The 61080-nt window shown below is 35.0% G+C and overlaps 1 protein-coding gene across 6 annotated transcripts; it reads right to left on the bottom strand.

Moving 5' to 3' along the window:
* Window positions 1-13902: 13902 nt before the first annotated feature.
* LOC149780705 (uncharacterized) lies at window positions 13903-60642 on the bottom strand. Of its 6 annotated transcripts, none has more exons than XM_089937747.1 (12): window positions 60491-60642; window positions 54233-56257; window positions 53369-53516; window positions 49762-49895; window positions 42519-42617; window positions 34379-34508; window positions 27568-27741; window positions 25087-25282; window positions 23060-23199; window positions 22412-22605; window positions 16983-17027; window positions 13903-16281 (listed from the first exon to the last, which is right to left on the bottom strand). In XM_089937747.1, exons 1-11 carry the CDS (start codon window positions 60546-60548, stop codon window positions 16996-16998), a joined length of 3330 nt encoding a protein of 1109 aa, XP_089793873.1. In that variant the 5' UTR covers window positions 60549-60642; the 3' UTR covers window positions 13903-16281; window positions 16983-16995. The 6 variants fall into 6 exon arrangements, with proteins under 6 accessions (XP_089793873.1, XP_089793871.1, XP_089793870.1 ...); XM_089937745.1 differs by having other exon boundaries at window positions 16987-17027; XM_089937744.1 differs by having other exon boundaries at window positions 13903-17027.
* Between the last annotated feature and the right edge of the window lie 438 nt (window positions 60643-61080).

Raw genomic sequence — 61080 nt, 5'->3', positions numbered from 1 at the left:
GTACACTAGATCTATGCTCTCACGACCCATTAACAGTACACTAGACCTATGCTCTCACGACCCATTAACAGTACACTAGACCTACGCTCACACGACCCATTAACAGTACACTAGGCCTATGCTCACACGACCCATTAACAGTATACAAGGACTATGCTCTCACGAACCATTAACAGTATACAAGGACTATGCTCTCACGACCCATTGACAGTACACTAGGCCCATGCTCTCACTACCCATTGACAGTAGTCTAGGCCTATGTTCTCATTACCCATTAACAGTACACTAGGCCTATGCTCTCACGACCCAATAACAGTACACTAGGCCTATTCTTTCACGACCCATTAACAGTACACTAGGCCTATGCTCACACGACCCATTAACAGTATACAAGGACTATGCTCTCACGACCCATTAACAGTATACAAGGACTATGCTCTCACGACCCATTGACAGTACACTAGGCCCATGCTCTCACTACCCATTGACAGTAGTCTAGGCCTATGTTCTCATTACCCATTAACAGTACACTAGGCCTATGCTCTCACGATCCAATAACAGTACACTAGGCCTATTCTTTCACGACCCATTAACAGTACACTAGGCCTATGCTCACACGACCCATTAACAGTACACAAAGCCTATGCTCTCACGACCCATTAACAGTACACTAGGCCTATGCTCACACGACCCATTAACAGTAGGCATATGTACACTAGGCATATGCTCTAACGACCCATTAACAGTACACTAGGCCTACGCTCACACGACCCATTAACAGTACACTAGACCCATGCCCTCACGACCCATTAACAGTACACAAAGCCTATACTCTCACGACTCATTAACAGTACACTAGGCCTATATGCTCTCACGACCCATTAACAGCACACTAGGCATATGCTCTCACGACCCATTAACAGTACACTAGGCCTATGTTCTCAAAACCTATTACAGTTACACCAGGCATATGCTCCCAAGACCGATTATTAGTATTCTAGGCCTATGCTCTCACGACCCAATAACAATACACGAGGCATATGTTCTTAAGACCCAATAACAATACACTAGGCATATGCTCTCAAGACCCAGTAACAGTAAACTAGGCATATGCTCTCAAGACCCAATAACAAGTACACTAGGCATACCCTCTCAAGTTGATGGGTATCTGATAAGAAGGTGGATCGTTTAATGGAATGAAAAGTGAGGGCGTTTAGGATCTGAATATCACGTTACGCTCAATCAGAAACGTGGAATCGATAACAGAACAGTACTGTTATTCTGAACACAAGCATTTAGTGCAGGGCTGACATATTAGCATAATTTTTTCTGAATGTAATCATTCGAAAAAAAAAAACACTGGGCAATTTAGATGATGTGTTAAATTTAATAAAACGAGGTTTTGTTTCCATTCACTAACCTTCAGTATTAACTTCGAGGATACATTATGATATATAACGTCTGTCTGTTTGTCTGTCCGTCTGGCTGGCTCTATTTGTGTCACCTTCAAAACATGTTTTTTTGTTTTGTTTTAAAATTCATCATGCGGTACTTAGAACATGAGTTGCCCATATGAGAACCATGTTCTAAAATGGTATAGGTTTCTCATGAGAGTCCCTGGAGTAGGTCATACGTCATACGGTAACATTTTAAATTATTTTTATCCTAATTTTATGAAAGAATTCATAGCAGGAAGAAATTTTATATATGCAACGTATATTTAGAATCTGAACACTGGGCTTCTGGTGTAGGCTAAGTCGAATTAGAAAGTAAACGTGATATTTGCAACTGCAAGTCATCGAAGGTTACTCTAATATATTTTGTTCATAGACCCGTTGTTTGATGAACATTTAAAGAAGGAAAAACTTAGCGGAACTGAATTTTTATGCATAATTTCACAACATTGTTTTCTTAAATTCAGAATGTTTTTATTTTAATGTTTTTTTTATTGTTTTTTTTTTTTTTTTTTTTTTACCTAACTCTAAAACCAAGATATGTTCATGTTGGTTAATACTTTGGGCCGTGGAAGAAGGAAATAGGAGCTTATCAAGCAGCGAAACAAGTGTCTCACAACGGCTGTAATGTACGAACTTCCCTTGCATACACTATGAATCATCTCTCCGCCAAGAAAAATGAGTGTCAACAGAAGTGTAAATTCAAACAGGCTGAATTCTCTCTCTCTCTCTCTCTCTCTCTCTCTCTCTCTCTCTCTCTCTCTCTCTCTCTCTCATTAGAAAGGTAATTACTTAGGTATTAGAATGCTAAAAATTAAGTATTTCATTTTTCAGTAGATTGTGTGTGAGAGAGGAGGGGGGGGGGGTCTCTACATGTGTGAACTTTTCACACTAGTGTATGAAATATATAACTGGTTTATAATTGCCCGGAGATACTTTTCTCAATTTTTCCCTATATGATACTAAAATTCCGTGTTAAACGTCCACAAACTGTAAATTTCCTTGTGACCCCATGTTCAAGGCGTTAGTTGCCTGCCTGTGACCTCAGCATGAACACACTTGAGGCAAAGGTGCCTTGTATATTATATAATTATACTAAGGTTAACGGTGAAGAAAGATTACGACGTTGGCGACCAATATTTTTACGCCTTGATATGTTATATTTCTGCTAATGGCAATAATAATAATAATAATCATCATCATCGTCGTCGTCGTTGTTGTCGACGTCGCACGATATATTTCGTATCGGATTAAACACTTGTATTTCATTATTATTTGCAGCTGTATCTCGGAGTATGTACATATTTGTGGTCAAAACTTTCATAGCATAAACGCCTTAAAACAAACTTTTTAAGATCACTAAACTAAGTTTTCTTATGTATTTCCTTTATTCCCCGACCCCCATTTTTGGTGAAATCCAGTACATGAATTGTAATTCAGATGTACCGGGACCATCTCACTCATGTTAGGCACCAACCAATACACAACAAACCAGTATGTTATGTTGCATTTTCTCGAAATAGTTGCATTGATGGACATGACTGAAATTTTCAGTGCAAGCGACAATTCACACCTGTTTGTTTTGAAAACTCAAAGGCTGAAATGTATAAACATGTTATTTTCTATTTAGGCATTCTGTTGACTGCAGAATAGCCTTCTTCCCTGGTTAGCAAATCTCCAGGAGAAAAATACAAGATTTCATTAGCCACATTCACACAAAAAATGAAGCTTCCTGCATTTATTTGAGTTGGATGGAATGCATTTCTGCAAAGGAATAACTTTTTTCCATTGTAAAGAACATTTTATATATTTTTCAGTATATATAAATTACAATACTTTTTTGCGGATTTTCTCTTCACTTAGACAATATAGCCACTATTGTGCTGAAGTGACGTACACACACACACACACACACACACATATACATACATACATACATACATACATACATACATACATACATACATACATAAACATTTTAAACAAGTGAAATATGTCACTATTTTGGACAAAATCTCCATCCAGATTGTTGCTTCTGAAGTGTGTATGGTGATGTTCAAGCACGTAATATCGACGCAGATTTGTATAATCCGGACACAACCGACGATTCTCAAAACTTCTCATATTTTACACAAGTAATAAGCTTTCTTCAGAAACATTCATTAAGAGAACAGAAGTACCAGTTTAAAATTTTGGGGCATCAAAGATCACCAATATTTCTGAAGCGCGTGCATGTGATAAGTTTCATACAACTATTTAAACATATTTAGTCAGCCAACTTCTTATGATAGGTTAAGCACAATAAAATATATGCTATTTAATGTATTGTCCTGGATGACACAAAGTAGTGCAAATCCGTCAATATTATTATTATTATTATTATTATTATTATTATCATTATTATTATTATTGAAACATATGAAGGTTTCGGAATTAAGGTAGCAAGGAAAGAAGAAAACTAAAAAAGATGGATAAGGTGTTATTTCAATTTAATTTGTATTGTTTGTTGTTTTTTTATTTATCATATGCCGTGGGTTATGTAAAATTGTATCTTTTAGCTGACCTTGTCCAAAATCAAGTTCATTGTGTACCTGATCGAAATCATTGATTTTTGGGGGATTCTATAAACAGCTAATACATTGCTAATATTTTCTCTATGAGCATGGGTTCAATATTAGGATAATTATCAATAGAAGTATAAACATATGTATCTTGGTCTGAGTCGAAGACATTGTTTACCACATTATATATTATAATTTTAGCAACAGATTTTATCTTGTAAACATTGGAATCTTCTAAAAAATAAATTTTCAATTAAGTAGAAAATGTTAATTGTGACATAGGTCTGTTAGAGGAATATAAAATCTTGTTTCCTTGAAAACTTATTTAATTCTGCGATAACACATGGGCAGTTATCATTTATCTTGTTGTATTCATATTTTGATTTGGGTAAAATTATTTATTATTCTCTGGAAATACAAAGATCTCTACATAATATTTCCAAGAAAGAAACATTAACTAGGAATTATAGTGAATTCAAACAATGAAAAATTGGACAATTGGTAACATCTCCACTTTACAGGTTATCAACACTTTCAGCGTTGGATTTATGTTGGGATACCACTGAAGTTTATTCAGACCTTTATTCGTTAGGGCTTGTGAATGAAATTCTAGGAATATTTGCGATTTAATTCGCAATAATGTCTGTTCTTTTACTTTTCACTTTGTAATCTAGAGAAATAAATTATTTGCTGAATTTTACAAAACGTTTGTTCTAAGCAACACACAAAAAGAATTGACTTTCATTTACCTTTATTATCTTGTTTCATTCCACGCATTATCTATAATAATACATTTTTGTATCTGTATATAATCTAACCTATGTTTCATCCTCTTTAAAGTTCGTGAAAAGTTTATAAACAGAAGAGCTCCCAGGTGCATTATAGATACGAAATAAACCTGGAGCTGCTTAAAGCGAATAGCACAGTATTTTACTGAACTCGTTTAATCAATATTAAATTAAACGCAAACTATTTTGAGGTTTACATTACTTATCTCCAAACTGCAAACACTTTACTTTTCCTTAAAATGTTGCTTTGTGTCGATGCAAGATAGCATGTGTCAGGCACGACGTTAAATGAAGCAGGAACGTTATGTGACAAAAAACATCGTGCAACTAAATGGACACTTCTGTAGATTCTACGCAACATAGCTTACTTAAAAATTTATTAAATATGGAAAAGGATAGTTTACTTGTATGATGGTCATGGCGATATTTTCTTACGATCTCCGTGGACAGAAAAGTTTATTATGCGGAAAAAATTACGTAACTGCCAATTTGTTGATAATTATAAGTTCTTTTTGAAACTTTTTAACGTCGCAGGAAAGAGCAGGCTTTACGCCTGGACTATCGCTGAATATTCGAGTGACTGACGTCAGAGTTTGTAAAGCATTGTTCTATATTACCGATAGATAAAGTGCCAGAGGTGGATCTAGGTCGGAGTATATTTACAGTGGTTTGATTTGGGGAAGTGGGTGGATAGTTTTGCTGAAAATGGTTATCCTTCTACTTTCTTTTTCAATAAAAAGTGTTGCATTTTGACTGGAAATTGAGTAGGTGAAGAGGGGATGAGCTCGGCTTAACTTACCTGTCATCTACCACAGCTGTACTATGGTATATTTATTGTATGTGTGTAGTGTATACAGAAATGGTTTGTATTTGCATTAGGCACAAAGGACCGCACCTTTATCCGCATGCATTATCACTATATGTTCCTATGATGGCAACCTCAACGACCAAGATAGCAGAAAAGACTTTGACAACAGACGATGAACACGAAAAGAACAACAATTATAATCAGGTAATATGCTTGAATGGTCGCACTTGTGCATTACAATATTTTGTACATACATTTTCGTCTTTTGTACTATATTAAATTTAATGGTAGAAAATGCAATCATAAATATTAAATAATCCGTACATTTATCGTTCCACCTGCCACGATATCGTTGTAGCTCAAGTAACGCGTGGTAAAACAGCTGATGGGATCTTGACTTTTGACCTTTTAGCCACTCCATTCCTCTGCTAATATGTGACAGAAGATGTGTTACCATCATAAGGCTTTAAACAATTTACCCCCCTCAAAAAAAAAAAAAAAAAAAAAAAAAAAAAACTACAACACAAACAACAATTCACCCTGTGACCCTGACCGTTGAGACCTTGATACTATACACACAAGAGTGTGCTATGTACACCGGAGAATCTCGTTAAAAGTCTAATGCTTATCCATTGACACATGATGTTTGTTTCCCTCAAATATATAAGGACAGGACACTACGACATTCAAATTTGACCACTAAACCAGGATGGCCATTTATATCCTGTGTAAACACCTTTACGTTGAATGTTAATTTATCCACGGCAATAGTACTGACAGATCCAAAACTAATGATCACCAATGACCACCCAACTCAAATTTAAACAATTCCTACGCATGACCTTGACCTTTGAGCTCCATATCCGTCAATCACTAGGACTATTCCTTCCTCGACGCCCTAATGCATGTGTGTGAAAAGTCGGGCAATAATCCCAAATGAAAGCATTCAATATTGACCTTTAATATAATAAAAAGATGTTGAGTCCAGAAGAATGGATATAGCGACCGCTATAGCTCGCCGTTTGCAACATTCGTCGTAAGCTAGACAAAGAGCGATCCTGTGTTCTTTCAGATCCAAAGGGATTGAAGTTACACGATTTTGTACTGCAATTCAAACACTTCTGTCATTGTTGTGTAAATGTGTGTTGTTTACTTAGCATGCGGAGTGGCGGTTTATTGCCATCTGTTACATAGGTCAATATCGAAGAGCAGGACAATGTTGGTTTGATTGGGGAAAGAGGAAGACCACCTACGGCCTGGTTCTCTAAACTATGTAATACACTTCGCTGAAGATTGCTTACTGTAATTTAACAATCAGCATCAATAATTGAGTGAAGAAGAAGAGGAAGAAGAAGAAGAAGAAAGAGGGATATTAAATAAATTGATAGAGCGGCTTATAATTGCCGTATGTATGTATGTATGTATGTACGTACGTATGTATGTATGTATGTACGTAAAAGTTGTACACTAGAAATAGTAAAGATAAGCAAAATAACTAAAATTTAAATGAGAGATAAAGACAAAAACGGGTGAAATCCGAAAAGACAAGGAGCAGTCTTTTCTATAAGAGCCGAATGCTTTTTAAAATACATAAAAACGTATAAGGTGTAGTTTCATCGTAAACACATCCCACAGCAAACAGGCTGCCTCTAGCAGTTGCCTCGAGGGCTCACTGAATCTTTTCTACATCCTTAAACCCGCTGGGGTATCTTTCATTTACATAATGAACATAAGATTTCAGCAACGTCTAGTGATGACACCTTGCAACGATTGATAAAAATCTCGTCACGGCCTTTACCTCGAATAACATAGATGTTATAAACATGCATCGTGTATGTGTTTGATTGGGATTTTTAACGTAGCTTTAACAATTTTTCTGACACATCGCTACGATGTTTGCAATGCGGCAGCTTATAGTGATGTTTAGCACTGATGCATCATGCCGCAGACATGTAGCATGATGTCCCACCCAGTCACATTATCCTGACACCGGGCCGACCAGTCCTAACACTAACCTCTTAATGCGAGCGAGAACCATTTTTAAAAAAATAAGTCTTTGATATGGCTCGGCCGGGGGTCGAACCCACGACCTCCTGCATCCTAGGCGGACGCTCTAACCACTTAGGCCACCGGAGCGGTCTCATGAAAGTGTAGTTGTTGTTGTGGGGTTAACGCCATATTTCAGCACACGATAGGCTATACATGGCGGCCAGTATTAATGGTGGAGGAAGAACCCGGAAAAAACCCGGAAAGAACCACCGACCCACGAGAAGCTCATGAAAGTATAACAACCAATAAACGTTTATTCTGATGAAATGTACTTCTTACTTTTCTCCAACTCTATAGAGAATAAGGTATTACTAAAATGTCGTGTGCAGACTGTATTTATCTCACATCAAGAAAACAAATTAAAGACCATATGGAAAGTCTGACCCAGCTGTTATACTATTATATTGTTATACTATTATATATTTCTTGTCAGCCATTGATTAGTTAGGATTTAGATCAAACTGAAACATTTCATAACAAATAAATCAATAAAACTTCTCTACCTGTACATTGATTTTTTGAGTGACAATTAAGTTTTTCTGCAACCAAACTATTTTGAATGCGTTGAACAGTATCAGGTGACCATAGCTATATACGGAGTAAACAATGATCTTTCTATATTCATTTATATAAGCTATTTATAACTTTGTTTAAAGAACAGTCAAAATTAAATAGTTCCGGCTTGGAACAGTTTTGACCATCGTGTTATAAATACAGGGTCATGTACTATCATGAACAAATTTTCATCTTTATAAAAATAATGTACATAAAGGAAATGCAAATAAACACGTATAACAATTATCAGATGTATTAGGTCGGGTATGTGTGGTGTATGTTGGGGATTTCATATTATTATCATGTATAGTTGCTAACTTAAAGTTATCATTACGCTGAGTTGTTGTTGTTTTGGGGTTTAGCGACATTTCTCGGCGCAATAAAGGCTACAGGTCCGGATCAGGTCAAGTGTTGGGTTGGGGGTGTTCCAAAATGTTCAAAAGGCCCCATTTTCCTCGAAAGGGCACCAAGCAAAATTCTGTGTCTATTTACTCAGTGTGCATAATACCCAATAAACATGCGCATGAATAAAACGATGGTCCAATTTCAAGTGATAAATGACTGTACGTTGTGTGCGTATTCACCTTTCTTGTGTGTGTGTGTGGGGGGGGGGGCGGAAACAACCCACCCCGTTATATATGGCGTCCAGCAGACCTTGTGGACGAAGAACCTGAGAGATCCCTGGTAAGAACCACCAAGCCACATGAAGATACTGGCAGTTTTCTCACATACCCACATTGTCCAAGCCCGAGACTCGATCACACGGACAGAGGTGAGACGACAGTGATCGGTAAAGGCGAGCGCTTCAGACAACTCGGCCACCCGAGGCCCTAACTTAGCTAATGAGCTGATATTGCACAAAATGCAAGTAACCAGTGCTGATTTATTCACATGCTGTATCAAGGTTTGTATCAAACATGTTAGATAGTCATGGTGCATCTGAACTTACACTTGAATTGAATTATATATATATATATATATATATATATATATATATATATATATATATATATATATATATATATATATATATATATATAAGTATATGGTGACTCTGTATAAAGCAGCTAAAGAAGTGCCAAAGTTTGACATCTGAAATTGTACAGTGAATGACACAGCTTGACATATATTTGAAACCGTACATTAAAGAAAAAAGTTTGACATAAATCTGAAATCGTACACTGAAAAGATTAAAAAATTGGAGATAAAAGTATTTTTTTTTTAGTTGTAATTTTAAACGGTGTCAGGTTAAAAATAGTTAAAAACGTCCAAAAGGCAATCAGTAAGACTCAACGTATTCTCTGGATGCCTTTATATGGTTTTAAATTACAAATTTGTTATACCATCTTAAATTACTGATCATTAACGCCACTCTGGGAATCTTTACTAAGATCCTGAAATCACTATGCTTTACACAAATATTAATTAATTGTGGCAATGAGAAACTAAACTCCCTACAACGACCATTGATCAACGTAACACATCTATGTCGTATACATGTCGGTTAGTAGTTTTAGTAGAAACTGCTCATGATGATAAATAAACTATAAATATCACGAATGGAAATTCCCGTGTTTATTAACGGAAAACAGTATGATACTGGAAATTTTGAATCTGATGCTTCGCTTGATTGGAAAAATTATTCTGCGCAGGAAATATAAAACTTCTTTATATTCAAAGACCAATTACGACAAACTATACCAACACCATTTCCAGCTGAATGTAGTTTAGATTTTAAAAGCTGGATGATCTCAAAGCCAGTCGACTATATTGTTGACCAGGGTCTTGCACAAATATTTTACCAAAAATATTTGCTATAATGAAACTAAATGTTTCTCGTATAAACCATTAAACTAGACATTAAAATTTGACAATGATATATCTAAGAAACCACTACCGGGCACATGACAATGATATATCGATGAACCACTACAGGGCACTTGAAAATGATTTATCGACGAACCACTACAGGGCACAGTGGCATGTATTTCTGACTGAATCAACTAAACTAGGCAGTGTATAGGGTAAATAAAACAAGGTCGTAGATGACGAAAAATGTTACTACCAAAATGGAGAACTAAAGGACTATAAATGAAATAATTTTATTTGTAAGCAAGACATTTATTGCAGTCTTTTCAGATTGAAATATAGAATTAATCCTCTGGAAGATAGTGAGGAGTCAACAAACTTTTTCTCTGTAAGATCACAATGTCGTAATAGCTTAAAGTATTTCATGTTTAAATTATTCTTTTTACCTTTCAAAACTTTCCAACCATTTTCGAAGCTTTATTCCCTTTCAGTGCCTTTCTTTACTGATGCCTTTTCTAACTCTTAAATCTTTCATTTTTCAACATACAATCTCTTCCTCTAATGGCTTTTTCTAATTCTTCGATCTGTTTTTCATGTTTCAACATCAGGTATCAAGGATTCTTTTCCAAATCAATGTCTACAGCATTTACAAAAAGTCTTCATCAGTCATCTTGTCAAGCAAATATCCTTTACAATGTAGGTGTAATTATTTCACCTTCAATTTTTCATGTTAATTATCTATCAAATTTGCCTTTTCTCTTACCTGTTGATCTAACGATTCATTGGCATTTATTGTGGGCATCATAATATCCCAAGGAACTTTCACTACATGTCTGATGGTAAATGCTGGTTCAAGGGGATATGTAGGTTGTGTTTCTGGTAATGTTTGAAACACATCTCATATACATGCAGGATTAACAAATACTTCTGAATCAAACATTTCGAATAAATGTCATTCTGTGGTTGTTTTTTTTTTATTTCTTTGGATTTTTATTTTTAAAAAAGCTTTCTCAAAAATCCATACCCTATGTCTGTTTATCTCTAGATTTACTGTATTTGTGATTTACAATAATTCTTGTTTTTGTGTCTGAGAAATTCAAACTTTTTCCACTAGTGTCATACATATATAATGAATTGTTTTAAATTTTAAAAGTATTTATCATGAATTTGTTGAGCTATTTTCAAACCATCTATACCAATACCATCTAGTTTTACCCATCATTTCTGCCAGAGGATTGGGTGCTGATACATATTCATATATTTAATGATTAAATCTACTGTCATATCTCAGATAATCTTCCTAAACACCCTCAGCCATTTTCTTTTCATTTTTTTAAAACAAAAATTGTCTTAATGATAAATGGCCAAAGTCCAACTGGGAAAAGAATTAGTATTTCTCTAAGACAAAAATAAAAATACCACCATTTCTCCCGAATTTGAAGAACACAAAAATGATATAGAAGGAGAACACACAATGGGTCAAACTTCACAGAAACTAGAGTAGAAAATGACAAGTGAAACAAATCAAAGTTAGACATGTGCATTATTCACTAATACCAGAGCTGCTAACATTTCGAAATCGTTTGTCAGTGTGTGTGTGTGTGTGACTTGGCTTTTTAACGTAGCTTTAAAATAATTTCAGTTATATTGCTACAATGTTTGCTGTGTAGCAGTTTATAGTGATGTCAAGCACTGGGTCATCATGCCACAGACACGTAGCATCATGTCCCAACCAGTCACATTATCCTGACACCAGGTTGACCAGTCCTAACACTAACCTCTTAATGCTGAATGCCAAGCAAGGCAGCTGCTAGTACCAGGTTTATAAGTCTTTGGTAGGACTCAACCAGGGTTTGAATCAGAAACTGAGATATCTTTAAAACATCCTGGAAACATAAGTTGAAAAACCACTGGAAAGACACTTGAAACTTTGAAAAGCAGACAGCCACAAAACATGTAACACTAGGTTAATAAATTAAATGCGACTTAGAACCTCAACAATATATCCAATTTTCCATTTGAGAAGGTGATTCCAAGGTTGCATTTTGTTGTATCTTTCATTAGTCATAATAACAATGTGACTAGATAAACAACAGTACAAATACTCGTCCCATATTTCTATAGATTTGGGATATTAATAAGTTATCAAATTTATCATTGTTGTTGTTGGAGGGGGAGGGTGAACAGGTTGTCAAATGTAATGGAATGGGGGGAAAAAAAAGCTAGGAGTACAAAGCCGTTACACTGTTTATTAATGCTGGCATCACTTATCTTCTTGCTGCAGTTAAAACATTGGACTCATGACCAGAATGTTTGCGGGATCAATTTAATTTCCACTATTTGATCATCAGTAATATGTATGGATGTCACTCATAATCAGTTTCAGCTGAGATCATTAATATGTATGGATCTTACTCATAAAATTAGCCAAGATCATTAATTTGCATGGATGCCACTCATAATCAAACTTGCTGTGATCATTAATATACACATAAATGTCACTCATAATCAAAACTCAGCTGAGATTATTAATATGTACGGATGTCACTCATAATCAAACTCAGCTGAGATCATTAACATGTATGGTTGTCACTAATAAGCAAACTCAGCTGAGACCATTAATATGTATGGATGTCACTCACAATCAAACTCATCTGAGATCATTAATATACATGGATGTCACTCATAATGAAACTCATCTGAGATCATTAATATGTATGGCTGTCACTTGTAATCAAACTCAGCTGAGACCATAAATATGTATGGATGTCACTCATAATCAAACTCAGCTGAGATCATTAATATGTATGGTTGTCACTCATAATCAAACTAGCTGAGATCATTAATATACACATTAATGTCACTCATAATCAAACTCAGTTGAGGTCATTAATATGCACTGATGTCACTCATAATCAGAACTCAGCTGAGATCATTAATATGCATGGAAGTCACTCATAATCAAACTCAGTTGAGATCATGAATATGCATGGATGTCACTCATAATCAAACTCATCTGAGATCATTTGTATGTATGGCTGTCACTTGTAATCAAACTCAGCTGAGACCATTAATATGTATGGATGTCACTCATAATCAAACTCAGCTGAGATCAATATGCATTAATGTCACTCATAATCAAACAGCTGAGATCATTAATTTGCATGGATGTCACTCAAAATCAAACTCATCAGAGATCATTAATATGTATGGATGTCACTCATAATCAAACTCAGCCGAGACCATTAATATGTATGGATGTCACTCATAATCGAACTCAGCCAACAATTTTAATATGTAAGGATAAATGAACTTATCCAAGATACTGATAGAAGCCAACATACCCAGTCTGATTAAAATATGACCATTAGAGTTTTCATAAGCTCAGCCAATCAGATGCAAGTCCACCTCATTAATATGAATGGGATTCGATTATAATCAAACTCACACAAGGTCTTGATGATATAAGCTTTTATACCAAATCTGATCAGAAATTAAGTCTTTAGGGTGTTCACAAACAAGTTCAGAAAGATGGGATGGACGCAGGGCCATACCATCATCTCATCCAGTTTTTGACCTGGTTAGCTAACAATTACACAAGCATGATATAGGTCACAGTGACCTGGTTTTGATGTGGCTGAACAAAACTTCCCACAATGTATAAACATACCAAATTTCATAAGTCTAGGTAAAATAGAGCTTGTAATATTAAGGGTGAAATGAACATTATTCATTAACAAATGAATAAACAAATAAACATGATGAAAGTAACATACATGAGCAGGCAAAATGCTCTATCTCCACTAAGCTTCAATAGTGTGTGTGTGGGGGGGATATTCAGTACACACACATCTGATTAATAACAAAATGGAGACAGCTTTTGAGAAGTTTTTTTCCTTTATTTTACCAAAAATATAAATAATATCACATAAAATATAAATCATACTCAACACAGAGAGGGAAATGATTATTTTCTTTTCCTGCAAAAATATCAGTTATATTAATTGTATGGTACCAAACATGATATTTTAATGACCGGTGAGGCTGAAATATATCCTGCATTAATGTAAGAAAAGAAAAATGTCTTTCTATTATATATCAATCTTCCTCCTAACTTGAAGCTTAGAAGATAAAATTTGCCCTTCCATCCCAAACACACCCACCCAACCAATTCAACCAGAAGTAAATAATATTCATAGGTTCATCATGAAAAAGGCAGCAATGTAAGAAAATGGTAATTTTGTTTGTGATGACCTGATCTGTTGCAATAAATTCAATTTTTGAAACTTTATAAAATGTTTTACTCTATCCAGCCACAAAATCCTGACCTACTCTGCAGACCACATCTAGCTTGAAATCGTTGAGATGAAGTACAGGGGAAGTAACTCAGCAGAGAAGGGAATGATTGCATTCCAATAATTTACAAAGTGTGCATGACATTTATAATGCAGCACATACATGTCAAACTACTTTTACTCATGTCCTTTTATTTTTGCAAAAGTTGCTAGATTAATCTATCGGCAAAATCAAACAAATGCAACTTAGTTATTTTCTGTAAAAATTAAAGATATGTGTGAGAGAAAAAAATAGTTGTAAATAGACTGACCCTGCGACATTGTGAAATTTTGCATCTGCTAATGAAACATTTGTTTTATTTAAGGTCTAATGCCATCTCACAGTTCAAGACAAGCTGCCATACATGGTGGCCAGTATAACAGGTGGAGGAAGAACCAGGGGAAACCCCAGTAAAATCAAGGCACAGGCAAGTTTTCTCATATATATTTGCTGAGCCCAAGACTCGAACTCACAAGGACTGAGATTAGTGTGTGTGTGATTTGGATTTTTAACGTAGCTTTAACAATGTTTCAGTCATATTGTTACGATGTCTGCAGTGTGATAGTTTATAGTGATGTCTAGCACTGGGGCATCATGCTGCAGACATGTAGCATGATGTCCCACCCAGTCACATTATCCTGACACTGGGCCAACATGTCCTAAGACTAACCTCTTAATGGTGAGCGCCAAGTGAAGCAGCTGTTAGTACCATTTTTGTAGGTCTTTGGTATAACTCGGCCAGGGATCGAACCTACAACCTACCACATCCAAGGCAGGCACTCTAACCACTAGACCACCAGAGCGGTCAGACTGAGATGAATTGAGGTCAGACGGAGATGAATTGGTACTGATCAGTAAAGGCAAAAACGTTAGACCACTCTGCCACCTGGGGCCTCTAATTATAAAGTAGGTTTACTGAATAGGTATAATTATATAAAGATGCATTTGTGAATTGTAACTTTTTCAAGCTCCAACTTTTTATAATAAACTGTAACATCATGAGGGTTAAATATTGAAATTAAGATTTATATTCCCATTTCAGTCATTACACCATGCAAATGGGTCATACAACTGCAAAACAAGGACAACAGAAACTATACATTGTAATTATTTCTTATAATACTTTCTTGTAAAAATATTAAATGAACTGCCACTAGATCAACCTATTTATGCTCGATTCTAAGACATCACTAACGAATGATAAAAGTCCGAAACATTTCAAAGCTATCTCGAATCAACCCTATAATGTAAAGTTGAGTAAATGCCCAGCTATCCTTAATCCATTGATTTTGTGTATATAAACAAAGGTGTTGAATAATCTCAACTACATCTTTACGAGGTCAATTAAGAAAGCAATGTGTTATGGGGCAGTTGATTAAATATTTTACCAGCGTAAATACAATCCCATAATCTTGGTACACCTATGAGTTAAAATTAATTACTTTTTATATAGTTTCTGTTATGCTCATTGAAAGACATATGGCCAAAATGCATTATATAATGACCAAGAAAGAAGGACACAAAGACTTTCATTAATAAATCAATATCAATTTAATACCCCAAATAAATAGCTAAACACTTCATATATACATATATTTACACATTCTGATCTGGCCTAAACAGATCAGCTTTATTTCAGTCAACTTTCAGTTACAAATGTCAGATTTGTTTTTGTGTCCCATTTAAAAACGAGATGTTTATATCATCACACCTGTACTCACAGCTTTGTCATCAACTTAATGACACATTAGAAGATTGAATACATTCATAAACAGGACAGATAAAATTAAACAGAAAAAAATCAATATACATCGATTCTTTCATTACTTACATTGAAGAGCCTATATTTAAATATCTAAGGTTAAAGTACATTACGGGAGGTACAGCTCCTCTAACATGAAGCCAAGGTAATCCGCATCCACCTGTTAAAGGAAGATAACACATCTTTATTTTAACTCACAAAGTTGCAAAGTTTAAAAGTTCTTTCGAAATGTCGATTCAGAAACATATTTTACACAAATGTATTAACATTATTGATGCCACAGCATACAAAACTTTTAATGTAACAAATGTTATAATATTCACAAAAGGTCCCATGAATCAGACAGGCACAGTAAGAATGTGACATAAATGGTTGCTTAATTTAAAATTTTCAAAACTGAATAAAAATCATTGTTAAAATTAGCAGAAAAAAATTATTTACCATCTGGTGAAATCAACCGATCGAGGATTTAGTCAATATTTCTAGTTACAAACTTGGATAAACTACAAGTTCTATAGTAAAAGGATAATTTTTACTTGCAACATCTCGACAGTATCAATAGTGTTTACAAATCAAAGAAAAAGATACATCAGTTACAGCACATATTTAAGGTTATAGATATGCTTGTTTTCACTTTTTTCTTCTAAAATTTTAGAAAATTCTTTCATAAGCATCTGCAGATTGGGTTCACTTCTATTAATTTATTTTAGCTTTGAACAAAATCTGCTTGGAACTGCCCTTGTGTTTTTCACTCGATGTTATAAAGAAAACATTATCACACTGCTTCACTAAGATGGCAGTGGAATTCCTTTGTGTCCATCTTGTTGGCATATGTTCATTATTGAAAACAATAGATATTACCTACTGAGGGTTTCTAAAACTGAGGTCGAATGCGAACTGAGGGGGCTGAAAAGAAAACAGATATTATTTTACTACATTCAAATAAACAGCAGTTGAAACTACTCTTAAATTCTATTACTCTTAAACAATTACCTGATATTCTCTTTTGCTAGCAACAACACATCTATCAATCAGAGCTAATGTGATATATTTAAAAAGTCTCACATTGAGAACCAATCATATGGAAATGATAAAATGTACCAATCCTCATTTTTATTCAAAACAATTGCTTTCATAAAGTCCCATCATGTACAGATTTGTCCCCAAAGAACAAGCAACACTAGCAACAATAGGGTTTGTGTGAGAAATTATCTTCCTAAGGTGTGATGCAGCTAATAAAAATCAAACCCTTTGGGACTCACTGCCATGAATCTTATCCCTCTCAGACTGGCTATCAAAACACTTAGTGACAATGAATGTATTCATCCATCCACTAAAAAGAACTCATCCACACATCAAAATCTCTACAAAATGCTGATGATAAATTCTGAAAATCAAACACTTGCAAGAGCGTGAAAATGTCAAGTTGCACATCACATAAAATCTGCTTGGAATCCTGATTAAAACAAGAGTCCCTGGAAGAGACCAATGCTCTCCTAGCCTAAAACAAAAATTCCAGGAATTAAGATAAAACCATTTCCCTCTTACAGACATGATTTTGGTCTTCCATAAAAAAAACCTGAAATTTTTTTAATAGGGGTTTGGGGGTCCTCCCCCAAACGGGGTCTTGAGGGGTAGTGCCCCCAATCCAGGGGTCCAGGGATTCAAACAACCCTGGCCAAAAACCATTTTACACTCATAAAAAACTGCTCCTTTTGCAACTTATGATCATAAAATAAACCAAAATAATCATTTGAAAAACTAATAAACTTGCCAAAAATGTTCAACTTGACTTCAATAATATCACAATATTTATTGTCACATAATTTTTTCTCCAATACCACTGATAATGAAGTTATTTCATGTGCATGTCAGTGTTCACATTGTAATTAGGTCACAATAATTTGTCAGTTTTTGCTGCAAATATATTATGCTTCTCTCTTTTCATAACAAATCTGTAAAATAAACACCCAAGTACATCAACTATATACAAATAATCCCATACATTCACTTGTCTTTTTCTCCAATGGACACAACTTGTTGATATGCCAGTCGAGCTCTTTTTGCGGCTTTGGCAAAGATTTCTTTAGCCTTCCTTTTTGTCATCACTGACTTTTTTTGCTCAATGTGCAATCATTTCTTTTCCTTCTCAGTGTGAGCCTTTTTCCTTTCAAGCTGGTGCTTGTATTGGTGACATGCAGTGCGCATATTCTGACAGAGGGCTACATCTGTTAACTCATCCAAGAAATCTTTCTTCTTACAGTAATTAACTGCACTTTTTCCAGATGCCTTCTGAGCTTCAATTTTTCCGTATGCAGCTTCTTTTGAAGGTACTGTTCCAAACTCTTCCACTGCAATTAACCTAATTCAAATCTTTCTTGCAGAGGTCACAAAATGCCAGTCCTCAGAAATCAGTTTTCTTATAAACTGATCAACTAATTTCCATCAACTTTTCACTCCAGCCATTCCCATTTCCATACATTTTTTAAACCTTTATCTAAACTTTTCATGTCATGGTCTCTCTCAACAACTCGGGATGCCATGCTTTGCAAGCATGCTTCTTCTTTCCATTGCCATCAGTTTCCATTGCACAATGATTCACTGGAGGAGTTTAAACCTTTGACCAATCAGAATACTCTTTATGAGAGTCATATGCTAACTAATATATGGAGCAAATAATTTACAAGGGTTGTTACAAAATGGGACTGAACAGACCATTTAAAAAAAACTGAATTGGAGATGATATAAAAAAATGGACTATATCAAGAAAAATCTGATTCAAGTCGGGAGAAAAGCGGAACTCCAATTTAGAATGTAGAAAAATCATGTCTGCTCCTTAACTGCTGAGTGTTTAAACCACATCTGATATTCTTCAGCTATAAGATTTTCAAATTTGCTGCTGTGGTGGACATACTGATGTCAGATTAGCACCATTTTCATTTGGATCAAGCAGACATCATTAGAAGCCTTTTGGTGAACACTCCATTTCAATATGACCATCCATTCAGAGGAAGTAGTGACAGCAAGATTTTCAAGACAGCCACCAAGGCATCCATATTGGATGTACAAATGTCACCATTTTCAACTGGGTATCATAAGAAGTCCAAAGGTGAAAACACCATGTCAATATTGCCATTGATTTGAGATGAGTAGAGAGATACCGATATTTTTAAGTATCAGTTTGCTTCATTTTTCATCAAAGACCATTTAAGAGCTGTAGCCATATCAAGATTTCCATCTTGGGCATCAGATGAGTACCATCTTAATTTAGGACCAACTAGACATCATAATTAGTCTTTTAGTGAAAACCACCTGTTGATATAGAAATCCGTTCATGAGAAGTAGTGATACTAACATTTGCAAGATGGCTGCTGTGGTGGCCATATTGGATGTCTAAGTGGCACCATTTTCATTTAGGACCAACTAGATATCATAAGAAGTCTTCTGGTGAAAACCCTATTTCATGATTTACTTAGTGTTCAGGTCAATATGACTCGGTGTTCAGGAGAAGTAGCAATAACAAGATTTTCACGATGTCTGCTATGGTAGCCATATTGGATATAAGATCAGCACCATTTTCATTAGGACCAACTAGACACCATATGAAGCTGTTCTGTGAAAACTCCATGCTGATATGACCATCCATTCATGAAGAGTTGTGATAAGATTTTGAAGATGGCAGCTGTCATGGTCATATTGGATGTCTAAGTGGCACCATTTTCATTCAGGACCAACCAGACATCATAAAAAGCCTTCTGGTGAAAATCTCATGCTAATATGACTTTAATTCATGAGATCAGAGATAAAATTTTCAAGATAGCTGCCATGGTGGACATATTGGACATCAGGTTGGTACTATTTTCATTTTAGACCAATAAGATAGCATAAGAAGTCTTTTAGTGAAAACCCAATGTACCATCTATTCTGAAGAAGCAGTGATAAGAAAGCCATGGAATAAATGTAGTTTCATTGCAACCTTCAGTCGAAAAACTACAGGCCATCTGTTAAACTTCTGTAGTCTATGACCAGTAGAGCTACAACAAATTTTTTTTTGTGGCAAGAAATCAATGACACTATCAACTATTTAATCTAATGGGAAGTAGAAGTCTGGAAAATGAAACTCATCTGAGATCTCACCAATGAACTTGCCAACCAAATCTGGCTGAATCGGAATAATCCACGGCAAATATATGATCTAGAAATTAAAAGTTGAATTAAATGAGCAATCAGAGGTCATAACTCCTATAAATGGGAATATGAAAATCCAACTCATTCAAGGAGTTATCAACATTAGCCTGCAAATTAAATTTAAATGACATCACACAACCCTTGGCAATGTTATTTTATGAAAAACATTGAGGAGGTGAGGTAACCATGGGTTATATCTGGTTGAAAGTCAAATTCATTCAAGGCATCATCACTATAAAGCTATTTAGAAAATACAGTTGGAATCAATTCAATCAATTTTTATAAAGGTTATATTGTGAAAACATGCAATCAGAATCCATAACTCATTTAAATTCTGTCACGGAACACTGAAAATAAATCCCATCCATCTCATCAGTATAAATCTGCTTGGTTGAAATCAAACTATTCTTAGTAAGGTGACTTTGCAGAAACAAGTGTACAATCTGAACAAAAACAAGGCCATAACTTCTGTAAATACTAAACAAATATTGTATGCCAAATCTGGTTAAAAACCAACATTCCTGGGTGAAATTATTTCCAGGAACCAAAGTTAGAGGGCAGTACAATATATATATTTATTATATGCTCATGTTTTTTTCTCCATTAACTTTGCATTGTAAGAATCGTGCAGTGTTTTACGATACTGAACTTGTGCTCACGATTCATATTGTACTCATAAAAGAACTAATTTCTATTGTAATCAAACAATGGATACAGACGCCAGCACTTTTGACTTGTAAACAAATCATGTAGACTCACATAGTAGGTCCTTTACATTTTGATGATTAAGTTTGTTTCTGAATGAACTAAAGCAGATGTTTCATGGACTGCCATATACCAGCTGCTTTGCTACATTCCATGTTATCTTTTTTGATATAATGTTTCCGATTTAGTTAGGCGACAGAGACCAGATTTCATAAAATTGCTGGGTACCTACAAATGACATGCAAGTGACAAGGCATAAACTGGCTCCTTTAGCCTGGTAATAAAAATGGCAAAAAATCTACTTAGTTTTACATCCTGAATTTCCTCAAAATCTACTTTCTTAGTTCTGCAAATCTGAATTACATGAGCCATGTCATGGGTTCTCAAGCTTGATTACACATTTAGAAATTGTACTGTAATTTTGACTATATTCCAAGTGCAATTACATCCTCTTTACTGCACTCAAAATGAAATAAACAATAAATTCCATAGCATCTTTTTGATAACTGCAATTGAAAGACTTCATATTTTCCCCAATTATGTTTTCAAATATTCAATGACAGAACAGAAACACACTTGCAGATGCTTCTCCCTTGCTGCTTCAATCAGATGAATCCAGTCCATAATCATGACACTTTGTAGAATGGACAAAAATACCACAATCTATTCATTCCAAATCAAATGGAAAAGTTTTTGCAATGCCCATTTATTCACAATACGACTCCAAATTTCAATTTTTAGTAGACCAAAATGCCATTTTCTTTAGAAAGTTATGTCTAGTGTGCGACTAGGTTCAAATTTATCTGGGCAGAGTTATGTGCGCAGTAATGATGAATCTGCACTTGTGTACTTAGTTTGGAATACTGCATACATTCAGTTACTTTGTTTCTTGTAGTGTATTTTGTTCATATAATTAAGCCTTAGGTAGAATAAGAAAAATGAGCATATAATAAAAAGGTTGCTGCATTTGTATGGGAAAATACGAACTCGTTTTGTCGGATGCATGTACTGCACACCCAAAGTCATGCAGTATTCCATCCAAAAAACTCGTTCGTATTTTCCCATACGAATGCAGTAACCTATAAATATAATGACTAAGATGGCTGAAAATTAGACTAATTCAAAGCCTCATCCACAGAAGCTGGAAACAAAATCTGGTTGGAACCCAAATATTGCCAGTCAAGCTACCCTGCAAAAATAACATTTTATTGACATAAATACATACAGCTGGACAGAAAAATAGATGGATGGATTAAGAGAATGACAGAAAAAAAGATCGGTAGACTGAGAGATGGTCAACATGATTATTGTAGGGCTCTGTGCTGATTTTGTCAGCAAAAAAAAATCTACCACAAAATTATTATCCTACTTGAAACAATACTTGTTAACAAACATACCTGGTTTATCTTCCTTTTTAGGTGTGGTTGCAAATGACATTTCTTCTATGCTAATGTTCCCCAGCGAGATGAAGGATGGTAATTGTCTTTCACGGAATGGGAGATCAACGTCATCACCATCTGTTTCTGATGTCCCCTCTATCACCTTGGAAATATTCTCAGAGGATTCTTCTTGAGACAGGTGGGGTTTCTTACTGCACAAGTACCATTAATTATAAGCTAGATCATGAAAATACTGTATAAAAGACAATTATAAGCATACTTGCATAAATTATTTTTTGGGTGTATGCTGGTCACTAAAGCAAGAATATGTCTCTGTCACATACTTTTGATTAATGGGAACTGAATGCAATTATAAGGTTTGATGACCATTTGAATCAATGTTAGTAAATTGGAGCTTCATGCAAAAACTCGACAATATCAGGATACTGTGGCTTTCGTTTGCTTTTTGCTATGTAGATTCTTAAATAATTCCATCAAGTTTCCTGACTAAATGAGACAGTATCAAACTTTAGGTGTTGAAGTGTACAGAAACAATGCTGTCAGAAAAGTGATATCCATGTCCCACGTTGCATTATGGCAAAAAAATGTAACACAACCTGAGGGCATCTGTGCATCTGAAATTCTGATTGAAAAGAGAAAACTAACCGAGCTGTGGGCTCTTTTCCTGATATAGAGCTGTTGGTCCTTTTCCTGGGTCTCCTGTGAACCAGTTTACATTGCTTCCCATCAGGACAGCTGCCAGTCCGTGAAAAATGGGGGCAGACCAAGATGTGTCTTTTCTTACACTGAAAATAGAGATGTACTGAACACCTGGCTGTAAAAATCACTTCTTCTGCAGCAAAGACATCAAGACATGTCAAGGGGGGGGAGGGGTAAAATATGTAACTTAACGCTCCAAATTTTGGATATCATGACACCCAGGGTTTCTATAATCTATATTGGCCCCTCCTGTTAAACTTGAGTGATATGTAGCATGTGTAACTTTTGATAACAATGAGTGATATGTGGCATGTGTAACTTCTGATAACTGTGAGTGATAATATGTGACATGTGTAACTTCTGATAACCATGAGTGATGATATGTGGCATGTGTAACTTCTGACAACCGTGAGTGATGATATGTGGCATGTGAAACTTCTGATAACCATGAGTGATAATATGTGACATGTTTAACTTTTGATAACCGTGAGAGATATGTGGCATGTGTAACTTCTGACAACCGTGAGTGATGATATGTGGCATGTGTAACTTTTGATAACCGTGAGTGATAATATGTGACATGTGTAACTTCTGATAACTGTGAGTGATATGCGGCATGTTTAACTTCTGATAACAGTGAGTGATGATAACGTGGCATGTGTAACTTCTGATAACCGTGAATGATAATATCTGACATGTAACTTCTGAAAACCTTGCATGATAACCTGGTGGCATGTGTATCTTGAACTTAGACACAGGCAAATGAGAAATATTCTGCCCAATACTGTATCTGTATGTTCCACTCCATTCTTGATTATAAAGCTCTTAACTCTGTGTACAAAGAGAAGCTTATGATCCAAGAATAGGGAAAAACATTATTTTTCTTCTGTGTATATTAATGATTGCCTATATTTGGCATTCACTTGTCCTTTGTGAATAATAATGAACTGCCTGTGTTTCATGTACCTTGCTCATGCTTACAGTATAATGCATCACGTTCATTGGTCAAGTTCTTCAGGTTTTCTGTCAAATTTGGACCAATTTTATGCTGTGGTTTTTGAGAAAAAAGACAGTTCAAAATTAAACTTGTCTACCTTTTTGTAATAGCAGACATATTTAACTGCAAATTGGCACCATTTGTATAAAACTGAAAGTTCCATATACCAGGATGCTATCTGTCAAATTTAGTCAAATTGTGTTGAGAAATTTTGAAGAAATTGTTTAATGGTTTTTGCATTTTTAGCAATGGCAGCCATACTTGATGACATTGTATAAGCAAATTTGAAGAACGTCATGCCATGATGTTTTCTTTAAATTATGAAGAGAAGATTTTGCAAAAATTTGGTTTAAAGGATTTTTATATTTTAGTAAAGCAGAGTATTGGTAGACAGGATCTGCAATATACAATGATGATTAAAGCTGAAAGCTACTGATGCATGTTTACCTGCAAATTAGTGTGTGTGCATGTGTGTGTGTGATTTGGAATTTTAAATAACTTTAACGATTTTTCAGTCATACTGCTGTGATGTCTGCAGTGTGACAGCTTATGATGAAGTCTAGCACTGGGGCACAATACCAGAGATGTGTAACACCATGTCCCACCCAGTCACATTATCTTGACACCAGAGTGACCAGTCCTAACACTAACCTCCTAATGCTGAGAACCTAGAAAAGCAGCTGTCAGTCCATCCATTCATCAATCCATACATTGGGATATGGTTATATGTTTCCACAGGATCTTTGTTACTTGAATTATGATATCTGTGCCTTGTAACAACTATAAAATCCATGAAATACCATTATTATTATTGCTACTACTACTACTACTGCAGTGAATTTACTGTATGTGACAAATTTCTTTACAAAGGGTACTTTATAACAAGGGTACTTTATACAAAGGGTAGTTTATTGCAAACTTCATCATTAATGTAACCTTTTCTTGTACCAAAAAAAACAGTTGTCCAAAGACTTACCTTTTCTCCAAGGGGGCAGTAACCATTGACAAAATCCTGACATAACTTGGCATCCTTGCCAACATTTACATGCTGGTATGGACAGTCATCACGGTTACAAATACCTCGCAGAAAAAAGGAGCAAACTGGCATTTTCTCTTTCGAAATTTTGTGTGAAAAAGGACAGTCTGTTACCTTGCAAGTCCCTCGAAGAAACCTATAAGATTGCATTGTGAAAGCGTGTGAATATTTCCATGACTATCTCATGCCATGATTCAATAACTGCTTAAATATAATGAGGAGTAATTGATGAAATATTTCACTTTATATTCCTAGGACCACAAACATCACTCCCTGAAGAACTCATGCCCGGATTACTCACAAACTTGATTTATAGTATGGGGTCAGAAGTGGAACCCATTTTTAAACTGAAAAAAAACAAAACAACCCAAATAGAGCCCGTATTTCTTGAATGTGAAAAAAATTGTGAAAAAAATTGGTAGATGAAACCTTGATAGATCATTCATTTTATTTTCAAAAACGGTTATTAGTACCTGGAGATTTGAATCAACATAATGAAATTCACAATTTATATTTTTAAAAAAATCATATATTTTGTTAAATTTTCTTTCCAAGCAACATTCTCAGTACATTGTAAATAACAATATTTGATGAAATTTTAGTCAATAAAAATTTCACTAATGTTTACTGGTGGGAACAAATACATAAATACCAATTAAATAAATGTTGTCATCTGAAATTCACAGTTATGTAAGTTCTATCTTTTAATTCAGTTTTAGTGTAAACATCATAAATGCAATATACCCTCTTGTATTCAAACATGAAAAAGGTTAATCAACCACCATAACCCTGTCCATAAACATTTCAGTGAAGACCTAATTAAGTGCCAACCAGGTTTTGATCTCTAACTTATGTAAATATTTGTTGTGCCGTTACACTCATTTAAAAGAAGACCTGCTTTGTATTATCGTGTTAATTATGTAGTTTGTATTAAACTGAGAAAAAAAAGGTGGAAGAAAAGAAAAATCAAAAGGCATGCAAATCCTACCTGTGTAAGAGCAATCGGTCATCGTCATGTGTTAGGTCAACTGATTTCAATTGATCAATCAATAACCACTATATTATTATTTTGTAAGTAATATAATTAAACTACATTAAATTAATCTACTGACAGATGTGATCCAGGTTAACAAATCAACCGGAGTTAAATGAGTACTTGGTGAATAAAAGCTTTGTTTCACAGATATGATTCATTACGAAGAAGCATGTTCCCAAAATAAAAGCAAACTTGTATTTCCTGAATTGGCACTCAGAGATTTCTTCAAGAATGAGAATTTTCAGTAATACTTACAATGAAATATTGGCATCAATATTTTAGTAACTGAACATCCATCAAAAAATGGAGTTTTGACATTGACAGTTATTTCACAAAATAAATATTCCTATTTGATTTTACCAAAAAAATTAATCTTGTTTTGCAAAAAAAATCAACAAAAGCAAAACGCAGTGACATAATATGCAATATTTTTGCATACATACGATGGTTACTGAAACAGCTTGGTGTAATGTTGGCATCCACTTTTAATTTTTATTTTAGGTTCCTAGGCAACAGAGGACAAAAATACATGTTACAGTGACATCTCATAAAAGATGGTTATATTATGCTGAAGACTGCCAGTGTTTCAATGTCAAATCATACTTTATGTCATTTTTGTACTGCTATGAATTGTGTTGGGAAACCTAAAGATACCTAGTTAATGTTGATAGTACTAATAAAATGTACATGTATTTCCTGAGTAAATGAGGGAGGAGACAAAAAGACAAAAAAACCCAGCTGAGATGCCAAGACATACTGATAGAGACTACAAAGGAACCTGACAAAGAGCTTGGAACAGAAAAAAACAATCATGTAAGGAGATATGACTTCATCAGTATCCACACAAATGTGTATCTCAAGACATTCTACATAGCATATGATTCACAGAACGCAAGTCAAAACCTTGAGAATGTATAAAAACTTATCCCTGTGCTCCCTTGTGTGGGTAAGGGCAGTCCTATAGGGCCACTGTATGTTGCATATGTTTATCTTTTTTTATAGGGTGTCAATTTCAACAGTTTTGGAGTTATGACCAATGGTCTAAATCTGCACCCTATGAAGGTGGATAAAAACTTCTACAGACCATCCCAAATCATGTCAGAGTTATCCCAAATCATGTCAGAGTTAATGTATGACATTATGCATGTACGGAGATTCCTTTTCTTTGAACAGTCCAGTGGTTACAATTTGACACAAATATTAATTACAATGAGAAATATGATGAATCAACACTTCTGCAATGATCAGTAAGAGGTGAAAGATTTTATACCATTATGTACTTAATTTCTTATTTTAAATTATTTTTTTTAATACTAATGCTAATGTTAATTTTGAGTATTCTGGAATTGTCAGAGATGAGTAGAGATGAGATTTCCTTGATGTACCTTGTGCAGACAACAATTTTATCAGGGTCATGGATGTATGGACATTTATCCCCACGATTGCACTTCCCAAATCGGTTGTAGAATTTGCAGTATCGTTTTGCCGTGAGCTTAAAGGCGCTGTTTTTCTTGTAGTTGGCAGCCATGGCAGTCACAAGACTTTTATGTACAACTTGACTGAAACAAAATCAATATATGATAGGTAACGATTAGCATACTCTACATAACTTAAAAAAGAAATACACTCTATTACAGTCTTATAAACTAAAATTAGCTGTCAAAGTATGTACTTCAACAAAAGCTCTTTGAAATATGGTCACAACAGAAACATTATAAATAACTCAAGTCCCTTGATGGGATTTATGTTCTACTGACTGAAAAGAATTCCAGAAATTCAAGATAAGACCATTTCTTCTTTTTAACTTGTGTGTGTTGATGCAATCTCTGATAATTTTTAATAAGATTTTCAAACTAGCTGCTGTGGTGGCCATTTTGGATGTAAAATCAGCACCGTTTTCATTTTGGACCAACTAAATATTACTAAAAGTCTCTTGGTGAAAACTGAATATGACTATCCATTCAGGTGTGAAAACAAGATGTTTAAATAGCCATAGTGGCAGCCATACTGGATGTCTGATTGGCATCATTTTCATTTTGACCCAACTAGACACCAAAAGAAATCTTCAAGTAAAACATCTCATGTCAATAAGACTTTCCATGAGGATGAGTGGCGATAACAAGATTCTCAAGCTGGCTGCTATGGTGGCCATGCTGAATATCAAAGCAGTACCATTTTCCTATCGGACCAAGCAGACATTATCATAAGTCTTCTTATGAAAACCTTATTTCATGAATGACCACCCATTTACCAGGCATAGAAACAGATTTTTATGACAGAAACCACGGTGGCCATACTGGATTTTATATTTACAACATTTTCATGAAGGATCAGCAAGTCATCACAATAAATAAGTGTTTGGTGAAAACCCAATGTCAATATAACAATCCATCTTGGAAGTAAACTGTGGAAGCCATACTGAAGGTCATACTGGCATACATTTTACTACACATAATGAGATCATTTTCAACAAAAACCTCATGATGATATGACTAGCCATTCAAGACCAAGAAGTCATATGTGTTTCACTGCCTTTAAAAACAAGACATTTCATTGACTCTGCAAAAGTTTCCTCTGCATAATTAAATTGCAAATTGTAAATTAGCAGCAAAGGAATAAATCACAAACCTGTAGCATGTCAACACACTTTTACAGGAAACTTATTCAACTCAACAACAATGGGAAGATTTCACGAGTTCTTGCCAAAATATTTGATGCTGGAAAGACTAAAAAAAACCAACATTGCAACAGATAAGAATATTCAGTAGCAGTGGGAAAATGGAAAGATAATGATTTTAAATGCCAAGCAATGTTTGTACGGAGATTTAAACGTCATTGTGGAATGGTTTTGAAATGTATGTGCCAACAATTCCCCACCTGCATTTCAAGCTTAATATATGTTCACCTGAAATAACTCTATTCTTAAGACAAGAAGAACCTATTACTAATTCATTTTACTTTTAAATAAAGATATTAAATGCTTTGAAGTTACAAGTGGCTTTCTTACTACACACACAAATATACTTCTCACAAATAAAGTCTCCCTCTGAAAGACCACCCATTCTTATATGCAGATGGGGTTGACCCTGTATTAGAGTTGTTTAACATTCAGCAGTTAAAAAGAAGAAATGGTCTTATCATGTACTCTTGGAGATTATTTTCAGACAGTAGAGCAGCAGTCACTTGGAAGAGACTCTTATTATTAACTGATTGTGATACCTCTACTTTCATACTATATAAAGAACATTCTTTTTTATTGTTTTATATCTCTCATGCTGTGTTTACAGTATGCATGCATAGCCCTCCCTCATTATAAAGCAGTAGTCAGTGTCCATAACTGCTATGTAATGTACTGAACAGTGTTATAGCGAAAATTATCAAAAACTGTAGGGGATATTTCCAGATTGCTGACAATAATAGCTCCTTCCTGCTGATCAGGACCATAGTTTTCTCTGTAGCACTTCAGAAAAAAAAATCAATGATATCAGGAACGGGGCTTACATTCACCAGTGGGGCAATCCTCATCAATTTTAATCCAGTACTGAACATCATCAAATGACTTAAACTGTGACTGTAAAAACATGTTCTGGTAATGTGTAAATCAAGTCCAGTAGTTTGGATGTAAAAAATTTCTATCAGATGTTGAAAATTAACCTTCTTATTTATTTTTAAATTAAATATTTTAAATTCTGATAATGGGGTCCATAGCAATACCACGTTATATCCAGAATCTCATTATAGTGAAGCATGTTATAATGGAGGAGAGCTGTATCTGATTTGAAGGCATATTGGCATAATACTGGCAATACCATACCAATTAAGAGTTCAGTTTTAAAACATGTAATGAAACAAAAATGCAAAAAACCTCATTATCATATAGTAGTCTTCTGGTGAAAACCTACTGATCATGTGACTATAAATCTAGGAGGAGTAGCAATAATGTTTTCAAGATGGCATCTGTGGTGGCCATATTGGACATCAGACTGACACAAAATTCATTTAGGACAAACAGGACATTGTAAGAAATCTTCCAGTGAAAAAAAAAGGTTATTTGCACGTCAACTAAGTACCTTGACTTGAAACAGTCAAGATGCCAATGATGTACATATAATTTACACACAACTATTTGTATGGCTGCAGCATACCTCATCTGTGAAATATAATCTTTTTTGGAACTGATTACCATTAATTTTATATTTGCAAGTCATTGTTGTTAAATTATGTGCAATGTAATACTCCTTTAACTCTGGCAGAATACAAATTTTTAAATAAATATTGAGTGAATCTTGTGGTTGAAAAACTCCAGTAATCATTATTCACTCTGAAACAAATTTTATATTTAATCTGATTCCCAAATGAGTTGGCTTGCCAAGGTGCACTCACAGTTTGAAAGTAACCAATTTTTTAGGTAGCATCAGCTGTTCAAATTAATGTTCTACAGTGTATTGTGTACATTTGAACAGTAAATCAGACTAACAATTCTTTCCTAATTCAAGATAACAAATTGTGCACTTAAAACGTTCATTCACACAGTAAATGTGAGTAACATAATTCTTTCTTAATTATAGATAACAAAGCATACACTAAAAATAAAATTTATAAAAAAGCATAGTGTGAGACTCAATCCTGCATTTTTCCCATAACAGGTAAATGTAATTCCAATCAACAACAGTGTAATATGTTGGACTAATTTATTTCTGTGCTTATGTTAAGACTGTCTATTGAAAATAAAATTCTGGAGACAGACAATGGAGTGGTCGCAGTAAGAATATTATTAGTGAACAGCAACCTTGGAATAGTCTTTATAAAATTTAGTAAATGGCTGCCATATAAAATAGACATCATTCTGTAGTCTGATAAATTGGCCACCAAACATCTAATGGTATTGATGGATATGTGTTATGTTAGCTAAGTTTACATCATTTGGAATATTTTGGACTCGTTCCTGATGTACTGACCAGTTACAGTGCAGGTAGTCTTTTCCAATGGGGGTGCATGGCGGAAATGAAAACAGTCTAAACATTGGTACATGGTGGCTGTGGGAATAGAGACTTCCTTGCATGAACATGTCACATAAACTGCACCCACATTGTCAGTTACTGAATTTCTAAAACCTGCTGACAAGGTTGAAAATCAATTTATGACTGTGCTGACCCTCTGTATGCTGACATCAAAACAGTACACTTGTGTTTTCATTAGTTCCAACTTTGGGCAGCAACGCCAAATCCTGCAATATCGATGTTTATCCTGAACACTATTCAAAGCACTATGTATTTCAAAGTTGCATTTTTTTCTCAGCCACTTAATGAAGTTATTGTCCTCCAACCAATTATTGCACTTTTTAGGTACTGTGCAATGATTGCTCATTACAATAAATCTGTTCCCACCTCGCTTAGTGGAACCACAAGGTGACATGAGTGCTAATGCATTAATTACATCATACAAATGGGATACTATCCACCATGTCTGATTACTTCCCTTGGATTCTGATAATGGCAGAAAGGCTAGCAGATGATAGAAATATCAAACAGTACTTGCATTGACTGCGCAACAGTAAATGATTTAAACACAAAATGTTTCCTTCACAGTCTATTGCTAAGTAAAATCTCTCAAATTCAGGAACTTTTTATGACATAGGTGAAGAATCAATGACTTTCAATGACCTTTACTGTCTGTGCAAACCCTGAATGTGTCAAATGGTCAGGAGGTTTTTGTTTCTCACTGACTTTCAATGACCTTTACCATCTGTGCAAACCCTGAATGTGTGTTAAATGGTCAGGAGATGGCAATATCATTCCTGACTTCAAGACAAATTTTCATCTCTTTCCATCTTTTGTTCCCATGTATAATTTGGATACATTAAGGGACTGGTCCCCCATTTATAGGCAGCCAAAAGGGTATAAGTCCCCCTGTAAATCTAAGTTTGGCCTTTAGGCCTGTAAAATCAGGTGCATGGGGCATTTTGCAATCCTGCTTGTAGTACTGCATTGCCATTTGGAGTTTTGAAGTTTAGTGAAAGATCAGCCAAGCTGATGGTTAAACATGCAGATTGGGAGAGGGGCAGCAGCTAAGAATTCCATCCATCCAGATACACTTCTTTCACAAATGGTATCAAAGCTAACCAGACCAGCTTCCATACATCTTACAACTGGGCAGACCATTCTCCATGCTAACCAGACGAGCTTTCATACATATTACAACCAGGCAGATCATTCTCACGGCTAACCAGCCATCTTTCCAGGTGCATCAAAATCCCCAGGCAGAGCCAGCCAGCCAGCTAATACCCACAAGGTATTAGCAGTGGGTTCTTTAAAGACAATGACATTGTTTCATTATTATTCCAGGGCATGGTTTATTCTAAAATGAAAGCCCACTAGAACCAAAGAATATTCACAATTGATAAAAGTACTTCTGAGTAACAGCCCTACTTTGCTCCAATCATAAAAAGGACAGAGTTAGGTTTGTAGGCTGCCAGTGAGTATACTTTGGAATACCTTCCATCCCCAAGAATCTCTTTCTGGCTGCATCCCCCAACACAAAAACTCAAGAAGCTGAACAGTTAATGATGAACGATCAGCTGTCGGATATAATCTGTGACATGGGGAATGCTCAACTTTTCTTTTCTAAAGACAGGTACCAGCCATTTATTCTCCCGCTGGTCCAGGACAAATTACATCACCTACCATACTAAACTTCTAGTAACGGATACAAATATAATGGCACTCCACGTGTTTGCTCCATCATTTGATAAGGTGGATAATAATGGTTTCCCACTGCACTGAAGCTGGTTTGAAACAGTGAAACATCTTCAATATGGCCTAATTTGCAATTTTCCATCTGGTGAAATAATCAGCCAACCGAAATAGTTTGGAGTCAACAATAAGAATTGCTTGGGTCATTAACAAAGCAGCTCCACATACAATGGCTAATGCATTGACTGTGTCTACCAAACTTGATTTGATCTGTTAGGATGTGTGTTTATATGCCACATTATTACAACTGCATCATACCCTGGATTTAAGGATGACTCCATTTGGCTCACCATTGCAATTTAGTACCAAACTGAATAAATTTGGGGGCAGATAACTCAGGAACTATTCTTGTAATTGGCTGCTCCACCTGTATCCTAGTTTAAAAACCAATAATCTCTGCCCCAAAAGGGGTATGACAGGCAAGGGCATTTTATGCCACAAGGATCATTCAAATATTAACGTTAGGCCAGAAGATAATAGCCAAACCAGTCTTGTAGGCAATCTTACAGGGGAGTTAAGAAACAAAATTGTATCTACACCCACAGCCTCCTGCTTTCCAATGCTGGCTTAACACACCCACTGTCCATAGACATTCTTACAGTGGGCACCTAGAGTTCCAATCATGTTGGATCAACATATGTCTGCAAAATGGATAGATGAGCCAAGTCATTCTATAAAGGCTTTAGATTTTATTTATCCAATACCCTCACCCCCCCATTCTTCCACTCTCATTCTAATGGATGTGTCATCAGCTCAGGAGAAAGACCACATCCTTCAGCAGGAGATACAGTCGCTCATCGACAAACTGATGGTGAAGACATATGAAAACAATCATCTCAGGGATGCTAACCACAGATGTTCCTTATCGAAAAGGTCAATGGCAAGTCGAGGCAGATCATAGACCTAAGTCGCCTTAACGAGGTACTCCTTTTTCAGTCCAATTGACCAGAATGTCAATATCATGACTGAGGTACAATCATTCCCGTCAGTGGTGCAATCATGCAGTGGCAGCCATATTAGACACTAGATTGGCACCATTTTCACTTAAGACCAAGTAGATATCATTAGAAGTATGTCAGTGAAAACCAAATGTTGATATGACCATCTCTTCATCAGAAGTTTCTGTGCTGGCCATACTGGATATTTGTGCAGCACCATTTTCAATTCAAACCCAACAATACCTTGGTATGAATGTGTGCATAAAGTTTCATGGCAATCCTAAAAGTAATTTAGGAAAAGCATTAACAGCAATTTTTGTGGTAATGGATGGATGGACATCGGACGACAGACAATGGACAACATCCCATCACATCACTTCTGGTCTTTGCCAAACAGAGCTAATAACCAGAGATAATTTCTGATATTTTTTTTGTATTTCTTTTAAATTTATCTTTTTGTTTGTATTTTTAAAAAAATGTGTCTTGAATACATAAATCTTCCTTACCTTGCCAATGCCCTAGTTTTGAATGAGCTGTCAATTTCCAGCGTCCCAGGTTTTGTCTGTATGTAGGTTACCCCTCCAATATCTACACGTGAAACAGGTGATCTCTGAGGTCTCACACTGGAAGATTTGGCTGCATCCATAATAATGACATAAAAAAGAGTTAACTGCATGCAATATCAAAAGACAAGAGCAATAAAACTTTATCAGACAGTTTTACTTTTTTACGGAAAATAATATCATGCTTATATATAGTTTCTTTTAAACTGAGATTCAAATTACTGTTGACAAATAAATTTTCATACTGATATATTTAAAACAAAAATCTGAATCCAGAACATTTTTGTGGCTAATCAGTCTAGCAGACTCAAATAACTTCCAAGTGATCTATCTTTTACAGCCTGACTGCACTATGTAAAGATGAACAGATAAGATGGCAAAAACACACATACCAACAGTATGGTTGCCATGGTAAGTTTTATTAGACATGGTACCATGTGTACTGAGGATCTAGAAAGAAATAAGTAGCCCAAATGAAAGATTTTCATTTTCAAACTTGTGACCAGTGTCTAACAAGGAAAGAATTAAGATGGATAATAAACGATGGTGCCAACTTGGTGTCTGAATTAACAATAATTTCCAAGGACAGGATTAATTCCCACTACAGTGCCCATAAAAAAGTTTCAACTGGTTATTTGTCTTGCAGAGCCAGTGATTTGGAACTTAAACTTTAGCTGGACAGGAATAACTCCCACTACAGTGCCCATCAAAAATTTTCAACTGGCTATTTATCCTGCATAGCCAGTGATTTGGAACTTTAACTTTTCCCATATCAGTTTTACTTATTCTACGTTGTTTGCAACGTTTAACCTGCTTAAAATGCCACTTATCAAACTAGATGAGCATCTTAAAAAATGCGATCTGCCCTTTGTCAGCCACCACTCATAAATATATGCAGACAAGTAGAGCTTTTATTTTAGTTCTCCATGCTGTTTGAACAATACCACTTTAATTAGCAAATTCTTTTGTATGAAATAGAAAATGGTGTAGTAACAATTTTATTGGTTCCATTGATTGATATGACTGATGGTGTGAAATATTACCCAACAACACTGCCATATTATATATCACAGCATTTTAAATATTGCTGATATAAGATTTCGCTTCCTTTTTAAATAAAGCATACTATTTTTGGAGAATCATGTATACAACTTCTCTATGAGAGGGTAGGAGAAAGACAGAATGCAGACTTATATGTAAATTTTGTTTCCATGAGAATACTTATCCAATCACATTAACATTAGGGATATAAGCCTGCTAACTCGAGAATCCAGCCCTATTAAAAGATGAAAATCATCTTTCCTGTCTCTTATATAGAAAAAGGGCAACAGATCTTGCTCATTACCTCCCCTTGCTACCGCCAGGTGTCACTATTATTTAAGCTGAGCAACATACTAATGAGGATGCTTGTATGGCGGGGTGGTTGGAAGGGTTTTTAAGTAACATGATTGGGTAAGTATTCTCAGAGAAACACAATTTACTTAAAAATTTACTTTCTCCTTTATATAAGTTCCCTAATCACATTGATGTTAGAAAAATAGGTACAAATCTTTCTAGGAATGCTGAGCATCATACTTCTACCTTGGGTATCTTTCTAGGGAATGCTGAGCATCCTACTTCTACCATGGGTATCTTTCTAGGGAATGCTGAGCATCCTACTTTTACTGTGGATATCTTTCTAGAGAATGCTGAGCATCTTAACTCTACCTTGGGTATCTTTCTGGGGAATGCTGAGCATCCTACTTCTTTCTAGGGAATGCTGAGCATCCTACTTCTACCTTGGGTATCTTTCTAGGGAATGCTGAGCATCCTACTTCTACCGTGGGTATCTTTCTAGGGAATGCTGAGCATCCTACTTCTTTATAGGGAATGATGAGCATCCTACTTCTACCTCGTGTTTCTTTCTAGGGAATGATGAGCAACCTACTTCTACCTTGGGTATCTTTCTAGGGAATGATGAGCATCCTACTTCCACGGTGGGCATCTTTCAAGGGAAAGCTGAGCATCCTACTTCTACCTTGGGTATCTTTCTAGGAAATGCTGAGCATCCTACTTCTTTCTATGAAATGCTGAACATATTACACCACTCCCTCAATAACTCACGCACATCGGGGTCCAGAAACATCTACCACACTATAAGTGAGGCGCGAGTTATCAAGGGACCTATAAAAAAAGCCCAAAACCAATAAAGTGATTGACGACATAACGGAGAAATAAGGGGGGGGGGTAAGGCAGATTATACTGTTGAATACTCACTTTATAATCATTCTGAGATTAACTGTTAATAAATATCTCTTCATAACGGTGTACTTTATTATTTCCTCATAGGACAACATTAATTTCAGGATAAATTACAGTATACTGAGGCATCATCGAAAACATTATTCCACGTGGTTTCCATTCGCTTAACATGTGTACCACTTCACACATTGTGTACTACGTCACTAATTTTTATGTTGAATTGGATACATTCTAGTTTTATTGTTTGATCCAAATTAGACGTTTTTTTATATACAAAAGATCGACTCTTTTCGAGAAACAGTGTCGATCGAACGATAGATAGATAGATTTGAATGCAATAGAAGTAAATCGGAAAACAAAAAAAACCAAGGATTAATCAGTACTAACACATTTAATTGGTCTACAAATTTAAAACAACGTAAATTAGAACAAGTTAATACTTGCCGTTTGTGCCATGCTTGACAAATATCAATTCACTTTTTGAAAAAATCAGTTATTTTTTTTTGTGTGTGTTACTCCTTGGTTTCTCTGCCGCTGAGCAAAATCCCTCAGATTTCTCAACTGCATGAGCTTTACGTAGTCAACATTTTGGGTCTCCAGCCACCTTATGGCAATATCAAAATATTTGATTGCTTCCTGTGCAGAGGGGTGGGGGGGGGTGCAACATCTGCATCTGCATCACTTTCAACACTTGTGTTACTCCAGTTAGAATCGTCTTCTGCTGCAAATTTGTTCGCTATAGAAATAATTATAGTTTCATCTGACGTATTCGGCTGTGGGGCAATCACTGTCAGCACAAATCCACTCCTCCATATCATCAAGAGAAACGCCCATCTCAGGACCATGAGTCTGTACGAATTTCTCCCAAACAGCCTCGGCATTAATGACATCAGTTTCATTGAAACATTCGAAGTCACTATCATCGTTGTTGTCTATGTTACTGTTTTGCTTTACGTCAAAGGCAGCTCCAAGACCCTTAATCCAGCACCCGAGGTCTCTTGTAATCGATTTTTTTTTATGCAACAAACACTTCCCCGAGTTGTTGATCAAAACAAAGCCGGCATGTACATGTAATTAGGTTCTCACAGAAGTACTCACGGGTTTCGATGTGATGGTCGATTGACTCTTTTCATGTTTTCAATGAACAGAATATGTTGTGATTATAATATTTACACTGAAACGGAATTAAAGGATTAGAACGTGACTTTCACACAGGAAGATGTTTAATTGGTGTTTATTTCATTCTCTGTTGCCACCTGTTAGCATTTACCAGACGTTTTCATTGATCGCTATTTCACCAGACTGTTTATTTACAGTATACTGACAACTATTTATCATAAAAACTTACATAATATATGATATCTTTAAACCGAGGTCTCGCTAGGATTTTAAAACTGGGTCTTTCTGCCTCTGAATTCAGTCACTAAATATCAGTACATTTTCTCACTCGGCCGTCAGTCAAAGCCTCTGAACTAGCCGCCTAGCTGTTGCATCATGTTCTTTTTTTTTTTAATGTACTCTTATAAAATGGCAGCAGTACATCAAAGAGTCTTTCAGTCACTGAATTCTGTCATTGTAAATATCAGCACAGTTAACTGATCAACACATTTTCCCACAAACCAGGTGGCTGAAACAGGACTGGCAAATCTTTGAATTTTCCCGCGTCCAAATACGCGTAATTAAGTGTTTTCGAGATCTCTGAAATTAATTCTTCTTTAGAACTTGCAAATTTCAAAATATGGATTATATTTTTACGGGCATTAATCACCATTTTCGATGATAAAATGAGCAATGCATCAAGGTTTAATTTATCAATTCTTATCGTAATTTTTTCATGTTCAGCATATTTTAAAGATATTTTAAATACATTTTCTCTGAAAAAAATTGGGAGCCAAGACGGACACTGCGTTATAAGCGGGATCGCGAGTTACCCGGGCGCAAGTTATCGAGGGAGCGGTGTACTTCTACCTTAGGTATCTTTCTAGGGAATACTGAGCATCCTACTTCTACCTTGGGTATCTTTCTAGGGAAAGCTGAGCATCCTACTTCTTTCTAGGGAATGATGGTTGGATTCCACATGCTAATGGTAACCTGTTCTCCTAATTACATAAGAAAAACAGCCTAAGGACACTTGATCTGTGACTCCTACAGCTTCAACTATATCTCAGGCCAAAACAGTACGTTCAATCGCAAGGCTAGCATAGATCACTCTAATCTCATGAGTGGTAATCTTCATGAGGCAACTCTGACCTTGTGAGGCTTCCAAGTGCACTGAGTGCAAAAACCATTTCAGCCACAAAGCAAGGACTTACGGTGTGATATCCTGTTTCCCGTTTTCAAAGTAAGAAAGAGGCACATGCACTTGCCACAACTTGTCTCTGTGTGTTTCAAGTAGTGCTTGAGTGTACAAACAGTATCCTGCATGGTTGCTGTCCTTGACCTTTCTATGGAAAGTGAGCACATGAATGACGTCTCTTTGATTGCCAACAGATGGTAACCTATTTTTGGCTAAAAAGCCTGGTTGTGTCAAGAGGAACACTGGAACATCTGATATGAACTAAAGACAGTTTGTTCAATGAAGAGAGCATTTAACTCTCTCACCCTGCATGCTGAAGCTCAAGATATCAGGAAACATGTTTTTTATGACAGTAGCTTTAGTGAAGTGTAGGCTAAATGCTTGAATTAAGACATGTTAAAACCCATGACAGATTCCAATTTGGAAATATGATTGAAGGATTTTGGTCAACTGAGATCAAAATTGGCTTAAAGATCCGATAGATCTTGCCTGATATCATCTACCAGCATCAGCTGGATTGTGTCTGATATCATGGAGTGGCCACTCCACTGGATCCCACGTTCTGCTGACAATAGTTAAGTCTGGCAACAGGTGGGCACCTAACTTTATGCATTGGTGTACATAAATAATGTCATTTCCACAGCAGGATTCCCATGGTCATACAACCTGGTCTGCATAACTGACACAGGAATAATCATAACTTGGGCATGACTATGACTGTTTGATCAAGGTTACTTGAAAGGGGGCACCATTGTGTTAGCAATGTCATCTGTAATGAGCGCATAAAAATCTGGCTCAGTGGGACCAAATCCACTGCTACACAGAATAATCTCTATGTGTGTGTGATTTGGATTTTTAATGTAGCTTTAACAATTTTTCAGTCATATAGCTAAATGTCTGCAGTGTGACAGTTTATAGTGATGTCTAGCACTGGGGCATCATGCTACAGACATATAGCATGATGTCCCACCCAGTCACATTATCCTGACACCAGGCCGACCAGTCCTAACATTAACCTCTTAATGCTGAACGCCAAATGAGGCAGCTGTTAGTACCATTTTTGTAAGTCTTTGGTACGACTCGGCCGGGGATCAAACCCACAACATTCTGCTTCCGAGGCGGACGCTCGAACCACTAGGCCACCAGAGCGGTCTGAATAATCTGAGTTATAAGAACTCCTGTTTGAAACAGATTCAATAAATTCGACAATCCTGAAGAAGCAAACATGAGGAAGCCATACCAGATTAAGGTTGGTGATAAACTCCATACCCTGATCAACAAAAATCTGAGATGGGCAGAGGTCCGATTTTCCCCAGTTCACTAGAAAGCCTAGATGATCTAAAAGTGAGAGAAGATCGTTTCTACCTTGGAGTAGAATACAACTTACCATGTTGCTGGAGGATGTCGTTCAGGTACACCACATCATTGTAGATTAAGTTGATGGGAACATGGTGAAAATGCAACCCATAACTTTGGTAAAAACCCAAGAGCTGATGGTGAGGCCAAAGGGTAGAAATTTTAACCAATAAACCATGTCACAATAAGCAAAATCAGATACATTTCCACGACACGAGGTGAATAAGGACGTGAATATATGCTTTAGTCAGATGAAGACTGATGACACACTTGTCGAATTGGAAGGAGACACAGATTGATCATGCCGTTTCCATCTTGAATTAAAATCACAGGCCTTAGAGACAGACAGACAGAATTAGAGGACAACAAGGATACTGTCAAATTTGTTCGCACCAAAATTTTGCTATGCTCATTGATAATGTATTGTACACAATTTAAAATTTGTAATTTCAAATTAAGATAAATATATTTGAACCTCTGTAATCCAATTATCTGAATAAGATATCCTATTTACAGAAAAGCATTAAATATTTTTTCATAAAGAAAAGAAAATCAATCCATATTTTGGAACATGAATGAGATTTTTAATCGTATAAAGATTATCTTTCCACTGCAAACAAATTACATATGGAGAGGAAAAGAGGGTGAAGTATATACATGTTAGATTTGGATTCAAGATATATTCATTCAATAACTATGCTACATAATTAAATAATTTGATTCTCAAAGCTGGGGTTAAAAAAAGTATACATGAATATATATCAAGACTATTCCATACATTGTGCCTCAAATGGTTTAACAATTTTCCCAAACAACTATGCAGTACAACTAAACACACTAATTTTCATTATTCTTTCAACAAATAATATGTAAAAGATCAGAAAGAATGAGAGATGCTTGTAATTATGTTTTAAGTGGATAGCTACAGCAAAATATGTCAGCATTAACCTTGTCATCAACACCATGAATATGCTCATTAAAAATGGAAACAGTTTCAAAACAAAACCTTTCATTTTAAAGAAAATGCCATACTAACACGTGTGTTCATTTTAATAAATGGTCAATTTTATGCAAACATATTTTGCTTTTAGTACCTGCCTTTAACATTTAAGTCTGTAAATTATGATGTAAATTATATTAATGTAAATTATGATGTAAATTAAATTAATATAAATTATGATGTAAATTATATTAATGTAAATTATGATGTAAATTATATTAATGTAAATTATGATATAAATTATATTAATGTAAATTATGATGTAAATTATATTAATATAAATTATGATGTAAATTATATTAATGTAAATTATGATATAAATTATATTAACGAATCAGATACCCGATGTACCATTGCATCAAAATATGGAACGAATCTCTTCTTATCTGTTAAATGAAGTGTAAATTTAAAAAAGTATACCATAAGCGGAACATTATATCCTGGCATTGTGCCAAATAGTTCTCTATGTAGATAACTGAAATCTGTTTGCAGAAGCCACTTTGTTCTTCCAGTCACAGCGAAACTGACATTTTGACCATTGGACCATTAAAGCAATAGTCTTCTTCCTTCTTCTTTACAACAAGTACAAATAATCTAAAGAGCTTGGTCTAGGTCTGTGTTGAACAACTAATGTTATTGTGCAGCAATCATATTTCTTCCAAAAGTCATAGTGACCTTGAACACTGACTATCTGACACTGAAATCAATAGGATTCTTACTGGCCTGAAGTGCAAGACCCTCACTATATTTTATAATTGTATGTGATGGAAAACTATAGTTTTGGAGTGGAACCAATTTTCTTCTTTGAATCAGTGACCATGACCTTTGAGTTTTTGACCCCAAAAATCAACAGGGTCCACACTTGTCTCAAAAGGAAGCCACAAAGCTTGCTAACTGTAGATGATGAAGAACTCAAGTTTTTGTGCAGAAATGAGTTGCTTCTTTTAATCAGTGACCTTGACATTTACCTTTCTAACCCCAAAATTGATGGGGTTCTTGATTACCCAAAGTGCCAGCCATATGCACAAAGACTGATATCTGAAAAAAGTAGACAACTTGAGTTACTGTGTAGAAATGAAATTAGCAACATACAGATGGATGGGCAAAATCATAACATTATATACTCAGCTTTATAGCAGGCAGCTGTTTGAAAATCTTTATTGCTCCTAAACTGCTTCTTGAATACAAACCTTTCACTGGAGAAATTCTTTGCAAACTTTTGCCACTTGTATCCATCTTGAATTTGACCCCATTTATAGTGAAGATTTTTGTACATGTCGACTTTACATCTGTAAAAAGATAACATGAAATGTACCATGGAATGCATCTGCTTGATTTAAAAAAAATTAAAACAAATTTTATCATATTCTTTGTATAAGTGTTTATATAACTTCATTTTGTTCAAGATATTTACCATTCTTGTAAGCAATTTCAGCAATCACGGCTTCCATCACATTGATAAATTTTGATCAAACATGCCAAAAGCAAATGGTTATTGTAGCTATTCTTGGTCTCCATAAAGAACTGCAAAAAATAATATAGCTATGTTCAGAAGATAAAACTAAGAACCAAACTGATCACATATGTATCAACACAAAGGTTAGATCATTGATGCAAGATGCATGTTCCAAATGAAAGCAATCAACATCTTTCATATTGCCTAGATGAAACCAAAACACCAAAGAGAATCAACTCTTAAAGAGTGAAAGATAAGGAAATATAAGTGAAATTTGTCATCAAACCAAGAAATTGATTGGGAGTTCTATGTACCAAAGATGTGTAAGATATAGGAAATGGAGAGAATTAGTCCACTGAATCAATAAAAAGGAAGTAAAAGATAGGTGAAGAAACGTAATTTTCAAAAGTCAGTATCATGAATTACTTCCATCGATTTCCTTCAGGGAGAAGAAAGGTATTTTAATGGGGATAAAAATAGTTACCTGACCATATTGCATACAATTTTAGAACCATTTCCAAATGCATTCACAGAGATCTGGCTCATCATACAACTCATGGGACATATCAAAGATTTCAGACTATTTACCAAGTTTACACAAAATGGAATCAAAACAATTGCAAGATCACTTCATTAATATGCACTGATTAATCTGCATCCCAGCATGCAAAAAAAAATGACAGGGACTCATTAGCTGTTCATATGTGTGATCCTTTGGATGCAAGAAATTTTCAAAGAACAACATGCTAACCATCAATTTTGTTTACCTTTGCATCAATCATGTCATACTTCTCACACAGATGCAAAGTGTCAAATTTCTCCCATATCCGACCTGTATTTTGGACCTGAGTACAGGTGTAAGTTGTGTTAAAATTCAGGGGATGTTTTGTTGAAAATTACATGAAAAATGTCCTCCTTGCAATTTTCTGATTAGAATGGGCACCTGTTTCCATTATTAGAGTAAATGTATTGTATGTATATAGAAATAGAGTTTTAAAATATCGGTTCATTTGAAATCAAAGCTACCATAATAGTCCTTAGCCACCAAATTGGATTGTGCAAAGCTTCTGTCACTATCACTGTATCTCATTTTTATAATATTATAATATTCAAATTCTAGTCATTTGCAAAGGAAAGCAAAAGATTCTAAATTTTCTCCAGCAAAGAAAACAAACTGGAAGGACAATTATGCCATCATGTTTAGATTTGTGAAACCATCTAGTAAAGGGGAAAACTTTGCATTTCGCAAATTATGTAATTTAGATTTTGCTATTGGCCACAGAGGTTCCCATGACATAAAAACAGCATGAAAAAGCTAATAAACATCAGCTTGCTGCTTCATCATCAACAATGCAACCTGAACTTAAATTTATAAATACCAGAGGGAACCTTGATGCAATCTGATCGAAAGTTTCTTTCAATAAACTTCTTTTAAAAAGGAATCTTCCTCTTTCAGTTCTCAGTGCTGCTGGTGATTTATTTTGCACACTTTTTCAGAGGAATCATAAAAGGATTACTCATGTGCTATAATGAAAACAGTTCAGTAAAATAAACTCACACAGAATTCAGATCACAAATGAAAGATGGTACATTGGAATTGATAATGACTGAAAAAATTGTTGTAACAATTCTGTATTATAAATAAAGAAAATGAATGTATATCAGTGTGTACATGTAGGTCCATCAAATTATACCATGTAAAGCAGTGTCATTTACTGTTGAAGCTGCATGGGAACCAGTCTCTATTTTTCTGGTGCTCATTTGAAAAAATGCTAGTCATGGGACTCTTTGGTGTGAAATTGTAGTTTAATCAATGAATATACATAGATCTCGCTCATGTGAAATTTGGATCATATAAGACAATATATAAAGTGTGATCGAAATATCTTATCAAAAATATGGTTTCCCACAGTGGTAAAAAACTCATTCATACCTTGCTCATTATCACATTTGTCTAAGACCTTGATGATATGAACATAAATTCAATGTTTGATCAAAACCAGCTGAAAAATATGGCATCAATTGTGGTACAGTAACAAGCAGCTGTCAATGGATGGATGGATGATAGAAACAGTACTATACCATAACTGACTTGACCATATGGCTAGGTGAGCAAAACATGACATTATTGTTGGTTCTGAAATTCATAGAATGTAGAAAGGGTCTTGCTGTGTCCACAGAAGGGTCGTTGTTCATTGGGTAGCAACCACAAAATCCACAAATATTGGTATTCCATGAAAAACCATTTTGTCATGGTAAACATATTTCTTCAATAATACTTACCAGATCATAATACCTAACTACTATCTCAGAAAATCCAGCCTTCCAAGACGTAAACAAATTAGCTAAAAAACAAAGTTATCTGCCAACCTAGGTGGTAGTTAGAGTGATCTCCCCTAGACACAGGAACTGATGCCAACTTTAATAAATACTTCAGTTACTACTAGAGTGGAAGGCATACTCTCTATATGGATGTAAATGGGGATGCTGTGGGAGGGTGGATTATGATCAGGTAAGTAGTATTTAAGAAACAAAAATTACTTGAAAAATTGGGTTTCTTTTTCAAATAGGCATAGGTCAGAGGTGGAAGATAAACCCCTTACCCAAGAGAGACTATCTCTAGTTCCCTAAGGTATGAAAGACAGTTTCTAGACAACCAAACTGTAGAATAATAGTCTACATATGTCTGGGAGTAGTTTTCAAAGGGAAATGTTCACTCCTACAAATCCAGCAAAGCTGTCAAACAAACCTGGAAGGTAAATTATTGACCTCGCGTATGGGAGCTTCTTAAGATGCAAAATAAACGCTGGAGAAGTGATCTTGGATCTCCATCCCAAAGCATGGATAATGTCAGAGAACAGTTTCAATCAAATGAAATGTTTGGTGACCCTAATTTCGTAAGCCCAGGAGTGAAGAAAATTAATTTGGTCTGGGGTTATTTTCTAATATGTGGAATGAATAAACCACTTTATCTAGTATAAAGTGTCTGTGCTGATATGATGTCCTTTCCCTCAGCAAGGGGTAAGAAGAGGTGTGATCCTCCTTGATGCAACAGCTCAGTCCTTCAGAAGTACCATTTCAGAGCTCACACTGGTTCCTGCAGATGACGTTGAGATGAGGTGTCCAGAGTAGACAGGAATCTCATTGCAAAGGTCTTATTCCCCATGAATGGAAGCATGTTCTTGGCAATGAAAACTGGGGCTGTCATGAGTAATACTGACCCATTTTGTTGAAACTGCATGTTGTTTGGGTAAGCTGACAAAGAATACATGCCTTTCACTAATACAGTGAGGAAGCAGTTCTTACCTGAGAGGTGAACCAACGAGGATCTTGAAATCGATTCAAATTGTGTCTTGTTCAGTCAGGTTAGTACTCCTCATAGATTATCCATTTGCTGTCCCTTAACTGACCATAAAACTTAATTTTCTCCATATTTGTTAAATCATTACAATAATGAGCTGACTTGACTTTGAAGTTATTTTTAGAGAAGCTACTAAAAATCTTTTTCAGAATTTCATAAGGTGCTATTATAATTTTGGTCTTTACTTCAGCAGCTCTGAAACAAGAAGTTTCAACCACTGCTCTCAACAAAAATTCATAGCGGGGAGTTAAGGCCATCCAGGTCTAATTTTGGCAACTCAAACCCAGGGATTGCAAGGTCTAAATTTGCAAGTCAAACTCAGAACATCCAGGTCTAAATTCAGCAAGTCAAACCTGGGACATCCTGGTCTAAATCTGGAAGTCAAACTCAAGATATCCAGGTCTAAATATGACAAGCCAAACCCAGATACATCATCGTCTAACTTTGTCAAATCAAACTCAGGGACATCCAGGTCTAAAGCTGTTGAGTCAAACTCAGGGACATCCAGGTCTAAGTATGAGAAGTCAAACCCAGGGACATCCTGGTCTAAATCTGGCAAGTCAAATCCAGGAACATCCAGGTCTACATCTGGCAAGTTAAACCCAGGGACATCTAGTTCTAAGTATGACAAGTCAAACCCAGGAACATCCAGGTCTAAATCTGGCAAGTTAAACCCAGGGACATCTAGTTCTAAGTATGACAAGTCAAACCCAGGAACATCCAGGTCTAAATCTGGCAAGTTAAACCCACAGGCATCTATTTCTAAGTATGAAAAGTCAAACCCAGGACATCCATGTCTAAATTTAAGTTAAACCCAGGGACATCAAGGTTTAAATTTTATGAGTCAAACCCTAAATATGAACTGTGAGACTGAAGAATTTATCAATGTAATTTGTTCACTTCCTTTTCATCAGTCAATTCTCTGTAAATTATCTGAGATAATGTGTATGTAATTGTTTATGTGCCTTATCTGCTTACCAAAAAGGCAATGTAATGAGATAATGTGGAGAGAAATTCAGTCATACAAGTAAAAAGAGAAATTCAGTCATACAAGTAAAAAGAGAAATTCAGTCATACAAGTAAAAAGAAAGAAAGCAGAATTCAAAAATAGGTTACTAATACTCATAGCGTAAGTCATATCTTCCCCTATAACTACGACAAAATATTGGATATATTTATCTGTGTCTTCTAATAATAAGTCCCAAAATTCTCTATGGAGATAATTATACCATATATACTTGCTTATAAGTTGAGTAAAACGGCAAACAACAAAGATCTTGATCGGCCATCACATAATGAACTTGCAGATTAGGGTCTATGTTGTTTGCTCTACTGGCTACTCCTAAAAAACTGCACAAACCCAGATCTGCCAGCGCATTATGTGATGGCAGATCTGGATCTGTGCAGTTTGTAACTGGACTCATCTTATAAGTGAGCTAAATGGTACTTGCATTCAAGAAAAAAAAGTTGAATTTCTCTCGTTTTTGGAAGTTTATGTGAATGTTCTGATGGATTCTGTATATGTGCTGATACAACCTGCCATAAACTCAGCACACAAATAAAATCAGCACAGAAGTTTATTATAATGTATATGACTACTGAATGACATCTTTCTAGATGCTCTTTTAACTGACAAGTGACATAAAAAAATTGACCTTATATGCTGACTGCTTTAGCATTTAATGAGCTGGTGTCTGCTGACTTGAGGCATGACAATTTAGGATATTGTCAGAAATGAAATAAAAACAAGAATTCATATTTCAATCTGAATCCCTCCCTGGCATGGATTCTAAATTTAGCAAATTAGAGTTGCATCCCTCCTTGGTCTGGACGCTAAATTTGGCCGAGTGGGGTTGCAGATTTGAACATTTTAACGGTTACGACTTTACTGTCACAATAATGGTCACAAACTTAAGTGACAGAAATGAAAAAAAAAACTAATAAGTTTTGTAAAACTTAAACAATTTAATTATTAAAGTGATAAATGTAAAAATGTGAGAGGAACTTATAGTATAATGAAGTGAATCCAAATTAGTCCTAAACAAGGTCTATGAAAGTCCTAAATTAATGAAAAGTCCCTTATAATTTTCAATACCTGAAATATATTGGTTCTCTAAGAACAGTGACAATGTCAAGATGGCATTGTCCAGAATTCTTTTGAATAATTTATAACAGTTCCAGAATATTATTATAGCACAAATAATGAGCAGTCTGTTTTCACTGAAATGTCCAAGCAAATGTTTTTCCTCTCAAAAAATATCTAAGTACAACATAAAATATGTTTGAGTGACTTACAACAGGAGCACAATAAGTGTGAATGACTAAAATAATCTGAATGAAACTGATTGCTTGATTTTCTCCTTATATATATATATATATATATATATATATATATATATATATATATATATATATATATATATATATACCGTATATTGCAAATGTACTTAGCAATAGACCCCATGTGACAGCATACAATATTGATTTTGATGAACAAAGCATATTCATGTGACCTCGCATAACCAATGGAAAACCACAGAATTATTCTCTAAATTACTACATCCCATCACTCACTAAGAAACTAGTCCATATGTGCCATTTTAAGTCTTATTACTACGATTATTATTACTAATTTGCCAACACGTACATAAACATCTAATTACAGATGATACACAATCTGCATTCTTAAAACAGCGCCAGGTCACGTACACAATTTATAACAAAAGATACTTTTATACACATTACAGCCATGAATAATTAATTTTTTTTAGATAAAATCATGTACCAGGAGTTACAGAAAATACGTAACATAACGGTGGATACTCCAATTTTTTTTGTTTGCCCACTGTGACAGATGGTGAGCAGCAACTCGCAAGTCAATACACATAACAGATCACAAGCTGACCAACTGTCACTCTTGTGACTAAATGTAAATATATTAATGGTTACGGGTCACAGCTTACCATATGATTAGTACTAACTTCACAGACTGTCTTGTATTAAAGCATCTACCTGTTGAGAATATGGGGTCAAATTTGAGGCATGTCATGGGAAACCCACATTGAAAATAAGTATTTCAACAGGAATCCCTAAAGGAAAAATCATGCTTCAAACTAAAACTTTTTGCATATATGACCTGAGCTCCAGCTTTATTAAGAGCAGTAAGTTCACAGGAATCATCAAACAGGTGTTACTCTGTAGATTTACCATCACAAGGACAAAATGTGATTAATTGCCAGACAACATCAAACATTTCATGACACGCATTGGACTGTAATGCTGCCTTTAGTCATTGCACCAATTCACCCAGAGAAAAGCACACCATTACTTTTATTTGGGTACTCCTTCATGTAGGCTGCTCTTTCCCTATGGACTACCAATTGTGTTAGCTGCGTATAAAAATGATGACAAAAAACCAAAGTTTCCAACATGAAATTTAAAAAATACATGATGCCCAAATTCATACTTATATTAAAGTAAAATAATCTTTAAATTTTTTAAATCTGTACATTAAATCTGTATTATTTTTCAAGAGTTCAATTGTATGTGCAGTCAAGGTGGAGCAAAGAGATTGTAACATTTACATTTTGAAAAAATATCACCTATTTATACTTACTTTTGGCTATAATTTGGTTTCTGAGTCTCATCTTCTTGGAACTTGATCTGTTAATCATTCTATTTGTTGATATGGACAATACACCAGTCTGGGGTATCTCTTTTCTTTCCTGTTTTCTTCTATCAATTCTGAGCCTTATGAAAAGAGAATGAACACATTATGATCTTGTAATCTGCACTTCATTTGATACAATGTGAAAGCATGTCACACCAAAAAATCACTATATTATTTTGCCACTCTACCCACCAATGTCAGCTGTACCACCTCTACTGATTTTTACAGGATATTCATAAAATTTAGTAAATTAATGAATCAATTAATAATTATTAACCCAATTGTCAAAGGTTGCTTCTAACAGTGTCATCTTGTTCATGCTTCAATCCAAGTTATTTTTTTTCTCACTAACACAATGGCAATAATAACAGGACAAGGATATGTTTTCAGACAACAGGAATGATGCAGTTCAATGTATTCATTTAAGATCCAAATGATTTTGTACATTATGTGACTTTGGGAATTATATCCTTTGAACCGAATGACAAAAGCAGTCAAACTGCTTCACCTTTTAATTTTGCTCATTTTATTAGAGAAATACGAAAACTAGACAGTCTGAAAATACTGCATGCAGACAATAGTTTTTATCATCTATGTATATACAGTCTAAGGAACTTAACCCCTTCAGCGAAAATGGACTTTTTCAGGAACCAGAAAAGGACATTGAGCAGACTGGTTGTTTACATTAAAAACTCATGTTTAGTTTCAAACACAAACAAGATGACACTTTTAGGGACCCCTTGGCAACAATCATGTTTTAAATTATAAAGGAATAAGTAGGTGAATATTAAAAATACTTACAGATACATCTGTTCCCCTCTTACAAGGCCACTTCTTCAGCAATAAAAATTTGGCTTTATTGAAAGGGTTGATGAAAAGGGATGCCTTTTAAAATGGGGACAAAATACTGTCGTTTCATTTATGTTCATGGGTCTAAATTTTCATGGTTTTGGACACACACTTTCGTGAGTAGTTAAATTCATGGCTTAATTCTAGTGTTACAACTCTGGGTCTTTAATTATGTAACGCAAAGTGAAAACAACCAACAATTTATGTCTGCAATACAAAGTGAAAATTCAAGACACATTTACAAATAATCCTAAATATCCTATCACAAGACCAAAAATATAGGATGTTTCAAATGAATTCCAATAGTTCCTGAATGTTATAAATAACACAATGATGCAATCCAGAAAGTATTTGAATGAGTTCACAATAATTCAAAGTAGTGTGGATTAATCCAAAAGTCAATGAGAACTTTAATAATTCCAATGAATTTGTTAAAACAATAATTCCTCTCAAATTACATCTGACAAACTGATCTAAAACAGGAATGATTTGTTCATATCATTTTCAGTGAATCAGGGCCTTCAATTTTAAAGTATTTTGTTCATATTGATTTATGTACCACATGGTCTCCAATTTAAAATTACCATGACGTGAATCTTGCAGTTATTTGGTTTGTACCAATTACCGTACCATATGGCCCTCAATTTCAAAGTACTGGGGTATGAATCTTTCAGTACTGCAATCAAGCATTTTCACTCTCTAAAAAATTCATATCCCAGTACTTTGAAATTGGTGGCCACGTGGTATGGAAATTGGAATGAATCAAATCATTCAAAGATTCATATCCCAGTACTTTGAAATTGGTGGCCATATGGTATGGAAATTGGAATGAATCAAATCATTCAAAGATTCATATCCCAGTACTTTGAAATTGGTGGCCATGTGGTATGGAAATTGAAATAAATCAAATCATTCAAAGATTCATATCCCAGTACTGTGAAATTGGTGGCCATGTGGTATGGAAATTGGAATGAATCAAATCTTTCAAAGATTCATATCCCATTACTCTGAAACTGGAATCCCAGTTGTAGTGATATTGGTATGAACCAAACGACTCAAAGATTTATATCCCAATACTTTGAATTTGGAGGCCTTGTGATAGTGAAATTGTTTTAAACCTAATCACTCAAAGATTTTCATATCCCAGTGAGCTTAAATTGAAGTTAATGCAAATAAAAAAAAGACTGTAATCTTAAATTAAACAAAAATGATAAGACATTCCCAATGAATTAGTTTAATTTGTCAGTGAGCAGCACTTTATTGGAGAAAGTTATACATTGATACTACAATGGTTCATGTCATTTAATTGGAGTACTGATACATTGACACAGCAATGGTTTACATCATTTAAGTACATACATTGATACTACAATGGTTTACAGCGTTTAAATGGAGTACTTATACACTGGCACTACAATGGTTTACAGCAAGTACAGAGATCTCATAAACGCTTATTCATGCGTATTTGGACGCCAATTTTTTTCTTCTGGGATACAGAAAATTACTTAGGTGGGAGTCCTCCGTATACATGTAATAGTATGGGCGGCAAAATTCAAAGACTTGCTAGTCCTGCTTCAGACACCTACTTAGCGGAAAAATATGTTGCTCAGTTAGCTGTGCTGATATTTACAATGACAGAATTCAATGGCTGAAAGACCCCCTGATGTTGTTGTTGTTGTGGGGGTTTAACGCCATTTTTCAGCACATGATAGGCTATATATGGTGGCCAGTATTAATGGTGGAGGAAGAACCTGGGAAAACCCCAGAAAGAACCACTGACCCTCAAGAAGCTACTGGCAAGCTTTCTCACATACCCATATTGGCTGAATCTGAGACTCAAACCAGCGCAGACAGGTGAGATGGCAGTGATCCATAACAGAGAGCGCTTTAGACCACTTGGGCTACTCCCTTTTTAATAACTTGCCCCATTTATCTGGGCAACTGATACTGCATACAAAATTGTACCACAAGCTAATATTCAATAATAATGATAGAGCTGTTGTTCATTTTAATTTAACCTAAACTCCTGCTTTATGAAACTTGTATGCAGTATCAAACTTAGTACAGCAGTCAACTTCTTGAAATAACACAAATTTTTCTAAGGCTTTATACACCAAAAAAGCATCCCTCACTAACTAGTCACCCACAGATTTCAATGTTACCACGAACCAATTTTTTTAAAGACATAAGCAAATAACAAACCACATGATGACGACTCAACCCATTTTCTTATTAAAACACTCATAACAATCAAAAAAATTATTTGATATTACTGTAATCGGGTAATAAAATGTTTGCTTTTCTACAATCCCATATTTCAAACTTCAACAAAAATAGAGCACAAATATAACTTCTGGAATAGTGGCAATGAGCTCAGTTAATCAGACGCAAGATCATCTCATTAAAATACTTAAACATTTGCCAACGCCAATTTAAAAAACACCAGTGACAACAGTATTTTATTTGATGATGACAAAAAATACCAACAATGATTAAAACCAATGGGCATATAACATAACCTATCCCTACTAAAAGTGTATTTTTAAAAAAAATCTTGTACACAGAAGTTGTTCAAACCAAATAGGGAAGCAATGGAAACCATGGGGATAGAAAAATGGTTAACTGGCTATTTTTGATCATCATTTCTTAAATAATTACTGCTACATGTATGAACAAAACATGAAAACAATATCTGCAACGTTACCTTGGATTGAAAGGAATGTGTTCCTTTAAATATTGGACTTTGCTGGCAACATTTCTGATGTTGATATAATTCTGTGTCCGTCTCCTTTGTAACACATATGAAGGTTGCCACGAACTTGTCCTTGACCCAGCATAACGGCCTTGATACACTGCAATGAAAACAAAATCATATAAATGATATAATGATCAATGAAACATTATCAACAATTCCCTTGGTTCTCTACTTTTCTTTGACATCTACAAATTATGGACAATAGTGTATCTTGAAGTAGTGTACTTGTTTGAATATTTACAACATTTCCTGCAATGATAATCCATGGGAACCAGTCTAATACGTTTTTCATAAAGTGAAAGGGATGGGCTTATGATCAGACACAAAAGTAAAGTAAATATCTCAGAAAACTTTGCAAAAAATAATGGGTGGGTTCACAAGCAATGAAAAATTATATCTGAATATTGATATTTCATAATGACAAATACTCAGATTGTTGTCCATGAAAATGATATTATTAAGACATATTTCTACTTTATGCAGGTGAAACAGGAACTATTAGCAAATCTGACTAGAAACAAAAGACAGAATGTAATATTTTGCCATAGCTTCAGCTGAAAACGGCAAGTCATGTGGAGAATGTGAGTTTATAAATCCTGAATGTAGCACCTTACTATTGCTGATGCCTCCAGAAGTGATACCCATGTCCTGTCATTCATATGCCAGGAAAAAACTAGAGTTATAAGGCATTTCTGATTAGATCAAATTGTTTAACTTGTTAGGTAGCATTATGCCAAATTAAATATAAAAATATATCCTCTGAAACAATTAGGTTAGCTGAAGTTTTGATAGCACAAGTGAAAACAGTGTTACCTTGACCAGCTCTTGTGACAAAACTCTTATAACCTAGGTAGTACTTGTATGCTCCTGTATAATTACTTATTAATTTTCCTTTCCATGCTGACCAGGTTGGGCTATTTCTCTGTTTCCTTGCTGTCCATTTCATTTTGGATGCATGGTAATCATTGCTTCTGAGTGAAAACTTTGGAGATGATACTTTGGATTTTTCAACAAGCACTTTCTTAAGTTTATATTTACTTCTGATGGTCTTTGCTATGAACTGCGTATGACTTGTGTCATAACTGCTTGATCTTTTCACAGCCATGCTAGAGGTATCCGTTGCAGGAAAAGTTTCTGGATTGTTACTAAAGGATCTTCTTAAATTGTATTGTGTGACCAAAATGGATCCAGTCTGTTTCTTATTTGACACTGTGGATTCAGAATTATTACATATTTTTCTGATGGAATATCTTGTTTTGATTTCTATATTCCCATGTGAGCCAGTTCTGTCCCGGTTGTTACTTTTGTTTAATATTTTGAATCTGGTCCTTACTGAATTCAATCCATTAGCTTTCTCTAACTTAGTTTGTTGACTAGCCGACGAATCTGAATGTACATTTGTCAAGACATTTTCAGTCAACTCATCCTTCCTCAAATGAAGTTTTGCACATTTTGAATCACTGGAATTGCTTGAAGATGACGCTAACAGAGCTTTTTCTTTATTCAGAACGTGCTTATGAAAAACATTGTGCATTGGTGATTTAGTAGGAGACATTTTTGCAAGTTTGTCTTTCTGTTCACTGATAAGATTTTTTAAAGTTATCATCCTAACTTCAGTCTCAAGAAGATCTTGTCTTAATTTGTCAACGTTTTTTTTCATGGAAGATTCAGTATGAGAAATGACTGATGTACTCTCCTTCAATGGTGATAAATGTTCAATGGAATCAGCAGTCCTTTTCTGTCTTTTAGCATCTAACACGGCTTCTGAACCTGTAATTTCAGACATTTTCTGTTTTTCAGTATCTAATGCTGCTATTGTATGTGTCCTTTTCTGTCTTTTAGTATCTAAAGCTGCTTTTGTACCTGCGATCTCAGTAATTTTCTCTTTTTCAGTATCAAATGCTGCTTTTGTACCTGTCTTTTTCTGTCTTTTAGTATCTAAAGCTGCTTTTGTACCTGTGATCTCAGTAATTTTCTCTTTTTCAGCATTTAATGCTGCTTTTGGAAGTGTAATTTCAGTAATTTTCTGTCTTTCAGTATCTAAAATTGCTTTTGTACCTGTACTTTTTTGTCTTTTAGCAGCTAATGATACTTTTGTATCTGTAATTTCAGTGATTTTCTGAGATGATGAATTTACATATTGTTCTTTCAATGAACAAACACTTTTCTTTGAAGTGGCAGATACAGGTTTGGCAGTACTATTCTGAATGTGGCTGTCCTTAGAAGAACAAAATGAAGACTTTGCCATCTTATATGCTGGATCAACATGGGAAGCAGTTTTCCTGACAACAGCAGTCTTTTTACTGCCTTCTGTTCTGAAGCAATTATCCTGCAAGGAATATGTAATTATCCGTTTTTTATCTGATGGAACACAAGTAATATGAGACACATCTTGATTTTTATCTTCTTTCCTTGGTACACTTGATTGTATTTGAAATGGTTTCTTATTTAACAGACTAACATTTGGTTCTTGCTGACCTTTTGAAGATTTCCAATGAAACATTGATGCTGACCGGTTTAAATGGGAAGGTGGATGATTTACTGTCTTCTGTGAGTTAACAACAACAAAGTTTTGGGGCTTTGCTGCATTAAACACTTGTTGGGAATATCGCTGTGAAGAAGCTCCTGACACAAAACTGAATTTTGATTTTGTGTCAGACGGGGAAAATGATGAACCTTTTGTTTGATAAAGGGAGATAAGGTCCTTTCTTTTGCTGAACTGCACAGGTACTGTTTGTTCTGTCCATTTTGTGGAGTGCAGCTCTGGCCTGGTGACAGCCTTCGTTCTGGGCTTTTTATGTTCAACATGTCCACGGTTCTTGGCATTGTTGATTAAATCTGAAAAGTAATAAAATAAAATTAAAAATCAATTTAACAATGATGTTTGCATGTATAAATAATGTAAGGACAATCACGGGCCAACAGGTCGGGGTCATTCCAGGGGGCAATTAGGGTGAAATACAAGTAGTTCTCCTCATCCATGAAAACATCACTTCAGCGTGCCAGAAAAGTGACACTGAATTGAACTGGGATAGGACAGGTTTAACAATGGGCTCAAATGAAAACTCTGTTTAACAGGAATCATCATCAGCAGAAGGACTATTATACATTACATATTTCTCAATGAAGTTTAAAATGTGTTCTAAAAATTCTTTTTCCCCCAAAATGTTGTAGCATCAATTTAAAGATTAGTGATAAATAATAAAATTACTTCCTTTTTTAATCAAACATGTGATAATCATAATGGAAAAAATGAAGCAGACACATGCATACAGTAGACAAATATTATTTACATTTAGAATGACTATTGCTGATGTTGTTGTTGTAGGGTTTAATGCCATTTGTCAGCACAAGATAGGCTATAAATGGTGGCCAGGATAAATGGTGGAGGAAGAACCTGGGAAAACCCATGAAAGAACCACCGTCCCACAAGACATTTAGAATGACATATAAACATACATGACCATGCTCTGCATATTATACCCATAATGAACACATTGTGGCAAAAGTAGGACCTTAACACAAAGGTCAAAAGATGGGAGTGAGCATGCTGGATCTATATACCTAAAAAATTAATCATTTAATATATGAAATTTTTTATCAAGGTCATCATGCCTGGGCCTATTCAGTAAGCATTTTTGGCATTTCTGTGTTCTTCCAAGCAGGCTAATGTTTCTAGTATGTAAAACAAGCAAAGGAAAGATAAGTTTCTGCCTAGTTTAATTTTAATTGCCTGAGATTTAATGCTGGTCAGGAGAGGGGATGGACATTACAGAGTGCCACAAATCATATGATTGTAAAGCAGTATACCATATTGATCAACACACTTCTAATCACTGAACCTTGATGAGATAAATAATTTACACGACTCCATTAGTTAAGGTTTCTTTTTCTTCCAGTTTCTGATTTGTTAAAGGTCACATATTGTTTGACTATCTTCACATAAAACTGTCCTTTTCCTATCATATTTGACCGCTCTAGTGGCCTAGTGGCTAGAGTGTCCGCCTCAGATGTAGAAGGTCGTGGGTTTGATCCCCAGCCGAGTCATACCAAAGACTTATTAAAATGGTACTAACAGCTGTCTTGCTTGGCGCTCACCAATAAGAGGTTAGTGTTAAGACTCGTCGGCCTGGTGTCAGCATGATGTGACTGGGTGGGACATCATGCTAAATGTCTGCAACATAATGCCCCAGTGTTAGGCATCACTATAAACTGACACACTGCAGACAACATAGCGGTAAGACTGAATTGTTTTTTAAAGCTACATTAAAAATCTAAATCACACACACACATACTATCATGATAAATACTGGTGCATGTAAATCTAATGAAAAATATTAAAATAAGAGAACATGTAAGTAAAATCAAATCAATCTTTATTGAAAATCATTTGACAAAACAACAAAAAAGAAAAAATTTATTGTTTTGATTGAAAATAAAATAAATAACATAAGACAAGTCAAGTGGTCCAAGTTGGTCATGGATAACTTATTCATTTTTTGTACTAATTCACACTAATGCAATCAAACTCATAGGAATGGACATTTCACAAAAGAGCATGATTTGTTTACAACACAATCATGTGATCCACATTATAATACATGCAAGGCAGCCTTCCAAATTTCATTTATCTAGGTCAAGTGATGTTTGCTTGAGAGGGTGGTAGTGGCAGTTTACATTTTTTAAAAAATACTTGTTTTATAATCATGCTGAAATTAACTGTAAATAAATATCTTTATATAATAGTCTAGTTCGTTTTCTTTCATAATTACCTTTAATTTCAGAATAAACTATATGCAATTATATATATATATATATATATATATATATATATATATATATATATATATATACACACACACACACACAAACACACACACAAAGAATGCTGTGTTGTGGAATTTGATGGGATGCTGTAAGGTCATGGTTGTGATGTGAGTTTAGTAATTTTTGTGAAAATATGAAGAAAAAAACAAAACAACAAAGCAAATACTATTTAATCAATGCCTAATGTTGCACCAAGTATGTAGACAAATAATAAAATCTTACATTTGCAATCCTATCAATGGACTGTTGACAACAGTGTCGTAGTGAAGCTATAAAGTGAGTGGTTACATTAAGAAAACCCCTCTTTCTAAAAATGGATGTACTTGCATGTTGGCTGTGTCAATTTGGTTGAAAAAAACGGTTGTTCATTCATAAACTGACTTTTTAAATTCCTCAGTGGGTTATCTATGAACAGTTATGGTAAAGTTCAATGGGCAACAAAGAAATTAGGACAAACAATATGATTTGAAAGATGCGTGCATTTTTTGTCATCTACATGGTACAGTGGTTGTTTCAAACAAGTTTAGAATTTTTTTTTATATGCCAATTTATAATGAACTTTCAGAAAGCAAAAGAAACAAAATTCTTGATTAAGGGTAGTTAATTTATAAGCATATGAAGCATATGTACTAACTTGCAATTACAATACTGTAATCTAGCTACTCAGTTAAAATTCATTACAATGTATAGCTTCTTTTGTTCTCTGAATATGAATATATTTTTTAAAAATGCACCAAATATGTTTATAGTATAGATAGAACTCAGGAAATTTTCTTCTTGAAAATAAAGTTTTGCTTAAAATCAATGTTAAATGCAAATTTGCATACTGGGAAATGGATTGCATAATTCAAATAAGAGAAAGAAAACAACACAAACATATATTGTGTGTCTTGCTTTCCATCCAATTCCTCCCTGTTTAGGTCCCACTTCTCCCTGTTCAGGTCTCATTTTTCCTTGTTCTGTCCAAAAGGAGAATTCACTTCTCCCTAAAATTCAAGTCTAGCTTGACTCCTGTCATAATCACAGTTTCTGAGAAAATAAATCATCTTCCTATTGATTTCGTGTAGGTATGGCTTAGTCCAACATGTAAGACCTCAATGCTGATATTGATGTTTTGGGCGCCAAGGTCTTACTGCCCAAACAATAGCACTGTTTAGCCTCTTTTGATGTAGTTTAACATCAGAACAACAAGTAAAATGTTCTGGAATATCTCAGATACTTGGTATTCTTCTACAAATTAAAGTTATCATGTTTCAGTCAGATTTTACTGGCTCTGATGTCTTATTCCTATTAAATTCAAATTCCCACTCAAGCAAACGGACATGTTTTCAAGTTCCGTTGGCCTACATTTCAGCTGGCTGGAATGCACTGGAAGCTGGGAATAAAAGGATGAAACAAAGCTATCCAAACACTTTCTTCAATATTAATATATTTTTTAATTGTTTTGTTAAAAAAGTATACTTCAACTTAACCTGATTTGGGCATTCCCGACTTCCATCACATTCCAGCCAACTGAAATGTAAGCCAACGAAACTTGAAAACAGGTCCACTTCTTTTGTGAGAATTTGAATTCACTGAAGAAAAGACATCAGAGTAAGTAAAGTCTCACTAAAACATTTTTTTGATTTTACTTTGATGAAAAAGCGTCATTATTGGCTTTCAGTTGTGTGAGATGTTGATGAATTTTTTAAAACTTTATTATGCTATTTAGGTAGTAAGACCTAGACGCCCAAAACATATTATCAGCGTCGTGGTCTTACATGTCGGACTAGGTATGGCTCGATGTAAGGTCATTTAAGTTTGCTGTGCCAGCTAGTAAGAGGTTAACCTATGCTGCAACTTAAGTGAACTTTTCGATAAACAATTGACTCTGTTCCCCGCACCCTAACATAAATGTCAAAATATCTAAAATGGGGTGGGAAGAGTCTGAGGAAATTTGGACTATTCACTATGAGTCATCACCTCAAAATACCACGATTTAAACACCGCACAAACCTAATATTTTCATGATCTTCACCCTTCTGTATCAAGCTTACTTTCATTATGTGAAGGGAAGCTACATGGGTTTCAACGTAATGTATTTGTGTGACTAGCTTTCATAGATTTTTCCCCACTTTTTTCAATAGGAAGACAAGCACTTTAAGTCCTTGTGAAGAAAGGAAAAAATGGCTTGATTCAATGTGGATACCAAGTGATAAAATCACTTTATAGATATCAATCTGTTGGTGTGTAAACAATCTCTACCTGTCAGATATTTTATCTGCGCTTTTAATTCTTCAGACTCCGATTTTTTTGTAGCCATTTTCCATTCCTTTCCTTCTAGTCATCTAGACACTTGAAAATTGTAGTTTTGTTCTATTTCAAGAACCTATTAATTTAGGAAAAAGGTGTTAGTCTGGTTCACTGCCGCGTATTTTCCAGGCGTCGTCATAAGTACAACTTAGACACCCAGCCTAGAGTGGTGTTACCTAAATTTCAACGCGTGTCTGGTTACTAAAATAACCCGAATCAAGGCATTTACCGGAATAAATGTACTTACTTATTTACCGAAATAATTCTGTAATACAAAATTAAAACGAAGATTTAAGAGTACCACTTTATAGATTTGTAAGCGAAGTTGGGTTTCTGTTTTGCAACTCAAAATTTTGCAGTAAATTGTAACATCGTTATTTAACGTAAATTCACTGCAGTTGGTAAAGTCTATAGATTTGCATTAAAAACTCTGACATTTAGCACATTTTAGCGGGAAAAATTAATTCTGCGTAAAAGTTAAATGCGGCAAAAAATATGAAAATTAAAATTAATCAAGAATTATTCATACAATTTGGTCATAT

This window comes from Sinohyriopsis cumingii, chromosome 16 (genome assembly GCF_028554795.1).
Source record: "Sinohyriopsis cumingii isolate HCF-2022 chromosome 16, ASM2855479v2, whole genome shotgun sequence".
Classification (NCBI taxonomy): Eukaryota; Metazoa; Mollusca; class Bivalvia; order Unionida; family Unionidae; genus Sinohyriopsis; species Sinohyriopsis cumingii.
Note: the sequence above shows the minus strand (reverse complement) of the source record. Positions and strands in the feature narration are given on the sequence as shown.

Bases quoted from the DNA above. Each gene is read 5' to 3' on its own strand.
- LOC149780705 (XM_089937744.1), bottom strand. From the start codon at position 60,548: ATGGCTACAAAAAAATCGGAGTCTGAAGAATTAAAAGCGCAGATAAAA. The intron at 23,200-25,086 runs GTAAGTCTTTGG...CTCTATTTTCAG, and splicing joins ACTGCCCCCTTGGAGAAAAG to TGTAAGAAAAGACACATCTT. The intron at 22,606-23,059 runs GTTAGTTTTCTC...GTACTTGTGCAG, and splicing joins GGAAAAGAGCCCACAGCTCG to TAAGAAACCCCACCTGTCTC.